Raw genomic sequence first — 72,089 nt, 5'->3', positions numbered from 1 at the left:
TCACTTGAACCTGGGATGTTGAGGCTGCAGTGAATCATGATTGCACCACCGCATTCTAGCCTGGGAGACAGAGCAAGACCTTGTCTTAGGAAGGAAGGGAGGGAGGGAGGGAGGAAGGAAGGAAGGAAGGAAGGAAGGAAGGAAGGAAGGAAGGAAGGAAGGAAGGAAAGAAAGAAAGGGAAGGCTAATTTGGCTCTATGTCAATTAGGTCAAGTTGGTTGCTAATGTTATTGAAATCTATATCCTTTCTGATTTTCTGTGTACTTATTCTATCAATTAAAAAGAGAGAGATGTTGGAATCTCCCAATATAAATCTCCCAACATATAATTTTGAATTTGTCTATTTTCTCTTTCTACTAGTTTTTCCTCCCTGTGTTTTAATGTTCTGTCCTACCCTGCATCTCCTTAAAAAATAGAAAAATTAGCCAGGCATGATAGTACATGCCTGACTGATTTTTTTTTTTTTAAGTAGAGACATGCCTGGCTAACTTTTATACCTTTTTTAGTAGTCTCAGTTATTCAGGAGGCTGAGGCATGAGTATCACTTGAACTCAGGAGGCAGAGGTTACAGTGAGCTGAAATCGTGCCATTGTACTTCAGCCTGGGTAACAGAGCAAGACTCTGTCTCAAAGCCAAAGAAAATTAGTAACAGAAAATAAATTGATACTAGCCAGGCTTATCTAGAGTTTGGAGAAACAGCATTGCTGACAGAAAATTAGCATAAGCTTTCTGAAGGCTAATTTGGCTCTATGTACCAGGAACTTAAAATGCATATCCCTCTAATCCAGTTATTCTATGTCTAGACATTTATGCTAAGAAAATAGCCATGGATGTGGACAAAGATTTCAGTACCAGATTGTTCAAGACAAAGCAAGTGGCTGGGTGTGGTGGCTCGTGCCTGTAATCCCAGCACTTTGGGAGGCTGAGGTGGGTGGATTGTTTGAGCCCAGGAGTTTGAAACCAGCCTGGGCAACGTGGTGAAACCCCATCTCTACTAAAATAATAATAATACAAAAATTAGTTGAGTGTGGCACTGTGTGCCTGTAGTCCCTGCTACTCAGGAGGCTGAGGGCGGAGGATCACTTGAACCCCAGAAGTGGAGGTTGCAGTGAGCCAAAATCACACCACTGTACTCCAGCCTGGGTGACAGAATGAGACCCTCTCCCAAGAAAAAAAAAAAAAAAAAAAAAAAGACAATTCTATTGCTAGTAGCAGAAATAAAAAATTTTTTGAAATATCTTAAATGTCCAATAATAGTAGATTAAAAGTTTTGATATGTTCAAATAGAATAGTATGTCGTGATTAAAAATATCTTTATGGAAAAAATATTAGCATGGAAAAACATTCACCATAAAATGTTCGTGTAAAAGAAGTGGATTACAAAACAATACACACACTATATCCCAATAATGTGTGTGTGTTTGTGTGTGTGTGTGTGTGTGTGCGTGTGTGTGTGTGTGTATGTAGAAAGCTAAAAAGTATATATTTATGATTTAGTCTGTGCTGCTGTAACAAAATATCACAGACTGGGTAATTTATCAACAATAGAAATGTATTTGTCACAGTTGTGGAGACCAGGAAGCCCAAGATCAAGGCACCGGCATGTTTGATGTCTGCTGAGGGCTGCTCTCTGCTTCTGTGATGGCACCTTGTTGCTGAGGGAGAAGACAAATGCTGAGTCTTCACTTGGTGGAAGAGAAGAAGGGGCCGAACTGGCTCCCTCAAGTCCTTTTATGAGGCACTAATCCAATCATGCGAGCAGAGTCCTCACTGTCTCACTGTCTAATCACCTACTAAAGACCTCACCTCTTTCTTAATACTGTTACATTAGGGATTATCTTTCAACCTGAATTTTGATTTTGTTTGTTTGTTCGTTTGTCACAGAGTCTCGTTCTGTCACCCAGGCTGGAGTGCAGTGGTGCAACCTCAGCTCACTGCAACCTCCGCCTCCCAGGTTCAAATGATTCTCATGCCTCAGCCTCCCAAGTAGCTGGGATTACAGGCGTGTACCACCACGCCCAGCTAATTTTTGTATTTTTAATAGAGATGGGGTTTCACCATGTTAGCCAAGCTTGTCTCGAGCTCCTGACCTCAGGTGACCCACCCACCTCAGCCTCCCAAAGTGTTGGGATTACAGGTGTGAGCTGCCACACCTGGCCCCCACAATACATTTAGACCAGAGGTTGGCAAACTTTCTGAGCTGGATAGTAAATATATTTCACTCTGTACAGTCTCTATTGCAACTACTTAACCTTGCTCTCATAGCATAAAAGCAGCCATAGATAAGATGGAAATAAGTGAGCATGGCTATGTTCCAAAAAATCTTTATTTACAAAAATAGGCACCAGGCAGTATTTATCCTGTGGGCTGTAGCTTATGATCCCTGCTTTAGGTAACAAAAAATTGTATCTGAAAGAACACAATGTTGTCTTTTTTTTTTTTTTTTTTTTTTTTTTTTACATTTACTTATATGTTTATCACATTTGGTACCCTTTTTCTTCCTTTTTTCTTCTTTTTGAGATCCCACATATTACTTGGTATCATTTTTCTTCTCCCTGAAGAATTTTATTGAACATTTCTGTAGAGCATGCTAGCAATACATTATCTCAGCTTTTGCTTGTTTGAAAAAAATCTTTATTTTACCTTCATTTCTGAAAGACATTTTTGCTTGGTATAGAATTCTAGGTTGACAGGTTTTTAAAAATTACAGTCCTGTAAAGCTGTCTCTCCATTGCCCACTGGCTTCCATAATTTCTGTCAAGAAGTCAACTATAATTGTTAATCCCTTTTTACCCTACATAAGTAATTTTTTTCCTGGCTGCCTGGAAGATTTCTCTTTATCTTCAAGTTCTCAGCACTTCGATTCTAATGTTCAGGTATATTTTTCTTTGTGTTGATCCTACTTAGGGTTTTCTGAACTAGGACCTGTGGTTTTGTTGTTTTTGTATAATCTTAGAAAATTCTTGAGTACTATATCTTCAGATATTTCCTCTGCCCTATTTCTTTTGTCTCCCCCTAGAATTACTGAGCTTCAACCTATTCTTCCTTTTTTATTCTTTCTGAGACTCCAACTGCATGTATGTTAGACTTGTTGAAATTGTTTTATGGTGCTTGGATTTTATCACCACTACCACTGCCAATACAATTACAACCATCACCTTCATCACCTTCATTACCACCATCATCACCTCCCCTCTGCCTCAACCACCACCTTTACTACCACCACTATCATCATTATATCCACTTATATGATGGTTACAGTAGGGAAGGTATTATTCTAAGCACCCTATATATGTTAACTCTTTAAGTCATCGCATCAACAATGTAATATAATTATACACATATTCTGTTATTCTAATTTTACAGGACTTGGGAGAGGGATCTGGACTGAAGTGGAGGAGCACTGGTTTATTAGATGAAAACCCATATGGTCATCTGAAGTTAAGAAATCTCAAATCCAATTGTGTTATAGTTTAATCTGTTTTCTCATCTGTTAAATGAGAACAGTTCTCATAAATTTTACAAAAGTAGGTGAGAGATTAGAAGGAAAGGCTTTGAACTTACTAGAAGAAAAGACCTATAGAAATCCAAGGTGGCTTACTATTGTTATTATAATTTTTATATGCCTGTTGGCCTGGAACAGATGTATTCTGATTTAAGCATTAGCTAAAACTTTATGTTAGAATCATAATTTTTTATATCTAATTATATATGCTTATAAATTTGTGCATTTTTTGAGATGCTTTCTCACTTTTCTTTTCAGTCTTGTCATCTTACCCTTCTCTTTTTCTGGAGACTTTAAATTGCCTTCATCTCTGTCTCACTTGTTTCTCCAATAAGTCCCCCTTTCCCACATTCCTAACGTCTCCATACCTCTTCTTGAAAAGCAGCAGACAGCTTTGGTGATGTGAATGTTAGGGAAACTACTGGGGCCTATGTCAGGGCAACAGATAGGCCCCAGCAGCCCGCCACTGTCTAGAGCAGGGGTTGGTGACCTTTGTCTGTGAAGAGCAAGATAGAAAATATGTTTACCTTTTGTATTAGTCTGTTCTCACACTGCTATAAAGACATACCTGAGACTGGGTAATTAATGAAGGAAAGAGGTTTACTTGAGTCACAGTTCTGCAGGCTGAGCAGGAGGCATGACTAGGGAGGCCTCAGGAACCTTACAATCATGGTGGAAGGCGGAGGGGAGGCAGGCACATCTTCACATGGCAGAGCATGAGGTGGGCGGGGGGAGGTGCTGCACACTTTCAAACAACCAGGTCTAATGAGAATGCTATCGTGAGAACAGCAAGGGGGAAGTCCACTCCCATGATCTAGTCACCTCCCTCCTCCGACACTGAGGATCACAGCTTGAGTGGAGATTTGGGTGGGGACACTGAGCAAAACCATATCAGCTTTTCAGGTCCTGTAACCTTTGTCACAACTCCTTGCATCTGCCATCGTGGCACAAAAGCAGCCATAGACAATAGTTAACAAATGGGAATGTCTGTGTTTCAATAAAACTTTATTTATAAAAAGGCCCTTGGGCCATAGTTTGTTGGGTCCCCTAGTCTAGGGGACTGTTCAGGGCCCTGATTTGGCCTGGGATCTTATCTCAATAAAACACTCTAAACCAGGTATAGGAGACAAGTTAATACTTACAGGGGGCCTCAGGAGTTCCTTCTTTGGGAGATAAATAATTACTCCCTTTTCTCTTTTGGTAAAGTGGTATTTTCTAAGGATGATGATGGGTAGGTACAGGCATGTTCATTATCAAGCATTTAAAGAAAAGAGATCCTAGGTATTGACCAGTGGTGGTCACTTGGGAGACAAAATGGAAGTGCCTAGGCTCCAGGGCCCTGCCAAACACTGGCAGTGGGTGGAGAGCTCTAAGCACAGGCTTCTTGTCTCATCATTTTTCCTTTTGGACCACTGCCCACTTTTCACATCCATATTTACCTTCTTTGGGGAAAAAAGAAAAATTTCTTTGTTTTTAAGTGGGTAAGCAGTCCCTAAAGGAGTCAGTTTGAGGGGGGGGCAGGAGGGTAATTTCAGAGCCAGCAGCAGGAGGTGACTGTCACAACCCTGCAAGAGTGACTGGGGGCTGGAGGGAGCTGACAGCCTCGCTGAACTTTCCTACAGTATTGTTAGCTGAGGCCGGGCCCCCTCTGCTTCTGGTTTTGGCCCCCACTTTAGGATGACTTCACTGGCCAAGATACAAAGCCCCACAGACAACAGCCCCAGGGGGTCGTTGTTGTAGTTAGTGACTCTGACCAGGTGCTGACTGGAGCAGGGTTGATGGGCCCCTATGTCCAGTCACCCTAAAGAGCAAATAAGGTCAGTGCATGCTCACCAAGTCCGTCATAATGTAGCCACGGTCTGTTTTTTTTTCTTTTTTTGGCTCTCTGTTTCCATCATGGGATTGCTACTGCAGGACGATAGCAAAAAGGGGCTGTTCACAGTGGAAACTTTGAAAACAGCTCTTCTTTGAGGAATCCTCATTGTTGGCTGTAATTAAACAATTTCAATTACTGAAAGCTGTGTAAAGGCAATTCTCAATTACCTGTATGATAGGTGCCAAAAGTGTCTAATTAAGCCAACTGTTTGGATCCTGGAATGTACCCTCCTAGAAACAGTTATGGTAAGGTCTCACCCAGCTCACATACACCTATTTAACGCACAGTGGACAGAAGTATTAATATTGTAGGTTAGCACCTGACCAGCAGATGGAGGGAACATCATGAGTTCAGAGATATTGGTGAGATCTCATTGATAGAAGCAGGAGGCAGATAAATTCTAAGCAGACAGGAATGGGTCCCAGGTGAAACCCCACTTTCAAGCCAAAGTAGTCTGAAACCCACAGCCCAAAGTGGTAACTCTTTTTTTTTTTTGAGACAGAGTCTCATACTGTTTCTCAGGTTGGAGTGCAATGGCACCATCTCCGCTCACTGCAACCTCCTCGTCCTGGGTTCAAGTAATTCTCCTGTGTCAGCCTCCCAAATAGCTGGGACTACAGGCATGCCCCATCATGCCTGGCTAATTTTTGTATTTTTAGTAGAGATGAGGTTTCACCGTGTTGGTCAGGCTCATCTCAAACTGCTGACCTCAGGTGATCCACCCACTTTGATTTCCCAAAAACCACTGTGCCCAGCCTAAAGTGAGAACTATTCTTGTTTGCCCACTCTCTCCTGATTGGTTCTTTATGAATAATGTCTTTTTACCAATTGAATGTTGCCTTTTCCAAAACTACCTACAGCCCACCCCACTCCCATACTGTGCCTATAAAGACCCCAGACTCAGTTGGTAGAGATAGCTGAACTTTGGGGGAGATGGCCGGACTTCAAGAGAGATGGCTTGACTTTGGAGAGAGATGGCGTGAATTCTGGGAAGAGACAACCTGACTTTGGGGAAGGTGACCTGCCCTTCCCACCCCTTTTCCAGCTCCCATCTCCACCGAGAGCCATTTTCATCACTCAATAACATTCTCTGCCTTCACCATCCTTCAGTGCGTCTGTGTGATCTCATTCTTCTTGGACACTGGACAAGAGCTCAGGACAAACCAAGTGTGGGTACCCAGAAAGTCTGTCACGCTGACCTTTTGCCCTCGCTGGTGAAGAGCAGCTGCCCCCCATGGCAAGGCAAATGGCCAGCTGAGCTGCTAACACATAGCTGTCTGCAGCTGGGGGAACTAAGAGAGCGCTGTAACACTCCCTCTGGGGTTTAGGGTTGTGGGCACCCCCACCTAGGCATTGCCACAGGCCCCACATGGAGCTTCTCCTGCTGGCACCCAGAGCAGCCAGCTGGATCCCACACTCATTTACTCATGCCTTGTCTGGCCATGGGCCCTGCATGGAGCTTGCTCCTGCTAGTGCTTGGAGCGGCCAGCTAGATCCTGCACTTGCTTGCTCATGTGCTCCCTCTTGCAAAGGGTTGAGTACAGCGGGCCAAGTAAACGGGGATCCACTGTTGTGAGTCCCACAAAGAGGCCATGAAAAATCCTGCATCATCATCCCACCTGCCTGGGAGCAGCATCAGAAACTCCCTCCGCTCCCTGTCTCTTCCTTCAGAGACTTTCAAGACTTGTGGCTTTTAAGGCCTGAGAATCCCAGGGCAGGGGGCTCGGGAGGAGGAAGGGCTGGCTTTGGGCCTGAGGGATGTGGGGGAGGAGCTCAACTTGGGACAATGTCCTGCCCAGGCCACTACCAAGCTGCATCCAGTTCTCAGTTGGCTCCTTTGTGTTATTAAATATAATAATGTTTATTGTTTTTCTTAATCCAGCAGTAATGAGTATTCATTTTTGAAAACTTAGAAAACATACATAAACAGAAGGAAGAAAATTTAAATATCCCATATTCTCACCAATTTGGTAATATAGGATTCCAGTGTTTTTCTGTTGTTAAACAAAAATCGTGAGCGGCCATTGTCTTGGACTGAGCTCCTGCACTAGGCCCCAATAGACCAGACGAAATCAAAATGAAGTCGCTCATGCTAAATGCCACATAATCAAACTAAAACTTTAAAGAACCAGACAGATTTCCAAAACAGACCAGGTTTTCCTGAAAACAGGAGATTCCAGCCTTCCTGAGTCAGCAGTATGTAAGGAAATCCCCTCTACTTTAACCCTTATTACAAAAGCAACCTGAAATAACCTGATGTTAACCAATCAGCTTTTTCCTACTGTTCTGTTCTTGTTTCCACCTTACAAAACCCACAGTTGTGCCATTGCCTGGTGGAAGCCCTCATTCTATTTTGTAGAATGGAGGCTGCCCTGATTCATCGCCAATAATAGTCAATAAGATCTATAACAAAATTTGTTGTAATTCTGTCTTTGACACTACACACACACGTGCATGTGTATAGTACCTATATATTCATACAGTTTGCATATTGTTTATAATTTGTTCGTCATTAAACAATAGATTGTTAACATTTTTCATGTCATTAAATACTTTTTTTTTTTTTTACAGTATTTTGAAATGGATGGATATACCATACCTTATTTAACCAACATCCTCTTGTTGGACTGTTACGTTTTTCTATCAAAAATAACCCTACGATAAGCCCCTGGAAATTGCTGTCTTTGCATGGATCCACTATATTTCCTCTGCATAATTCTAAAAAGGAACAATGGGTGTGTGTGAGTTAAGGTGTTTAACTTATTTTCAAAGTAACTTCCATCCCCAGTGTGTGAGAAGGCTCACATGCATCTTTCCACCACTGGCTGTTGAAAAATTTTAAAACTCTTTGCCAAACTGATAAATGGAAAATGTTATTGAGCTGCTTTTTTTTTTTTTTTTTTTTTTTTTTAAATGTTTATTCACTCTTTTGTGAATTGGCTGCTTCCTCTTTTAAGTGACAGCACTGGCATCCCTGGATTGTTTTGGCCATTCGAAACCAAAGTGAATGGATCCAGGTTTTATTACTCTTTGAAATGTAAACACTTCGCTCCAGGCAGATAAACCTGCAGAGACCTTCCCAGGGCAATTAATTCTCTAACCCCCAAGGTTTGTACATCCTTTGACCCAGGTGCCCGAATGTGCAGGGTCACTAACATATTTCCTTGTCACATCCAGTGGGGACCAAGGAATCTCACCTCTTTGGAACTGTGAGCTTTTAGGTAATAGGAACAGGAAATAAAATTGATCAGAAAACAATAGGAAAACATGGAAGACTTTAAAAGCCAAGAGACTGAAAATTTCTACCTACGGTTAACAGATATTTGACTTATTTTGGGTTTTGACTATCGTAAATACACTTGGTGTGAATGCACAGGTGTGAATGCACAGGTGTGTGTCTCTCCGTGGACACATGCATCCATTTTGTTTTGAGTATTTACCTAGGGGTGGGATTACCGGGTCAGAGTATAGATGTATGTTCAGCTTGAGTAGGTAACGTCAAATAGTTTCTCAAGGAAACAAAAAAATTTACACTCCAGTCAGTGGTATATCACAGTTCCAGTTGCTTTAAACTTCACTGACATTTGGCATTTGTGTCCTCTAATTTTAGTCTTTCTGTTAGGTTTTACATTTCTTTTAATAAGTTAATATGATTTTAGATTTTATATTTCTTTTAATAAGCTAATTTAATACCACATATAATATTATTGTTGCTTTTCCAGTTTCATTTTATTTAGTTTTAAAAATACATTTCTTTATATCTTCTCTTTCTGATCTACAGGTAATACATTTTATAGAACTATTCCACTTTCAAGATTTTGTACAACACTTTCTAATAAAAAACTCTGGATATGTTCCCTTTATAATTATTTTTTAACCTTTATTTATTTATTTATTTTTGAGATGGAGTCTCGCTCTGTCCTCCAAGCTGGAGTACAGTGGTGCGATCTCAGCTCACTGCAACCTCCGCCTCCTGGGTGCAAGTGATTCTCCTGCCTCAGCCTCCTGAGTAGCTGGGACTACAGGCGTGCGCCACCATGCCCAGCTAATTTTTGTATTTTTAGTAGAGATAGGGTTTCACTGTGTAGGCCAGGCAGGTCTTGAACTCCTGACTGTGATCCGCCTGCCTCAGCCTCCCAAAATGCTGGGATTACAGGCGTGGAGCTGCTGTGCCTGGCCTATTTTTTACCCATTTATGTACCACCTATAAATGGTTCCTCTTCATGTGTATGTGGTGCATTTCTCTTTGACGGTGTCTCACCAGTGCTCCTTCAACCTGGAAAATGGTATCCGACATCTTCTAAGTTTTATCCTATCCTATTCTATTAAAATAATTTGGCAATCCAGGTGTGGTGGCTCATGCCTGTAATCCCAGCACTTTGGGAGGCCAAGGTGGGTGAATCACCTGAGGTCAGGAGTTCAAAACCAGCCTGGCCAAACTGGTGAAACCTCATCTCTACTAAAAATACAAAAATTAGCCAGGCATGGTGGTGGGCGCCCGTAATCCCAGCTACTTGGGAGGCTGAGACAGGAGAATCGCTTGAACCCAGGAAGTGGAGGTTGCAGTGAGCCGAGATCACGCCATTGCACTCCAGCTTGGGCAACAGAGTAAGACTCTGTCTCAAAATAATAATAATAATGACAATAATATAATAATAATGATATAACAATATATATTATATTAATATATAATATATAATATAATATAAAATATAATAATATATAATATAATAATTATATAATAATAATAATTATTATTATAAGGCACACATATCAAGCTGATACAAATTCTGCATGGATTATTTTTAAGCCTCCTTCCTTCAGAAGTAAGTTACAGTGTAAAGAACATAGCTTTGCAGCCAGACTGGGCTTATATCCTGCCCATACAACTTGCTAACTGTGTGACCTTGCGCAAGTTAGTTAACTCTCAGAGGCTTGGGTTCTTCATCTGTAGAGTAGCAATAACAAAACCCAGGTTTTAGGATTGTTGGGATGTTAAATGAAATAGCATATATAAAGTGTCAAGCATGTAATAGCATGCTCAGGAAATATATTTTCTTGTATGCTAGAAGCAGGTACATCAGATGCCTCTTTATCACATTTGCCTCAGTTCACAAAGCAATTAAAAATAGATACAGGGTGGGAGGGGATAAAGGATCAAAAAAACTACATATTAGATATGACGTACACTACTGGGGTCACTATTTGGGTGACAGGTGCAGTAAAATCTCAGACTTCGGAGAGAAGTTTGGCCACTGGAAGTCCAAACTCCAGGGGAAGGTCATCTTCCCACTCTGTCATTGGATTGGTATGGGAAAGCCGGACAACTCGAAGTGAGGAGGGGGTTTCCAGGTTATGGGTTGATAAGAGACAAAATGGTTGCATTCTTTTGAGTTTCTGATTAACCTCTCCAAAGGAGGCAATCAGATATGCATTTATCTCAGTGAGCAGAGGGGTGACTTCGAGTTCTGTCTGTCCTTTGTCCATCAGGAAATTCCTTGTGAGGGAGGTTTGTAGTTTTTTAAAAAAAATCTTAGTAACTATCATTTTTAGGAATAGAATGGGAGGCAGGTTTGCCTTAAGCAGCTCACAGCTTGACTTTTCCCTTTGGCTTAGTGATTGTGGGGTCCCAAGATTTCTTTTCCTTTCACACCCAGCAGCCCTGGAACAGGGTGGGGACAGCACTTCATACTCTAGAATCTACTTCACTCCTAAAAGCCACACATTTATCTCTATCCCCAGGGTTAAGGTGCTGGTGCCCAGTCCACCTAACCCCTGATCCCACTTATTATGCTAACTCTTTAGAAATGGGTGGCTGAACAATGGGGGATGAAAACTTCAGGATGCTGGAAAATGCTCTTAATAACAACTGCCAGAGAAAAGGTATCCAGCTTGTCCTGTAGTGGGTACCTGGAATTCTCAGCACTTTTCTTTTTCCTGTCTTTCCCCCTCTACCCCCTACCAGTGTGTACACATTGGCTAAAAGGGTCCGACATCAAGAAGTTTCCAGCTTGCCTAGTTAGGAGGAGTCATTGCCAATCAAGTCTTCAAATATAGACTCAATAGGAAAAAGGAACATGTTTTCCCCCAAGGTTAAACATTAGTGCCATTCAGAACGTGGAATACTACTGGAGAGCGGGATTTACAGTGTCTTTGGGGAGACAGTTTCAGATAATAGCCACAGTACTGTGACAGTCCCAGATAAGGCACATCCTCTCACTATTGGAGGGCATCCCTGCTCTCTCCCATCATGACTGCCACCTTGGTTTCCAAATCTGACTTCTCCCCTGAACTAAAGTGCCAGATCTCCAAGCCAATGTCCCTTCAGAGGTCCATTTAGCATTCTGAAATGAATCATCCAATTTCAGTTGCTGGCTCCCCTCCCCATTCCTCTTGTTTCTGATAATGATATTGTAATAGCCTGATGGATTCTTCCTGCCCACTGCACAGACAAAACCAATTCACTGACACCATGGCATCGCAATAAAGAAAGAGTTTAATTGACGTGAGGCTGGCCACACCATGTGGGAGATGAAGATATTCCTCAAGTCAACCTCCCGGAAAATTCAGAGGCTAGGGTTTTTCAAGGGTTGTTTGGCTGGCAGGGGGCGACGGTAACAGATGCAGCTGATTGGCTGGGGATGCAATCATAAGGGTGTGGAAAATGGTCCTCGTGCACTGAGTCTGCTTCTGGGTGGGTCCACAGGACCGGTTGGGCCAAGAGTCAAGGTCTGGTCATCTGGTCACGCGAAATACAAAATCCTGAAAGGACATCTCCAAAGACCAATCTTAGGTTCTTTAAGAGTGATGTTATCTGCAGGAGTAAGTGGGGAAGTTGCAAATCTTGTGACCTCCAGAATAATGGCTGGTAATTGTTTACACCTACATCTTAGCAAAATTCAGGCTTCTCTCATCCTCCTAACTGGGTGGTCCTTTATTCATTTTACAAAGGCAGTTTAGTTTTGGGGAAGGACTATTATCATTTAAACTGTAAACTAAAGTTTGTAACTCCCCAAGTTAGCTTGGCCCAAGCCCAGGAATGACTAAGGCAGTTTGGAGGTTAAAGGCAAGATGGGGATTGGTTAGATCAGATTTCTTTCACTGTCATAATTTTCTGTTATAATTTTTGCAAAGGTGGTTTTTCAATACCATCATTATCTTGGGCCATTCTTTGTACACTGCTTGAAAATGATGTGATGTGTTGTTTTAAGTGAGGTGCTATGGGTAGTTGTTAGTACCTGGTGGAGCCCTAATATCCATCCATTCCTTCTTTCATAGTGATAGGATTTGCATTTGGGTGGCCTAGGATCAAGACTGTATTTCCTAGATGCCCCTGTCTCTGGGTGTGGTAACACCCTCAGTTCTGGCCAAAAGACTGAGTGAAATTATTGGAGGTAACTTCTAGATCATATCTTAACAGGAAGGGATAAAAAGATCTTTTTCTATCCCATCCTCCATCCTGTTGCCTAGACCATTCTGGGGGCAGGGAAGCCAGTTTGGAGAATGCCAACAAGGGCAGCACTGTAGAGATGGCAGAGCAACTGGCAAAGAGGAACCAGGGTCTTAGATCCTGTGCAGCTGCCATTCCAGCCTCGACTTACTATTTGCCTGGATGACCGGGAGACAGAGCAACAGACATCTATCTTGTTTAAGCCACGATCTTGTGAGTCTCTGTTAGAGCACTTGAAACTTATCCTAAAGAAGAAAAGCCACCAGAGAGGCCCCATTTTTCCCAAGTTGTCCAGTGGCTTAGTCTCAGAGGCCGGTCTACCTGTGATAGAGGCAGGAGAGAGCCAAACGCCTAAGCAAATAGGGAGTGGTCCCTGGAGAGCCTCCCACCTGCCCAGGTCGTTGTGCACTGCGGGCTTTACCTAAACATGCCCATGGCAAAGACTTCCGTCCCTTAACACAGGTGCAGTAAGGGAAAAATCATTGTGGAGTGGTTCAGACTAAGAGCCCACGTGTGGACTGGAAGAATGGGGTGGAGCCACCAGGAATTCTCACCTTATGCAGGGGAGGAGCCCAGCCTCTTCAACTCACATGTAGTGGCCTGGCACTCAATTTGTGAGGTGGAAAACCTGCATGCAGGACCCCTCTTTTTGTTGAGAGCTTTCCTTTTGCTTAACAAATTCTGCCCTCCTCACCTTTCAATGTGTCCGTGTACCTAATTTTTCCTGGTTGTGAGACAAGAATCTGGATTCAGCTGAAGTACGGAGCAAAAAAATCCTGCATCATTTGAAGGCAGACTTTGGATATGACAAGGGTGGCAGCCATGAATGCTGCAGTGAGAAATCCTGCCACGCTAGTTGGACACACAGAGGCTCACAACATCCACATCCTCCACACCTTTCCTTCTGTCTGCCATAGTCACCCAGACACAGAATCTCACCCTTTCAGAGGTCTAGGTGTCCCTCCCATTACCCTCTCTTGTCTGCTTCCAGTTCTGCAGGCCTTTTATCTGGGCGATGTTGTGGGCAGCGTGAGAGCTTTCTCTGCCCTTCCTCTTTCTTCATTCCTATCCTTCCTATATTTTGATTGCAGAGTAATCTTTGTAAAAGAGTTATTATAAAATTTTGATTTCCCCTTTATTTATCCCCATGATTCCTAGACTCTTGATGATCTCAGCTGACCTTACCTTCCATCACTCCCTCAAACAAACTATCCCCGCCACTGGGTTAATCACTCTGATCACACTGTCCTGGAAAACCGACTGGCTTCATTTCTGCTTCGTGTCTCGGCTCACAACATCCCCTGGCAGTGGTGCATTTGTTGCTGGTGTATTTTCCTGATCAAAATCACCACCACCACCCCGGCCGCCCCACAGAGGGCCAAGCTTGTGCCTCCTCGTGCGGACCTCTGCTTTGTCTGAAGTCCCACACTGCCCACAGCTGGTCATTTAATTATTCTTGGTTTGATGAGTCTCTTACTAATTCCAGTAGCTCACAGAATCATTAGAATTTTGGAGCTCTCAATGATTTAAATGCATATTTTCCCAAGTAGAAGTAGAATATAAATTCAGATAGTCCTAATCAGACAGATTTTTAGAATGCTCCCACCCCAACTACTGCTTTGATCATGTTAGAATAAAACTCAGAATCAAACTCCCCGGGAGGCAGTGCCTGCAGCCTGCTTTCCAGGCAGTGTGGCTCCCCGCTGTGCCCTTTGAAATCAGTCACAACCCTTACTTCCTGTCTGGAGTTTTTGAGAGGACAGTGACATGACAGCCCATTGTACATGAAGCAAGTTAGGGCACGTCCTGGCCAAGATCCCAGGATCCTGAGTTTCTTGTTTGATCCTGAGTTGAATTTATGGATCACAGTACATCTCTGGCATCCTTGTTTCAAAGGCAGAATCCCTTATGTCACAAGAAGCAGGACAGGAAAAGCCGCATAGCAGACTGGATAATTTAAATGTATAAGGGTGGATCTGTTTTTCTAGAAGAGCTTAGATAAACTCAGAGGTGACCTCTAATTCCAAATACAAGGCCAGGTGTGTACCGGGAGCATAATAAATGCTTACTGGCTGTCTGACAAATGCAGGGCTCACCTTAATTTTGGCTGTGGAGCACAGCTCTGATCTCAGACCAAAAAAATCTTCCTCAAGTTTCCCTTTTCCTTGTCACATTGCTTTGGAAAGCCTTTCTCCAATTTCTCACCAGCTTGGTCTTTATTTCCTGCCTGCTTTCTGCTTCTACCTGCTTTGTTTTTTGTGCTTTTGACTATAGCTACCATACAGAGAGTGAGCTACTGTGGTGTTCCTCAGAAATAATCAGGCTTTTTGTGTGTGTGGTTTTTATTTTTATTTTTTTGCAAGAGGCAGTATACTTCAAAGGTTTGGTCTCACATTTAAAGGTGGGGTGGAAATAACGGGCACTCAAGATGCTTTGGGTGATCAGAAAATTCCTCCAGCCCAGCAAGATTGCAGTGGTGTGGCAGAATTTGTTTAACAAAAGATCTTAGTGATTTAGCATTTATTCAGTTTACAGCAGCAGGTGTTTACTTTGAAGCTTAGCAATAGTAGGAGGTAGGGGTGAGTCATAATGTCAATTATTTTTTCTAACTTCTGTAATTTTTTCAGTTGAGAGAGCTTCTAAATCAGTGAAAAGAAGGTCATTTCTCCATGGATTATCTGATTGAGCAGAGGGCCCAAGAGCAGCAGGACCTGGGATGTATTTGGGGCAGGTGGGGGTGTCACCTGCAGTGCGGCTATGGGGTACTCTGGCCCGCAGGGCCCTGGAAGCCCTCAACTGGTCAGAGTGCCTGGCGGGGCTGTCACCATGATTTAAAGCTCTGAGAATACGAATTAGCAGGAGGTAGGTGGATGGTGTCATTCTGGCCCTGAAAGGCTTCAATAAATCAGCAACACAGTGGAGCCCCAGAAAACTTCCTCCCCGCTGGTTTTTGGAGGCTCTCCTTCCCACTCTACCCAGACAAGTGGAAAGGAGCGATTCCTTGAGTGGGTGGGTTATGGCCAAATGGCCTGCCCTCCGCGCAGCTCGCAGATCTGGGCAGTTGGGTTTTTGCTGGAGCTTTAGGCTTCACCCATTGACTGCAGAGCTGCAGGATCCTTGCACCACAGTGGGGCTTGGGTTCTGGCTTTTGGAGGGATTTGACTTTGACAGTGGTGGTGATGAGGGAGTCTTTAATGAAACAAATTCTGTCATGTTGGATCAACACAATGGAGCTCAGTCTGCACAGTGGACAAGAATGGCTTGTTCCTTCCTTCTACCCTTTGTGCTTTGTTAACAGAATGTCCCTGGCACTTCTGTGCTCCTGCCTGCTGCCAAAAGCTTAACTCTGCCCTTGCATAATACTGGGGGACACTGTCAGAGGTCAGCTGGAAGTCCCTCATTTGAAGGCAGATGTGAGGGCTAAAACCCTGCCAAGATCCCCAGGCCGTTTTTCAGTGTTGAGGTTGAAACTTATTCTCTGCAGCCACCCCCAGTTTATCAACTCCTCCCTCTAACTGGGTTGGAGACTTGGGTCCAGGGAGTCTTCAGCGCCCCTCTATCCAGCAAGAACACCCGCCATGGACACCGGAAGCCACGCGGTGATTTCTCTTCACTCTCTTCAGCTCCGTGCTCTAGCAGGCTTTATGTTTTAGGGAGGAGCTGGAGTCACACGGAGGTCCGCTGTAGGAAACGTCGCCCCCTTCACTCACCCACTTCTGTTAGGGAAGGAGTTACAACAGCATCTTACAGCAGAAAACAAAGCAGGAAATATGACCTTCCAGCGGCCGCTCTCTGGGTCTGAGGAACAGGATTCAGGTGTCTCTGTACCTTGGCCAATTTGCATTCTTGTCTACCTAGGAATGCCAGATTCCTTTTAAAAACCGCAAGTATAGGAAACAGCCCGAAGCCTAAGGTTCTTTCCCTTCCTTACCCTCTTTGTCTCAATGGCTGCTTAGCTCGGGAGGTGAGGTGATGTTGTCATGGTGCAGGGGACAGAAATTCCAATTCTGGGAGGGGCTGATTGGGCTTCTTCTTTACTGTGGCCAGACATGAACAACCTTAGCCATCGGGCTTACAAGTGCCTGGCTGGTTTGTCTGTTTGTTTTGGTTACAAGGGGAATAGGAATAAAGAAGGAGCAAGAGGCAGCTCAAATAACTCATCACTCCCGGAAAACACGATCACTTCCCACAAGTGGGAAGTTGGCATATTTGTTCCCTCAGTAAAGGCAGGTGGAGTATCCCTAATCCAAAAACCCAAAATCGAAAATGCTTTAAAATCCAAAGCTTTATGAGCAGCAATTGATGCCACAAGTAGAAAATTCCACACTTAACTTCATGTGACAGATAGCAGTCAAAACGTAGTCAAGACTTTGTCATGCACAACATTATTAAAAATATTGCATAAAATTACCTGGAGGCTGTGTTTATAAGGGTTTATATATAAAACATACATGAATTTTGTCTTTAGATTTGGGGTCCATCTTCAAGATACCTCATTACGTATCTTTTTAAAAATTTTGACTTTGGAATATATTTCGTATATTCAAAAAATCCCAAATCGGAAACATTTCTGGTCCCAGGCATTTTTATGTATTTATTTATTTTTGAAACTGGGTCTCACTCTGTCACCAAGGCTGAATGCAGTGGCGTGATCACTGCAGTCTCAACCTCCTGGGCTCAAGTGATTCTCCTGCCTCAGTCTCCTGAGTAGCTGGGGTACAGGCGCACCACCATGCCTAGCCAATTTTTAAAAAATTTTTGTAGAGATTGGGGTGGGGAGAGGTCTTGCTACGTTGCCCAGGCTGGTCTTGAATTCCTGGGCTCAAGTGATCCTCCAGTCTCGGCCTTTCAAAGTGTTGGGATTACAGGTGTGACCCACCACCATGCCTGGCATTTTTTATCTTTTAGAGATGGCGGGGGCGGGGGCGAGTGGGGTGGGGGGAGCGTCTAGCTATATTGCCCAGGCTGGATTCAAACTCCTGAGCTCAAAACGTTCTCCTGTCTCAGCCTCTCAAGTAGCTAGGGTTACAGGTACATTCTACTGCACCTGGCTCCGAACACTTTGGATAAGAACAACCTGTAATCCCTCTTCCACCTGCCTTTTGTTTACTGTATCTATCCCTGTAAAGTACTGCTACTGTTTAGCTGTTTGGCCTTTTACAAGTTGCTTTACATCTGTATGCCCTATTTTCCACATCTGATACATTAGCATTATTTCATAGGATTGCTATGAAGATTAGATAAGATAATAAAGGTAAAGCTCTTAAATGGTGCTTGGCTCATAGTAAGCACTCAAATATTGTTTTTGTCAACATTTTCTATATATCTATGTATGGCTTTTGTGATTGTTTTTATTTTTAGTCAAGGATTACATCTCATTTCTTGCCTTTTCTTTGTATTCTGAATTCAGGCTGTGTGAATCTACCTGCCACTGCAAATTTGCAAGCCGAAAGACCATTTTCATTTTAGAACCATTCTCTCAAACATTCCTTTAGGGAACTAGCCGTTTTGAATTACTCCTTTCTTTTCTCTCGTCTCCAGAACTGCATTCTCCAAACCCAAAGCAGTCTCAGCATGGCTGCCGTTTTCTCGTTTCTTTGTGAAGCATAGCCCTGTCCAGGCTGCCAGCCTCACGTTATTTGATTGTTTTCATAACAGCCGGCAGGGGGAGCGCATCAGCCGTTCCCAGCTCTCAGGCGAGGGTTCTGACTCTCCAGGTGCTTCTGTTAATAAGTTTGGTGCCTGAAGATCTTTCAGTTAGGATGACAGAAACCTTCCTTGCTATGGAGATTCACCGTGTACTTCTGCAAATAGAAGTTTGAAAGACAGAAAGCTGTGTATTATCGCTGCTGAGAGCTTTGCAGTCACCCCTCCCTGTGATGAGACTGACTGCTGTGTCACTGTGACCAAATTGCTCAGCTTCTCTGAGGTGGTTTCTTTTTATGTAAAAATGGGGCAGAACCCATCCTGGCTTCTAGAGTTGTTGGAGGAGTCAGTATGTGGCTGATAGATGTAGAGCTCTTAGCCACTGCGGTATTTAGGAATTGGTAAGCATCTTTACTCAGGGCAGTGAGGCAACTTTGGGGCCCCCTCTCTTTTCTCTCCTTACCCATCCACCTCCTTTTCTTCTCCCTTCCTGTTCACTTTTTCTCCATGCTCTTCACTTCCCTGTATCCAGGCCTGAGACCAACGCCTGCGGGTAAAAGGGAGCCTCTGTATGCATAGGGCTGGGATACCCAGCGGGAGGCTGAGCCACCTGTAGGGTGAAAAGAAGGCCAGTGGAAACCCCGTTCCACCTCCCTCAGCTTTTTAGATGCATTCTAATAAACCTCATCTAGTCTCTTGGTCAGCAGAAGCAAAATTAGCCACAATTAGCTCACACTGCACCCACCCTCAACCCCACTCCATCCGACCAGGGCTAAGAGATGTCAGCAAAAATAAACCCCACGAGAGTGTTTTTTATAGCCCGATGCACAGAACTGGCAGTGCCATGTGGACATCACCCTGGATGGCGTGCGTCCTCACCATACCCAGGCACCTACCTGGGCAGCTGTGAGAAGGGTTGCTATAGGGACCTGGGAGCCCAGAGACGGTGGGTGGGTGGGACAAGGACACAACCTCAGCTGGTTCAGAGGAGGGTGGAGCTCAGTGCCCACGCTCGGCTCAGCCTGGCTTGGGGGACCATTCAGGCCTGGATTGGTGCCAGTGGTTTGGTTGGGGACTGGTCTGGAAGGCTCCATACCTCTAATCTTCAAATGATGCTGGGTCTGTCTTCCAACTAGGGGGCTGGTCTAGATGCCTTCTGTCCTCGGGGTAGCTTAGTTTGTCTCCTTTGAAGGCCTGGGTCTCTTTGTGGAGGGATAAGGGTCATGTGGGTAGGGGACCAGTTTGTTCTGGCTTTAGCCCTGGAAGTCCTGCGTCCCAGGAAGCCACTTAATCCTGGGCACGCTGGAAGGGGTGTCCACCTTGTGGGACGCAGCACATCATGTGTTAATCTTGGTCTAGATCCGTGCAGGACAGCTATGTGGCTCTAGGATGTGACAGGGCACTTGGGGATGCAGACTTGCTGGGGAAAAAAAGAACTAACCATCTCCCACCACCAGAACTGATATTGGTGCTACTTAGACATTTTTTTTTTGATGCAGAGTTTTGCTCTTGTTGCCGAGACTGGAGTGCAATGGCGCCATCTCAGCTTACCACAACCTCAGCCTCCCGAGTAGCTGGGATTACAGGCATGTGCCACCATGCCCGGCTAATTTTTTGTATTTTTAGTAGAGATGGGGTTTCTCCATGTTGGTCAGGCTGGTCACGAACTCCTGACCTCCGGTGATCCAACCACCTCGGCCTCTCAAAGTGCTGGGATTACAGGCGTCAGCCACCACACCTGGCCTACTTAGACATTTCTAACAACACTGGATGAATGGGGAGCTGGACCAAGTCACTGTCTTCCAGAGTACTGTGGCAGGCAAGCGGGGTCAGAGTGGACTCATCCCAAACGGGGATGCCTTGAAGTGGCTTCCTGCCTTTGTCCAGGAGCTCCTCCCCCACACCCAGATCCCACAGAAGGAGGGCACTAGAGCCTTGGCCCACACCCCCTCCATCCCGGACAGGCTGCAGCACGCCCTGCCTGGAGAACAGCTTGCCGACCTTTGCCTCTTAATTGCTCTCCTCTGCACACAACCACTTCCTCTGCCTGCAGCAGAACTCATAAAAAGGGAGGCTTTCCTTCATACCTTTGAAAACTTCAAAGGAACCCATTTCCCAGGGGAGACCTGGTCACCCTGTCACTGGGATCAGAGGCTGCTGAGGACGCTGGACGTGAGCTGCTGCTGGCCGGGCCCAGCTGTCCCGAACTGCACCCCAGCCCCGTCACTGCTTTTCAGTGCCAACATCCTGTGCTCTACGGAGGTCCAACCTCTATCAAGACCAGCTCTGTTCTCTTTTGGGATCAATCTGCACCCCTTAACCCTGCACCACATCTTACAGAGTGAACCCCCATGGCTGTGAAGGAGGTGATGAAAAGTCAAGCCTATCCTAGAATGGTGGGTGACAAAGCCACAGCCAGCTTTGGCGAGGTGCACACCCTGCCCCATCAGATGCTCGCTCCACTGCTCTGCACCCACCTCCCCTGCTGTTTCACAGGGCCCTGACCCTGGCTTTGATTGGGAGTTAGAGCGATGTCAGCTTCTGTGAGCCCAAGGCACAGGTGTGTTCAGATTGGGAGTAGGGCTTCTGGTTCTTTGGCATGGCTCTTGGGCATGGACCAAACTCCAGTTCTTCCCCAGCATCCAAGTTGGTAATGTATGTTCATGAACATCTCAGACAGGATCCTAGACGCCAACCAATAGGGAGTTTCTGGGAGAAAATGAAACAGTTTTGTGCTCTCTGTCCCAGTTGAAGGTGCTCAGGCAATGCTTGTTGAGCAAATGCATAAACTCCACTTATAGAATAGGAAACAGATCACTAAGGGGAACCTGGTTTAATAATTTAGGTGTATCTAGAAACAGGATAGGGCTAGATTGGAAAGGAAAACACTCATTTCTAATATACTTTCCTCTCCTAATGACCTCCACTCTCCTCTACCACCCAACAAGCCAAGTGGTGGATGAGTCAGATATGCTTATTAAATAGCATGGGCAGTGGAAGGCTGGCCAGCACCTTCACCATTCCATGCGTCCTAAACCTTTGCCCTGCAATCCCCGGCTGCTGCTGCAACACACACACACACACACAATCTCACACACACTCAAACACACACGCACACAAACATAAACACACTCATATACTCACACACAAACATATACTACACAGACAAACATACACAAACACAAGCATGCACACAAATATACACAAACATGCACATGCACACTCAAACACACATACAAACATATACACAAAAACATACAAACACATGCTTATACCTACAAACTAAACACATATACATAAACACACACTACACACACAAACATGCCCATATATACATAAACATACATATATGCAAACACACTACACACAAACACACACAGATATGCACACATGCGTGTGCACGCACACGTGTGCAGGCACACACACACACACCCCTTTCCACCCGTTGAGGGGTTGGGATATGAGAGAAGACATGAACTTTTCATCTGCACTTCATTACGACAGGCCGTACAATTGTCCTGCAGGATTTTTCGATGCATGTCATTGAAATTGCTCTAAGTTTCACTTGACAACAATAGTTTAATGCTATAAAAATATCCATATGTGCACGTGATGGTTTGCACCTTCTGAAATGTGGTCATCTGTTCCAGGTTTAAAGAATTCAAGACGGCATTATGCCTGAAGGCCTTTTGTTATTAATTTGCTTCTCAAAGTCATCTTCCGAATCCTGCTGTGCTAAGCATCACCCCAGCTCAGCCCAGTTATACATTTCATTGCTGAGCTCTGAGCCCAGGTTGTCTGGCAGCATTTCTGATTGTAATTAGTCTTGTGCAGTGAGATCACCTTGCTGACCACGAGCAGTGGCTCCCAGCAGTGCAAAGACATGTGTGGGGCCGGCCTGCTTTTGTGACTGCAACATTCACCCTTCAGGGAACAGACAGTGGCTCTGGCTGTCTCGATGCCACTGGAAGAACTCCAAAGGGCGCCTGGAGGACTGGCATGGGCTTTCAGTTCTGTCACTTACGTGTGTGTGACCTTGGTCGCGTTATGCATCACTCTGCCCCTTGGTTCTGTGACTTGGGCATAGTTAACACCTGCTGTTGAGGTCTTGTGAGGGATAAATGAGACATTTTACTGAAACAGCTACACTGATTTTACAGTTCTCAGTTCTGACTCATGAATGAAGTAGATTTCATTTCGTAATGACTGACATAAAAAAATTAGAATAGATATTGGGTATAAAGTTTCTCTATGGGGTGATGAAAATGTCCTAAATTAGATTGTGATAACAATTGTACAACTCTGGAAATGTACGAAAACCCACTGAGCTGTGTACACTTTAAATGGGTGAATTTTGTGGTATATAAATCATGTATATATGTATTTTTGAGACAGAGTCTCACTCTGTGGCCAGGCTGGAGTGCAGTGGCACGATCTCTGCTCACCGCAACCTCCACCTCTCGGGTTCAAGTGATTCTCCTGCCTCAGCCTCCCGAGTAGCTGGGATTACAGGTGCCTGCCCCAGCGAATTTTTGTATTTTTAGTAGAGACAGGATTTCACCATGTTGGCCAGGATGATCTCAATCTCCTGACCTTGTGATCCGCCTGCCTTGGCCTCCCAAAGTACTGGGATTACAGGCGTAAGCCACTGCGCCTGGCCTATAAATCATATCTTAATAAAATTGGTTATAAAATAAAGCGCCCTTAAAAAAACATCAAGCTCTACATTTGGGATTCATGAACTTTAGTATGTATGTTAGACCTCAATTAAAAAATTTGGCTGCACATGGTGGCTCACACCTGTATCCCAGCACTCTGGGAGGCCGAGGGGGCAGATCCCTTGAGGTCAGGAGTTGGCAGAGTAGCCTGGCCAATATGGTGAGACCCTGTCTCTATTAAAAATACAAAAAATTAGCCAGGTGTGGTGGTGCACGCCTGTAATCCCAGCTACTTGAGAGGCTGACTGGGAGAATTGCTTGAACCCAGGAGGCAGAGATTGCAGTGAGCTGAGATTGTGCCACTGCACTCCAGCCTGAGTGACAGAGTGAGACTTCATCTCAACAACAAAAAAAGTAGATATAGGCAGGGCGTAGTGGTGCACACCTGCAACCCCAGCACTTTGGGAGACTGAGGTGGGAAGATCTCTTGAGGCCAGGAGTTTGAGACAAGCCTGGATAACACAGCGAGACTCTGTAGCTACAAAAAAAAAAGGCAAAAATAAAAAAATTAATTGAGTGTAGTGGTGCACAGTGCACGCATGTAGCCCTACCTACTCGGGAGGCTGAGACAGGAGGATTGCTTGAGCCCAGGAGTTTGAATTTGCAATGAACTATGATCACACCATTGCACACCAGTCTGGGAAATGGAGCAAAAACCTGTCTCTAAAAAATGAAAAAGAAAAAAAAAAGACGTAAGAAGTAGAATAGAAAATAGCAGAGTGTCTCACATGTAGTAATAGTTAACATCATTTTCATGAACTATATGTGTAAATGTGTGTGTATGCATGTGTGTGTGTGTGTGTGTGTACGGGCTGCAATAAAAATGTGTTTCTTACAGAGGCTGTTGCTTTAAGTGTCCATTGGCCTAGCGCCTACCTAGTCAGAGCAGACATTTAACAATGGTTATTTATACCCCTTCTCCCCTTCCTTTCCAGAAATGCAAATGAAGGGGAAGAGCACACCCATATTCAGTAATTGACTTTGACTTCAGAGTGTTGGCCTGTTTTCTGACATAAGAGAGCAGAAACTCTGCCTAACTGGAGGAGCCCCATTACCACCCCCCTTCTGTGTGTATATGTACACACACGTGAATGCACACAATTAAGTCAGGCTCTTTTTTCTAGTTAAATAAACCCCACACTTGCCAAAGGAACAAATAGTTGGCCTATTTCCAAAGAAAATGTGCCTCTGGGCTTCTGGTTTTGGAGGGTTTGCAGTGTTTACTTTGCAGCAATCTCCACTTGACTCCTTCCCTCTTTCATTTAGTTGTAAATACCACAATTTAAACTAGCTACCTGCTGCTGTGACCCTGGGTGGGAGATTGTCTTGACAGATGTGGCAGGCTTCCCTGACCCCTTCCTCCTGTAGGTGAGTGTGGAGTGGAGGAGGGTGGGCAGGCCTGCCCATGAGCAGGAACATGGCTGTGGTGGGGGTGAGTGTGGGGCAGGGACGGCAGCCACTGCCATGAGCAGGACATGGACTTTGTGCTCAGTCAAGGTAAATAGATGAAGTCATCCAGTGCCTGGTGACCTTTTGAAGATGACGCAGTATAAATAGCCTTGGGAAGACTCTTTCATCAGGGATGAAACGCTTGTGTTTCTGCTGCTTTCTGATGATTATTTCCCTTTGGTGGTTTGCCCCTGTGACACATTTCAGTAACTACCAGATGGGCCTTGGGTGGATGCGTCCAATGGGCAAACCACGTTGGGAATGACAGGACTGGCAGCTGCCTCCTCATGGAAATCTGGGAAATCAGGGAATCGAATCAATTGAAGAATTCTTAGACTTTACCCTGGTTTTGTAAGTTCTGGATTTAAATTTCCTTTCACATGGTAGATAGAGTTAGACAACTACTAATTTGTGGCCATATTATGACTGATTAGGGTAAAGGGTTAGTCTCTGATTGTAACCAGCTACCTTGGAAAGGCCATGCCAACTCTTTTAGGTCACTTAGCTTTCATCAGTGCCTAAAAGGGAAGTTTCTACCAAGTAGATGGCATATGCTATGTAGCAGATGGTAGAGGGTATGTGGTAGATAGTGGATGGTAGACATTAGATGGCTGACAGTATATGGTAGATGGAGGATGGCAGATAGTAGATGGTATATGCTGGATGGTATATGGTAGATGGTGGATGGTGAATTGCATATGACAGAGGGTAGATGAAGGATGGTGGATAGTAGATGATAGATAGTTGATGATAGACAATAGACGGTAGATGGTAGGTGGTAGATGGTGGGTGGTATATGATGGATGGTGGATGGTAGATGGCAGTGGTATGTGGTAGATGGTAGATGGTACATGGTAATGGTGGATGATGGTGGATGGTAGATGGTAGATGCTGGATGATACTTGGTATATGGTAAATGGTATATGGAATTTGGTAGACGGTACATGGTAAATGGTGGATGATGGTGGATGGTAGAGGGTAGATGCTGGATGATACTTGGTATATGGTAAATGTTGTATGGAATATTGTAGATGGTGCATGGTAAATGGTGGATGGTAGATGGTAGATGGTGGATGATAGGTGGTATATGGTGAATGGTATATGGAATATGGTAGATGGTGGATGGTAGATAGCACATGGTGAATGGTAGATGGTGGGTGATATTGATGGATGGTGGATGGCAGATGGCAGTGGTATGTTGTAGATGGTAGATGATGCATGGTAAATGGTGGATGATGGTGGATGGTAGATGGTAGATGGTAGATGATGGATGATACATGGTATATGGTATATGGAATTTGGTAGATGGTGCATGGTAAATGGGGGATGATGGTGGATGGTAGATGGTAGATGATGGATGATACATGGCATATGGTAAATGGTATATGGAATATGGTAGATGGTGGATGGTAGATAGTACATGGTGAATGGTAGATGGTGGATGGTGGATGGTAGCTAACATATGGTAGATGGTAGATGATATATGATGAATGGTATATGGAATATGGTGGATAATAGACAGTGGATGGTAGACAACAGATGGCATATGGTGGGTAGTGTATGATGGATGGTGGATGGTAGATGGGAGATGATATATGGTATATGATGAATGGTAGATAATGGATGGCAGATGGCATATGGCAGATGGTAGGTGGTATATATGGTAGATGGTGAATGGTATACGGAATATGGTGAATGGTAGATGGTGGATGGTGGATGGCTGATGATTGATAGCAAAAGGTATATGATAATAGATAGGGCCCAGATTTTAAAGTCCAGCTGCCCAGTTAGAATGCTTGTTCTGCCTCTCACTTGCACCACAATCTTTGTGCCTTGGTTGCTACAGCTGCAAAATAATAGCCCCTCACTTGTGGGATTTGTTTTGTTATGGCAAAATTTTTATAACATAAAATTTTTTATTTTCACACCAAGTGCACCGTTCGGTAGGATTAAATACATTCACATTATTGTACATCACGATCATCATCCATCCACAGAACTCTTCATCTTCCAAAACTGAAACTCTGTATCCATTAAATGGTAACACCTCATTTCCCACTCTCCCCAGCCCCTGACAACCACCATAACTGAAACTCTGTACCCATTAAATGGTAACACCTCATTTCCCACTCTCCCCAGCCCCTGACAACCACCATTCTACTTTGAATCTCTATGAATTTGACTACTCTAGGTACCTTATGTAAGTGGAATCTTACAATATTTGTTCTTTTGTGACCAGCTTATTTCACTTAACATAATGTGTTCAACAGTCACCCAGGTTGTAGCACATATCAGAATATCCTTCTTTTTTAAAGCTGAATAATATTCCATTGTATGGACATAACAACTTTATTTATCCATTTATCTGCTAATGGACATGTGATTGTTTCCCCTTTTGGTTGTTGTGAATAATGCTGCTATAAACATGAGCGTACAAATACGTGTTCAAGTCCCTGCTTTCAATTCCTTTGGATGTCTACCCAGGATATCCACACTTGATGGGGTAATTCTATGTTTAATTTTTTAAAGAACTAACATACTGTTTTCTACAGTGGCCGTACCATCTTATATTTTCACTAACAACACACAAGGGTTCCAGTTTTCTCCACACCTTTGCCAACACTTGTTATTTTCCGGGGATTTAAACATATATTTATGATAGCCTCTGTGATTTTGGTTTTGAAGGCTAGATGACAGAATATACAGAAAACACTTAGCCTGTAGTCTCAGCTACTCATGAGGCTGAGGTGGGAGGATCACTTGAGCCTGGGAGGCAGAGGTTGCAATGAGCTCAGATGGAGCCACTGCACTCCAGCCTGGGTAACAGAGCAAGATCCTGTCTCAAAACAGTAAAAAAAAAAGAAAGAAAGTAAAAGAGAGAGAGAGAGAGAGAGAGAGAGAGAGAGAGAGAGAGAGAGAGAGAGAGAAGGGAGGGAGGGAGGGAGAGAGGGAGGGAGGGAGGAAGGAAGGAAGGAAGGAAGGAAGGAAGGAAGGAAGGAAGGAAGGAAGGAAGGAAGGAAAGAAGGAAGGAAGGAAGGAAGAAAAGAAAGAAGGAGAAATAAATACACTTAACACAGGGCCTGGCTCAGTAAATGATACTTGACCTTACTGTTTTGGGTGCTGCTTCTCTTTCTGCAGAAGTAACTTAACTGTGAATCTTCATTATAGATTAACTTCTCCCTCTCCTCTCTCAGGCAAAGACTTTATGCTGTTACATTGTCTGAGACAGGATGCTGTATGTGCTTTTAAATTGGAAAGGAAAACAAGCTATACAGAAAAGAAAACAAACTGTAACTAATTAAATTGTTGTAACTCATAAACCCAGCCTTGTATGGAAAATGTTATAGTCTTACTAAACTTTGTTTTGCCTATATAAGCAAGACAGCTTTTGACTTCATAGAGCTCACCCCATTTCTGTGGGGTCTATTTCTGTTCAGTTTACCTGAATGGTCATTCTCAGCTTTACGCTTGAATAAACTCTTTAAAACTGGATTCTGATCACTTTGATTATTTCATGTTGACTATATATATAAAATACACCCCAAGAAACATGGTCCTAGGAAGTTCGTATCCTTTGTCATTTTTATTTTGAGATATTTGAAATAAATTTAAACTTTAGAGAAGAGATTCAGGAATGGTACAAAGAACTCCCCTATCCCCTTCACTCACCAATTATTGACATTTGCCAGATTTGCTTCCTCTTTCTCCAAATATATATATATTACATTTATGTATCTATATATTTTTATTAATATATTTACATATATTTATATTAATATATAAATAAATATATTATCTTTATTTATAAATATATGTAATATTTTTTCTATTTTTTTCTATTTTTTCTCTTTTCAGTAGAGATGGGATTTCACCATGTTAGTCAGCATGGTCCAGATCTCCTGACCTCTAGATCCACCTGTCTCGGCCTCACAAAGTGCTGGGATTACAGGCATGAGCCACTGCGCCCAGCCTGATTTAATTTTTTATATTAAAATTTTAAATCCCTGTTAAATGTATCCTAGTGTAAGATGTGAGGTGTGAATTCAGCTTCATTTTTCCCCCCAGATGGTTATCCAATTGTTCTAACACCATCTTTTATGCACTGCTTTGAAGTGCTACCCTTTTCATATACTAAATTATCTCTTCTGCTTATGTTTATTTATGGGCTTTTTATTCCGTCCCATTTATCTGCCTGTGTGTTTCTCATCAACACCATTTCAATGATTAGTTGTAAAATGTCAGTGTTTGTCCGGGATGACCCATTATTACTCTTCTTTTTCAGAAATTTCCTGACTACCTTGCTTGTTTATTTCTACATATGATTTTTAGTATCAGCTTATCTAGTTAAAAAATCTCATTATTTTATAGGGATAGTTTATTTATGGGCTATTTACTTATGGAGTAAGTTAGGGAGAAATGACATTTATGGTGTTTCCTACTCCATGAATATGATATGTCTTATTATTTGCTCAGGATTTTTTTATGTGTTCAGTAGTAACTTTATTTATTTATTTAGAGACAGAGTCTCTCTCTGTCACCCAGGTTAGAGTGCAATGGCACAATCTCGGCTCACTACAACCTCCACCTCCCGGGTTCAAGCAATTCTTCTGCCTCAGTCTCCCGAGTAACTGGGATTACAGGCACCCACCATCATGCCAGGCTAATTTTTGTATTTTTAGTAGAGATGGGGTTTCACCATGTTGGCCAGGCTGGTCCTGAACTCCTGACCTCAGGTGATCCGCCTGATTTGGCCTCCCAAAGTGCTGGGATTACAGGCACAAGCCACCGCGTGCGGCCCCAATAGTAACATTTTAAAGTTTTTATTTCATATAGATCTTAATAGTTTCTTGTTGAGTTTATTTCTAAGTAGTTTTTCTTTTTTTTATTGTGAATTACTCTTTAATCTATCTTCTAACTGGTTGTGATTTGTATTTACTGAAGGATATTGAATTATTTCTCCAAATTAATTTTAAAAGCAGTCACCTTACTGAATTTCTTATTTGTGAAATAAGCACACTGAGTGAATATTTGAATCATTAGAAATTAATTTTTTTCTCTTTTAGCATTTATTCGTACAGTACATTCTTTATACTGGTCAGTTCGAGTTTTCTTGTGCAGTGATTAATGTCGAGTACTTTTTCTTTTGGCGGAACTTATTAGCCAGTTTGTCACTGATGTCTCTCTAGGTGTATGATGTTTTAGGAGTTTTATGTTATTTATGTCAATGCCATTATTTTGTGTCAAATCAGCACAAAATTTAAATGTTTTTCCAGTGAATTCAGTGATGCATTCTTTTTTTACCAGTTGAATTATAAAAAACACAAGAGCCTATTCATTATAGTCCATTACTTCTACTAGAGATCTATTTCTTCTTATTTAATGAATTATTGCATTTCATGTAGTCTGAAATTTCTTTTAGTTACAGTTTCCTTGTTGATAAGAAAATAATTGTCATCAATTTCTTTGCTTCTAATTGTTGCTTTTGTTTCATATTCCATTAATTTTGTATATGGATTTTTTTTTTTTAAACAAATAAGCTTAAAGATGAGCAAAGAAAATCCCTTTTATATATGTCCAAATCGGGAATATGTAATTGTGCTCCAAAACATCTTTCAATTACAGTCATGATGGTATATTTAAGATATAACAAGATTTTGAATAAACATTTTGCTTTTTGTTTGTGTTCAGGTTTCTCTTTTCTGTCTCTGAAAATACATTTTAGAGACATTAAAAAAACGTTGTTTAGTCATGTTGCAGGTCTTGAATAGTGCATTTTAGGACTCTGATGAGAGCTAGGGACTCATTCATTTGAGTTTAGTGGTTTGCAATCACTTCTGTGCACAGTCAGTTGCTGCTGGCTGTCCTGGTCAATGTCTTACTGCCCATCCCTACTGCTGACCACAGGGGCGCAGAAACTGGTCCTCTGGCCACTGCTCCAATGCTACTAGGCAAGATGGCAAGTGTGAGGAAGTTAAAGTCAAAGTAAGAGAGAATAGTCCTCACTGGTTGCAGTTAAAATCTCTAATTTTTGCAAATTTTCAATAACATAGCAACACATGGTCACATCACTGGAGCTCTTCACAGGCCTCTGAAGGGAGGATGGCATGGGTGAAGGGCTGAGGCATCGGCCTCTCTAGCTCTAAAGACTGCCTCTGCTGACTGTACCTGCATGGGCCTCATGGCTTCTTTAGTTTCTCTTAGAGAATCAAAGGTCCTTTGTTGACTTTTAATCATGAAACTCCATCTCAATTAGGTCATCAGAATGTCCAGGTCCACGTAATGAGAAAACTTATAACTTGATACAAAGTTACACCAGCTGGGGCCTTCTGCAATTCAGAACCTGGGGATGAGGTTCTAAGCTGGTTGTTCTAAGAAAAAAAATTTTTTTTGGACATGGAGTCTTGCTCTGTCACCCAGCCTGAAGTGCAGTGGCATGATCTCAGCTCACTGCAACCTCTGCCTCCAGGGTTCAAGGGATTCTCCTGCCTCACCCTCCTGAGTAGCTGGGATTACAGGTGTGTGCCACCACACCCGGCTAATTTTTAAAATATTTTTTGGAGAGACAGGTTTTCACCACGTTGGCCAGGCTGGTCCGAACCCCTTACCTCAAGTGATCTACCCGCCTCGACCTCCCAAAGTGCTGGGATTACAGGCATGAGCCACCGCACCCGACCTTTAAGAATAAATTTTATTTTACATTTATCTGATATGTATAGTAAATTTAATTTAATCAATTGTAGTTGATTCTCTTATTTTTTTTTTAAGGTAAACAATGAAATTGCCTGAAAATACAGTTGGCCCTTGAACAACATGAGTTTGAACTGCATAAGTCCACTATACTTGGATTTTCTTCTGCCTCTGCCACCCCTGAGAGAGCAAGACCAACCCCTCCTCTTCCTCTTCCTCCTCAGCTACTCAACTTGAAGACCATGAGGACGAAGACCTTGATGATGATCCTCTTCCATTTAATGAATAGTAAACACATCTTCTCTTCCTTATGATTTTCTTGATAATATTTTTCTTTTCTCTAGCTTACTTGATTGTAAGAATACAGTATCTAATACATATAACATACAAAGTACATGTTAATTGTCTGTTTCTGCTATTGCTAAGGCTTCTGGTCAACAGTAGGCTGATAGAAGTTAAGTTTTGGGGGAGTCAAAAGTTATACTCAGGTTTTCACCTGCTCTGGGCTGGGTCCCCGTAATCCCCACGCTGTTCAGATTTCCACTGTAATGGTGATTTTGTGTATCCTTGGTTGCTTTTATAGATCCCATTTCTTTCTCTTGTCTAATTGTTTTGACTAGTGAGCAGAAAGAAAAGAGTTAACACAGGTGACCTGAAATTGCTCTCTTTAGAAAAGCCTCCTGGCAAGGTTGGCCCTTGGCTGGTGTCTGGAAACTTAGAATTTGGGAGGGGTCCCACCATTACCTGACTGATAAGAGTGACTCGCTGCTCCTAAATTGCAGAAACAGTACAGTTGGTACTGAGTGTCTCTTTCCTTCTGGGATTCTCAAATTCGGGTATTTTTCAGGCAGAAGTGCTGTGTGACCAAATCCCAGTACAAACTCTGGATTTTGAGTCTTTTTTTTTTTTTTTTTTTTTTTTTTGAGATGGGACCTTATTCTGTTGCCCAGGCTAGAGTGCAGTGGCCAGTCTCGTCTTATTGCAGCCTTGATCTCCTAGGCTGGAAGGATCCTCCCTGCTCAGCCTCCCGAGTAGCTGGACTAGAGTTGTATGCCACCACTCTGGGCTAATTTTTTTATTTTTTGTAGATAGGAGATGGAATTTCGCCATGTTGCCCAGGCTGATCTTCAACTCCTGGGCTCAAATGATCCTCCTCCCTTAGCCTCCCAAAGTGCTGGAATTACGGGTGTGAGCCACCCTGCTCAGCAGGGTACTGAGTCTTTAATGGGCTTCCCTGGTGGGCAGCATCTTGAATGTGTTGTCACAACTCCTTGTTGGGGGAATGACTCCCCTGGGTAAGGACCCTTGGAACCTCGTGCCTGATTCCCTCTTGAGCCTATCCATGACCTCTTCCTTTTGCTGATTGTGCTTGCTACCCTTTTGCTGTAATAAATCTCAGCCGTGAGCACAGCTGTCTACTGGGTCTTGTGAGTTCTCCTGGGGAATTCATCTAACTCGACGGTGGTCTGCCCCTGACAAAGCGAGACACTCTATTTGTGGAGGAGACACATTGAAATGGAGAGAAACGCCCTCTCCTGCCCATACTGCAATGATTAGCTCACAGATGGCACTCTCTGAAGGTACTACTACTTGCCTGCTGTTCCGCTGAAGCATGTTTCACAGCCATCAGCCTCATCTGGGGTGCCTGTTAAAATGCAAAGCTTGTCTCTCACTCCCGAAGTTTCTGATTGAGGAGATCTGAAGAGCCAGGGCCTGCGTGCTGCAGGCTAATCAGCACCACAGAGGTCTACACTCAATGGTCCCCAGACTCTATGGTCCCTAGTCACAGCCCAGGCAGTTGCCTTTATCTTTTCTTGGAGGCTTGTCCCAAAGGGTTTCTCTTCCTATCCTTTTTCTCAGCTTCCCTCCTGTAGACCATAGCTGGCAAACTCCATCAGGATGGAGGTCTAAGGGCAATGACAATTCCCTGTGACATCCACTTAAAAATCACTCCTCTCCACAGATTCCTGCCTTCATATATCCAGCTTACTAAACTCTCCTGTCACTGTAGACATATGCTACATTCAGGACTGAGAGGTCGTCTCAATTCCCTGATGGGACCCAGGAGCCACTCATCAGCAGCTCCTACTCCGACTACTCACTTTCTCCTTCCTCTGAGGTGGCCAGACTCTAAAATGCCCAAAGGTGCAGTGCTGGTTGACGCTGCCTAAGACCTACCCTGGGACCCTATTTATACCTGGCTAAGGAGATTCTTTTTAATTCAGGGATTATGAAAAGTGGAAAGTTCACATGGAAAGTTCTTTCCAAGATGAAAGCCGTCTTCCATGGTGATTAATCGTGGTATTGCAATGTGGTGGGGAAGATCTTTGACATCAGGGGAAACCAGTGAGAAACTGGTAGAAGTATCTGAATGTCAAGTGATGAGACAGGACTAATTGGGGCCTTGGTTGGGTCCTTGGCAGAGGAGAACATATTTGATGACTTTCTTAAACCATGGCATCAGTTTCTCATTGTCAGAACCAATAGATTCCTTCTTTCCTCCTTGCCCACAGCTCACTGCAGGCCACTGCAAGAACCAAGCTTCCCCAAAGGGTACTCTCATCATACTATATCACTTCCCTGGCTATAGGCTTCCACTGTCATCAAAACTGGGCTCACCAGCTAGTTTTCAGATCTTTCTATAATTAGGCCATGCTAACCTGTCTATAATTCCTCAATACTATAGTTAAATGTCTTAGTATAGTACCTAGCATATAGCACATATATACATGCAGCTATGTGTGTGAGTGTATATACATCAATCCCCTTTCATGTAGTTATTGCTCCAGAAAGCCCTGGCACAGGTTTGGGCTGTTGTGAAGCTGAGTGTTTCTGGTAGCTTTGGGGCTGTCCTCAAGATGTCCAAGGAGAAAGTGTGAGTCAGATGCAGCTAATCTGCAGAGCAGTTGGGCGAGCTCCTACTAGCTGACGTGGAAATGTGCTAATTCATCTCCACCAAAGCCTGTCCTTTACAGCCATTCCAGACTTACCAGTGGAGGGAGACTTAGGCACTTCTGCAACTGGCAATCAGCAGAGTGAATTTAAATATATATATTTAAATTATATTTAAAATTTTAAATTTAAATTATAAATTATATTTTTAAAATAGTGCTTTTATTTATAGATGTAATTTATGCTTATTATAAACATTGATAGTCAAAAGTTATTAAGTGACTGGGTGCAGTGACTCACACCTGTAATCTCAGCACTTTGGGAGGCCAAAGTGGGAAGACTGCTTGGGCTCACGAGTTCAAGAGCAGCCTGGGCAACATAGTGAGACTTCATATCTACTAAAAAAAAAAAAAAAAATTAACTGGGCATGGTGACATGCACCTGTGGTCGTAGCTACTTGGGAAGCTGAGGCAGGAGAATCACTTGGGCCCCTGAGGTTGAGGCTGCAGTAAGCCATGATCACGCCACTGCATTCCAGCCTGGGTGACAAAGCAAGACCCTGTCTCATAAAAAAAGTTATTAAGTAAGAATTTCTCCTGATCCTACTCTTCAGAATTGTCTATTTTTTAATGCTTTCTTGGGAATGCTTTCAAATACTTCGTATGCATATATATGCATATACTTCCTTTTTTTTTGCACAAATGAAATAATCTCATATATACGATTGCTTTTTTTTCACTTATCCACATGCATCATACACTTTCCCTGTTGGCATGTAGAGATAGCTCACATTATTACTATCATTATTATTTTTTTGAGATGGAGTCTCGCTCTGTCACCCAGACTGGAGTGCAGTGGCGCGATCTCGGCTCACTGCAAGCTCTGCCCCACTGGTTCACGCCATTCTCCTGCCTCAGCCTCCCGAGTAGCTGGGACTACAGTCCCCTGCCACCATGCCTGGCTAATTTTTTTTTTTTTTTTTTGAGGCGGAGTCTTGCTCTGTCGCCCAGGCTGGAGTGCAGTGGCACTATCTTGGCTCACTGCAAGCTCCGCCTCCTGGCTTCACGCCATTCTCCTGCCTCAGCCTCCCGAGTAGCTGGGACTACAGGCGCCTACCACCACGCCCGGCTAATTTTTTTGTATTTTTAGTAGAGATGGGGTTTCACCGTGTTAGCCAGGATGGTCTCGATCTCCTGACCTCGTGATCCACCCACCTCGGCCTCCCAAAGTGCTGGGATTACAGGCTTGAGCCACCGCGCCCGGCCAGCTAATTTTTTAATATTTTTTTTGGTAGAGACGGGGTTTCACAGTGTTAGCCAGGGATGATTTCCATCTCCTGACCTTGTGATCTGCCTGCCTCAGCCTCCCAAAGTGTTGGGATTACAGGCATGAGCCACTGCCCCCGGTCATCTTGCATTATTTTAATGGGGCATTGCTTTTGTTGTATTTTACTAAATGGATGTTTCAGCATTTATTTTAGGATTCTCCTCTTTTCAGACTTTTTGTTTTTTTTTTTTTCAGTTCTTTTCCTGTTACAGATAATACTTCAATCAATATTTTTATACAAAATGTCATTTTACACTTTTGAAAATTTATCTGTAGGAGAAATTCCTGGAAATATAATTGCTAGTTCAAAAATATGCACGTTTACAATTTTCATAGATATTAACAAGCTTCTCTCTAAATACATTTTGCTAATTTATACTCTCACTTATAGCATTTGAGAGAATATCAACATCCTTGGCTACAAGCTGGGGAGGATACATCTGTCTATCTTTACTCTCACACAGTAGAATGGAGTAGTGAAAAGAACACTAAGATAGGAGTCAAGAAATTCATGTAGAGCCCATTTGGTGTGGTACGAAGAACAGAGAGTTGTGGAGACCTAAATACTTCAAATGTATGTATGTATGTATGTATGTACGTATGCATTTATTGAGATGGAGTCTTGCTCTGTCACCCAGGCTGGAGTGCAGTGGTGTGATCTCGGCTCATTGCAACCTCTGCCTCCCGGGTTCAAGTGATTCTCCTACCTCAGCCTCCTGAGTAGCTGGGATTATAGGTGCCTACCACCGTGCCTGGCTAATTTTTGTATTTTCAGTAGAGATGAGGTTTTGCCATGTTGGCCAGGCTGGACTGGAACTCCTGGTCTCAAGTGTTCCACCTGCCTCGGCCTCCCAAAGTACTGGAATTACAGGTATAAGCCACCGTGCCCAGTACCAAGAGTTCAATTTTAATTGTGACTCCACTATCCACTAATATGGTGAAGCTGGGACAGTTTACTTAATCACCTTGAGCTGCAGTTTTCTCCGCTATACAAGTTGGGATAATACTCTGCTACAGTGCTACAAAGGTTTAATGAGATAACGTATATAAAAGGCAGACTGTTATGTGTTTGCCAATTCTCATTTCAGTTTACTCTTCCTAGCCTACATTTCCCAGCCTCCCTTGCAGTAAGGTGGGACCATGTGACTGGGCTCTGGCCAATTGCATGTGGGCAGAGAATCCACAGGGTTGAACCCATTCCCAGCCTCTGTCCCTTCCTCTGGAGCAACAGGGACCATGTGTTGAGATGGTGGAGGACAGAGGAACCCAGCCTGTGCCCTGTGTGGAGGAGCTCTTCTCTGCACTCTGCCAACATGGGACTTGGATTATACTTGATCAAAAAGTATTTATGTATTTATTTATTTTTGAGACAGAGTCTTGCTCTGTCACCTAGGCTGGAGTGCAATGGCATTATCTCGGCTCACTGCAACCTCTGCCTCCCAGGTTCAAGTAATTCTCCTGCCTCAGCCTCCCAAGTAGCTGGGATTACAGGTGCCCATCACCACACCCAGCTAATCATTGTATTTTTAGTAAAGATAGGGTTTCACCATGTTGACCAGGCTGGTCTTGAACTCCTGACCTTAGGTGATCTGCCCGCCTCGGCCTCCCAACGTGCTGGGATTACAGGCGTGAGCCACCGTGCCTGACCCAAGAAGTAGACTCTTGTTGTGTTAAGCCGTTGAGGTTCCAGAGCTGGTGGTCAGTGCACTATAGCCAAGACCACATTCACCAGTACAAGGGCTTCATCAGCATTGCAGGTGTTCTGCAAGCATATGTGCTCTTTCTAGGATCTAAACTGGATCTGTGGCTATGTAGTGACCTCGGGGAAGTTCCTTTCTGAAGGCTTCAGCGTCCTCATCAATTAAATGGGAATGCTGAGCTTGATGTCCTTCCCAGCTCTCATACCTGATGGCTTAGAATCACTGGAGAGCAGGGTAGAGTCTAAGTCCTTGGTGCCTTGGGCACGGTGAGACAAGGTAGCAAGCATAAGAAGCCGTATTTGCTTGTTTTTGCTTGCCGGGAGAATTTCTCAAAGCCCCTGGCTCTGTGACGAGGTTCAGTTCTCTGGAAAGATTCTTTAAAGACAAAACAGGATACAGCATACAGTCCCCCACCCCTCTTGCCTGAATCACTACATTCCTTAAAAGATAAATGACCCTAATCCTCGTCTTTTCTTCCACATAAGATAAGGAGTGACGGGGCTAGTGGTTATGCTTCTGTAATTTGTAACCAGATGTACTTTTACACCCAGGACTTTGATGTGATTTTGCTTCAGTGTAACTTCTGAGCCAATCTGATGCAATTTTGCATGTACTGAACCCCCAGCACCTGTATATAAGCAGTGGACTGAAATACTGTACTGGAGCAGTCTGATAGGCCAGTCTGACAGGCCTTGCTCTGTTGTTCAGCAACACCTCTAAATTAATAAAACTAACTTTAATTCTTTAAAAGCTTGACTTTTTTGTTTCATCAACAGCATAAATGCCTATAAACCTCACCAGCAAGGCAACATGTTGTGGGGTTATAAGCATGGATGTCAGAGTCAGGTTTCATAGTTTCATATCCTACCTACCCACCCCTGCCGTGATAGAAGCTGTGTAAACTTAGGCAAGTGATTCAACTCTCGTTGCCTTACTTTTCCTTTTTTTTTTTTTTTTTTAGATGGAGTCTCGCTGTGTTGCCCAGGCTGGAGTGCAGTGGTGCGATCTTGGCTCACTGCAAGCTCCACCTCCTGGGTTCACGCCATTCTCCTGCCTCAGCCTCTGAGTAGCTGGGACTACAGGTGCCTGCCACCATGCTCAGCTAATTTTTTTGTATTTTTAGTAGAGATGGGGTTTCACCATGGTAGCCAGGATGGTCTCAATCTCCTGACCTCGTGATCTGCCTGCCTTGGCCTCCCAAAATGCTGGGATTACAGGTGTAAGCCACCGAGCTCGGCCTCACTTTTTCATTTTTGTTTTTGTAGTTTTCCTCTGATAGATCTTGCGCATGTTTTGTTAGATTTGTACCTAAGTGTTACATTTTGGAGGGTGCTAATTGCTAGGAAGTTTTTCACATGGCCTCAGACTGATCCAGTTCTTCCCCCTTTCTTGTTTGGAGTTCTTAATGCTGGGAGTTCTCATGCTGGGAGTACAACATGCCAAGATAAGGAGATACTGGTTGGAACAGTCAGGCTTCGTTCCTGTTCCCCCTAAGAGCAGGATGTCCTTTAGTGCTTTAGCCTAGCACGTTGTGTTCCCCTGCAGGGGATAAAACCCAAGGTAGGCTGCTTTCTGGGATTCCTTGGCTGTGGTGCAAGTGGGGTCACGTGCAGTCAAGTCTCCATCCACCCTGGGCAGCTTTTCTGAGCTTTTCATGAATCCTAGGCTTCCATTGTCCCTTACCGCCTATCTGTGAGTAATAGACCTATTTTGTATGACTTGCATGCATGAGTGTTCTGTCTCACTGGACTTGGGCAAATAATCATTGCACAGTAAACTTGCTTCACAGTACTATAAACAGTATTATGTTTTTAATATCAGATTCCACTTGTTCATTGCTGAGTCATAGGAAAGCAATCAACTTTTGTATATTAATCTTGTATCTTACAACCTTGCTATAGTTGGTTTTTTTAGTTTCAGATTTTTGTTGTTTCTGTTCTTTCAGATTTTCTACATAGACAATTCCGTCATCTGCAAGCAAAACCAGTTTTATTTCTTCCTTCTTATTCTTATACTTTTTATTTCCTTTTCTTTTCTTATTGCATTAACGAGGACTTCCAGTATGATATTGAAAAAGAGTGGTGACAGGAGATCCATTATTTTTTAAATGAAGACAATGATGGACTCTACCTAATAAGACTCTTTTGAGGCTCAAGGAACTAGCACATGTAAAGTGCTTAGATGAGAACTGGAACTTAGTAAGTGTTAGATAAATGTTTGTTAAATAAATAAATTACTTAGAACTCCCTGTGTCTAGATAATTCCTAGACTTGGTGACTTCACTATGTCCAACTTCAGGCAGGGTGCTCCAGTCAGGTAAGAGAGCTGGGGACAAGGGAGTTAGGTCTGATAAGCTATCCTGCCCAACTGGTTCCTTGCCAGACCTATGCTCACAAGGAGGGGAAATGACCCAGACTCCTTACAGAAACTCCCTTCACTGTTTCCAATTAGAGGTGAGAATGGAAGCCAGAGCTCCTTTCTTCACTTAATTTTCTTTTCTTTTTACTTTTTAGAGATGGGGTCTTGCTCTGTTGCCCAGGCTGGAGTGCAGTGGCACAGTTATAGCTCACTGCAGCCTCAAACTCCTGACTTCAAGCAATCTTCCCACTTCAGCTTCCTGGAGTTTGTCTTTTGGCCACAATCAAGAGACTTGGAAAGTGGTTGAAGAGTCTTGCTCACTTAAGGAAAACTCTTTAGGAAGGACTTGTAGATGACATAGCAGAATCTTGAGATGATTGGGGTTCATCCTTAATTTGCATTGTCACTGGGCAACCATCAGCATTGCACTGGCACAGGGCAAGTGTGTGCCACCTCTACTGCTGGGGAATTGAGAGTGTAATAAATTAGAATTATTGAATTCAGCAAAATACCTTTACAAAAGTGCCATTCTCAGTCCAGTACACTGAAGATGGCAGCGATGGAGCAACCATCTCTCCATCTCTGGATTTGAGGTAATGCAGCAGAAAAGAAGCCAGACAGGCCCAAGCTGAAATCGCAATTCCATCACTGAGCCTTTGTGTTGTCTTGAGAAAGTTCTTCTCCAAATATCAGAATCCTCATCTGTGGAGGAAAAAAAAGAGCCACTATTTCATTGCTTGGGTGGTGGCTACGACAGAGCCTGTGTGCTCAGGACGGTGGGGAGTAAACGGGGCTTTTATGGTGGAGGAGAGCCCCTGAGCTGGCTGCCAGCGTTTCTGCGCCTCTGCTGAGCCAGGAGTTAAGCTTCTCAAGTAGTAAGCCTCTAAGAGACACATTTACAGAGGCAGAAGGTACTCAGATATACACGTGCCAAATGTGAGGGCATGCTTCAGTGTGAGCAGCGCTGTAAATCGAGAACAGCCTTGCAGCAAAGCATGACTAATTATAGGACTTGGGAACCTTATCAAAGCTCCTTCGTAGCATTCAGATGACTGTGTTAAAGAGAACATTCTAGAATTTTCAACTGAGTTTCAGAGGCTGAGTGTGACATGCCGTCACTTTGTCCTTCTGGTTTGTACCCGCCCAGCCTGAGAGGTGCTGTATTTGCACATTTCAGCCCCCTGAGCGCTGATGGGTGGTGAATATGGAGCCGTGGGGCCAGGGCCGCACTCTCTCCTTTGTTTCTCCTTCACCCTGGGCAAAAAGCTAGCAGGCTTTCCTGTTTCTGACCTGACTGTGTGATCGGAGCTGACTCTGTGAGCATTGTTTTGTTCCTTTGTGGGGCATGAGCTGGTGGGGGGCTGGCAGGGGAGTTGTATTGGTGGCTGGCTGGGTAAGGGGCTCGGAGGGAGGGGAAAGGCAGAGTGGGAGAGCTCCAGTGTTTGATCTTGGAGCCCCTTCCTCACCCTCCAGGCAGTGCCCCCCTCCACCCACTTCTTCCTCTCCCAAAAGGCCCTAGCTGGGGCTTGTCTCTGCGCTGCTTCTCTGGAATGATGTTGCCTCATTTTGTCCTCAAGTTAAATGAAAGGTACACATCCAGCACACATATCCCTGATGGGTTTTCTGGTGTCCAGACCTAATGCCACATGAAACAGAAGTATATTTTTTGGTTATAAAAGTCCAGGAATGTTTTTCTTTACTCCTTTCCCACTTCTCTCAAGTGTAGGGAGCCCCCATATGTGCCAGAGAAGAGAAATGTCTTCAGTTCCCCAGGCCGCTGGCTCAATGAAGTTCTGGCTTGCACGTTGCTTGGATGGAAAACAGTGTGTTCCACATACAACCTTTGTAAGAAGTGTGACCTCCACGCTGGTGGGGTCTCACTGTCCTGGGGACGCTTATGATGTTCACCTGGGCAATTCTGAGCCCGTGTTCCTGGATAAATGGCCCTCTACTCTGCCCAAGGCCGGCACCAGGAAGCCACCTCACCACAGTCTCCTGTAGGCACTCTCTGCTGTCCTGTTACGGACCGGAGGAACCTTCAGCATCCCTGAAGTGCATTTGTCTGGGACAGACACCACACTGAAGCCAGCTGCTGTTTATTGAGCACCAACTTTGTGCTAGGGACTCAGGCATGTGATCTCCTCTAGTCCCAGCAACCGCTTTTTGAGGGAGACCCTATTAGGCTCATTTTACAGTGTGGAAGCTGGAGTTCACACTAACTTGCTAAGTTCACACTAAGGCATACTAACTTGCTCCAGATCATGCAACTGGCCCTAAAGCACGCTTCTCCTACAATACTGTCCTGCACACAGGCCCCTGGTGGGGGCACAGGACTGGGTGGGGCAGCAGGCCTCAGAGTTAATGCACAATGTGAAGTGGGAGTCGTTGGATCAGCAGCCCGGAAAATACTGGAAGAGCCACTGCTTAGACCTGTGTGGCTCCTGTTGTTGCTTTCTGCTTTTAAAATCTGTATGCTGAGGCTCACAGTTCTCACCCTAGAATCAATGTGACTGGGAAGTTGTTCTGCTCCAGGCTCTCCTTTCTCATGGACAAAATGGAGGTAAAAAAAACAACAGCAGGACTCTGAAAGTTATGCAGCATTAATGTCCAGAAAATATTTACTGTTTTGGAAAGAGTACTAACTGAGGGGCTTTTATATGCTGATACAAGTAAAATGCACAAAAACCCAAGATAACTCACAAGCTGTGTGTATAATTCAGAACTGAGCTGTAGGAGAGAAAAATAGAAGCCAAATTCAACTAGGGATTCAGGGAGCCTCCCATTATGAGAGAAAACCTTGGACTCCACAGAATTCCATCCCCGTAAAGCAATGGTGAGTGAGTGACAAGCCCTTCAGCCAATGAGATTCCACATCGGGAGCAATGACATCATGGAGGCAAAGGCTTATTCATTGTCGGCCTCTGAGACCCAACCCCAAGCTACTGGCATGTGTAAAAACTACTTTTCATTCGTGTGGAGACAGTGCACTCCAGAACAATGCTTTATCCAGCCTCTGGCAACTAACTGCTTCCAAAGACCCTTGTGTGCTTTCTGCTCTACCTAGATAGAGGGTTGTTGTGTGTATTCCACCCTGGGGCAGTTGACAACACGCAGCTCCTGCATTTTGCAGTTGGGTTTCCCCAAGAATCCTGCTCCACCTGTTGCGGTTTTTCTAGTGTCGCTGCAGGACAGACACAGTCTGTTGGACCAGGAGCTGAGAAGACCAGGATCAGAAGCAGTTTGCTCATTGGTTTAGCGATCGGAAGTTATGTGTATATTCACCTCTCAAAGCGGTTGCGATCCAGACTTTTGCAGTTTGAAGGCTCTTCTCCTCACGGAAATGTGCCTCCCTGTTTGGACGTAACAGAGGTGGAAAGCGCACTGCAGATTCTACAGATAGCGGAAGTGGGGGGTGCATTTGTCTTCATGGGCAATTCCAATGAGAGAAGGTCTTCATTGCTGCTCCAGGACAGCATTTCCAGCTGGGAATGGAATCTTCTTTGGCTGAGAGGGTCTGGTTAGAACTACGAAAAAGGGTGATACGCTGCATGCTTGGCCTGTCCGTTATTTTCACATTTTAAGGTCATGTGGCAGTAAAACTTATGAGAGAAGGAAATTCAAGGCCACAGACTTTCTTTTCTCTGTGTATTACTATGCGAGAAAAAGGCCATTGGATTTGAAGTCAGAATCTGTGTCTAAAACAAGCTCCAAAATTACCAGACGTGTGGCTGGGCAAGGCCCCCGGCCTCTTTGGGCCTTTGCTTTCTCAGACATAACAAACTGTTGATAAGAACACCCATCCTACATGGTTGACATGAGGATCAAATATAGTAATTTGTATGAAAGTATTTTGTAAGATATAGTGGACTTTAGTAATGTTGTTAGATCAAATCATATGCGATTGCCTATTTCGGAGGTGAAACCAGTTGAACACGAGCAATTTCATATGATTCAACCTACTAGTTATTGTATAGTGCCTGATGCCTAGCTGGGATTCTAGTGGAATCTGCAGTATGCCATGCAGCACCCACTTTCAGGACTTAACATTGATTCCCACAGCTAATGGAACTCTGTGTAGCTGACAGCTCTGGCTCAAGGCTTTCAACCGAAGCTCTTTCTAGGAGTTGCCCTCAGTGGTCAAGAGCCTCACTTAAGGCCCTCTCCCCTTCCTGGGGGCAGCCCACATTCAATGACTGGTCAACGAGGGGTATTAAATACCCCTTGTCAATAGGTGGGAAGGGACACCTCTAAACGGCCATCTTAGCTCCAGGGCTTCCTGTGGGGACATTTGTGGCTTTTGTTGTGGCTGCATCAAAGATGAACTCCTTCCTCAGCCCACCTTTGCTTCCTTCTCAACCTCCACTGGTGTTGATCCCCAGTCAGCTTTCTGCAGGCAAACCTCCATCCTGAGTGTCTGTTTCTTGGGAGCCTGACCTAAGAAAGAGATCACTGAATATTTTTTGAATGACAGATGACAGACTTGGGCACCTGGATGTTATTTAATCAGCTACGTGCCCAGCCCTACACTTGATGCTGTGGACATGGAATATAAGACATCGTCCCTGGGCTCAGTGACTTTACAACCTAATTTGGGAGCTAAGAAGCCTGACACTAATGGAAAAGAATCGTAAAGGCAGTTGTTTGCTTATAGCAAGTTTTAGGCACTCATAATCATTAATAGTATAACCACTCTTTATTTTAGTAGAAAAAAGGTTTAGTATAAAGAATGATGTACCTACAAAATTGTTGGAAATGTTGGGGGAAAAAAGTCAAGAATAGCTGTTGGATTTGAGGAAATTAGAAAGTGCTAGAGTTGTAGGATGCTATCTCTAGGAAGGCTATCTGCTGAATCAAAGCAGGTAAGTCACAGGAGCTCTCCTAGACACTACAAACCCTGTTTCTGCCATCTGATCACACACCTACCCACTGCTGTTAGAGAAGAATAATGCTTTGTCTTTTGCTTTCATCTTCCAAGTATCAGCTGCCTGCCAGTGCCTCTCAATGGCAGAAGCTAGACTAGAACCTGCCTGTAAAGAAAGTATAAGACATGCAATTGCTGAAGGCCAGGAGTTCAAGACCAGCCTGGGGAACATGGCAAGACCTGGTCTCTACTAAAAATGAGGAAAAAAAAAAGAAAGTATAAGACATGCAATTTTCAGGGTATCAGCCCTTGAAAATGTCAGAAGGGTAAGAATAGCAATAGATAGTAGAAGGCAAAAGGCAACAGCCTGGAAAAACTAATGCTTGAATCTGGAGGAGAGACAGGACTGGAGTGTTTAAGGGAATTGATGATGTCTTTGCAAGTGAGCGGAGCAATAAGACTAGATCATGCACATTCCAACCTGCCTAGAGCTTTCTGGCTCCAAAGTGCTCACTAAATGCATGACAAATGAATGTAGGAGGGAATGGGTGTGGTATATGCATGGAAGGAGACATCTGAACAGAAAGAGAAGAGTGTATTAAAGATTAGGGCATGATGCTCTCTCACATGGTGTTTTACAGCTTTCAAAGTAAGTTCACGTGTGTTAGCTTTGACTTTTTTGAAGTATTGGTAGGGTGGAGTACATTACTGGGGTGCCTGAAAACAGGCATGAGCGTTTAACTTTGAGCTATTGAAAACAATGACTGGACTGGGCTCAGTGGCTCACTCCTGTAATCCTAGCACTTTAGGAGGATGAGGCAGCGGATCATTTGGGGTCAGGAGTTTGAGACCAACCTGGCCAATATGGTGAAACCCCATCTCTACTAAAAATACAAAAATTAACTGGGGGTGGTGGTGGGCACCTGTATTCCCAGCTACTCGGGAGACTGAGGCAGGAGAATTGCTTGAATCTGGGAGATGGAGGTTGCAGTGAGCTGCGATCGTGCCACTGCACTCCAGCCTGGGTAATACAGCAAGACTCCGTTTCAAAAAAAGAAAGAAAACAATGTCTGACATTCACTTACTATATGCTTGGCTTTCCATACTTGACCTTGCTTTTCTTTACTGCTCCATACTGGAGTCAATCATGGCTGAAGTCGTTTCTGTTGTTCATTTTCTACAGAAAAGGAAACTGAAGTTTAGGCGACTTGTGACCAAGTCAGGTTTTGAACTCAGGGTGACTCACTCCAGGTCTCAGCAATTTAATTTCAGTTTGAGCTGCTGCCCAGGGCAAGAGGGAGCTGAATTCCATTTGTCAGGAAGCACGAAATTACTTAGCAAAAAGGTGCTGTTGCCTGAGGCTCTGTGTAACAGAAACTGCTACCTAGCACTGAATACTTGGGGGGTTTGACTGCTCTTTCCTCTCCTTGGTTTCAACTTCTGAATATATAAAAAGCTGTGGTTAACGGGTCACCTCTGGCCCACTGCCTGTGGCTGTGGGTGCGGTTTGTTGGCACACTGATGCCCATGTGCTTACTTCCTGCTTATGGTGTTTTCGCTTTACAGTGGCAGAGTCTAGTAGTTGTGACAGGGATCATATAGCCTGCAAAGCCTCCACATTTACTCTCTGACCCTTTACAGACACGTTTGCTGACTCCTGGCTGAGAGGGTCTAGCCAGGGTCTCCCAGGTTTGTACTCTGGGATTGTAACATCAGTGCTTAAATTCCCAGGTTAACTGTCAAGCCCTTGCCAGTGGCCCATTTACTTCAAGAAATATTTCTACCAAATCCCTTTGCAGAAGCTCCCTTGCGGTGTGTGAGACCCACAAAATTGCTGACCATCCTTGTTGTCCACAGCCCACTGCACCCAGGCAGCCCAGAGAAGGGAGGGGAGGATATCCTGTTTCCAGGAACTGAAATCCAACACCATGCACCTGTCCTCTATCACGTGTAGAAAGTGGGCCCCCTGATGAATGCCCATGAAGCTTCCTACAATTGGCAGATGCAGGGAACCCAGGTCCTAATATCCTCGTGATCCTTGGGAGGCTGAGCCTGCAGGAGAGGGTGCCAGGCCAAGGGGACCTGAGCTGGGATGGTCCTGGCTGGGCCAGTCCTTGCTTAGCACTACTGCTATGTCCTCAGCTGAGGCAGCAACGGTGGCCTGAGGCTAAAAAGTGGACCGTCTGGTTTTGCAGGTACCTGTAGTCTTCCACGTTAGTTTCTGATAAACTCACCTGTGGCAGAAATTGCTCAGGTAATTCCAGTGTCTGCTCCCACCCCCAGGTTGGCACCTGGACAGCACCCCTTTTGTGTATGCATAAAGAACCTCTCTTTCCACTGATGATGCTTATTGCAGATTTAGTCCCTAGATAATAATAAGGTGGGGGAAAATCTCTTAACAAATTGAAGAAACAAAAGATAGAAAGTCAATACCTTAACTTAGAAAAGGTTATACATCAGAAAACTTAGAGCAAATACTCTGCTAAGGGACAAGTTTGACCCTCACTTCCTTTAAGTGTGAAAGCAAGACCACACTCTTCCGTCCAGGACTGCCCTATAACATAGTCCTGAAGGGCTCAGCCAACAGTGCAAGATATAAAAAGGAAAGAGTAGAAGAGTGGGAAGTGAAAAGATAAAAATATCATAATTTGCAGACTATGGGATCATCTATAAGAAAAAACCAAATAGAGTTTATAAAATCATTGAAGACTAGAAAAACTTACAAAAATCATTTATAGCATTTCCTTTTACCATCAAAAGTCAATAAGAGAATAATAATAAGATGACGACTCCCAGTAGTGATAAAAATTATATTGTACCTAGGAATTAAATTAAAGAATACTTAAGATCTAGGTGGGGCGCGGTGGCTCACACCTGTAATCCCAGCACTTTGGGAGGCCGAGGTGGGCGGATCATTTGTGGTCAGGATTCCAAAACCATCCTGGCCAACATGGTGAAACCTCATCTCTACTAAAAATACAAAATTAGCCAGGCATGGTGATGTATACCTGTAGTCCCAGCTACTCAGGAGAATAGCTTGAATCTGGGAAGCAGAGGTAGCAGTGAGCCGAGATTGGTGACTGCATTGTAGCCTGGGTGACAGAGTGAAACTCCATCTCAAAGAAAAAAAAAGAAAAAAGAATACTTAAGACCTGTATGGAGAACAAATTTAAACTCTTTTAAAGGGCATTTTTTAAAAGATCTGAATAGAGGAACATTTCACGCTGTCAGCTGGGTTAGTGTAATATTATAAAGATATCTATTCTTCCTCAAACTGATGTATAAATTTAATGCTACACCAATCAAAATTAATGCCAAACTTCTTGAGGAATTTGAAAAGCTCATTTTAAAATGTATATGGAAGAATAATGTCCATATATAGCTATCTATTTTGAAAAAGAAGAGCAGAGAGAGACTTGACCTACTAGATATTAACGCTTTCTCTAAAGCCACACTCATTAACAGCATGACAATGACGCTGCAGCAATGGCCACAGCACTGAGCTCAGACACAGGCCCAGGTGGGTTTGGGGCTGTGATAAATGCAGCTCCACAATCACTCCACAAGAACAGACTGTCTAGCATGGGGTTGAGGAAACTCACTTGCTACGTGGCAAAAAATAAAAGCAAATGTCTAAAGCCATGTGTAATAGTGGAATCCAGATGGGATCCCACCCAAATGGGGAAGGCTGGATTACAAGTTTAGTAGAAGAACAACTTAAAAAGAATCCCCAAAACAGAACAAAACAGAAATTAAATACTGATTAATGGCATTGGAATTTAGCAGTTCTTTTCAACCAAGGACCCCAGGACAGAGTTAATATTTTGTACTTCTTTAACAAACATTCATATATACTATGTGTCAAGCACTGTTCTGGGTGCTTTGAAATATCAACTGATTCAATATTCTTAGCAACCCCATGAGGTGGGTACCATAAGGTACTGAGAGGCACAGAGGTTAATCTGCCTAGGGTCCCATAGGTAACAGGCACAGGCAGAATTCAAACTCAGGTCTTTAGAGCCAAGTTCTGAACCACTGACCTACAGGGCCATGCCACAGAGTGGTGGCAGATTGGGACAAGAGATGTGCTATATCCAAAACAAAGAAGGACACAAATCTAGAACGTACAAGGAACTTCTGTAAATCAACAGCATAAAACAGAGAAGCCCAACGGAAGAAAAGGGTGCCAAGTATATGAACAGGCTATTTACAGGAGAGGAGATACAAAGGAGTGCTGATAAGCCTTCAGAAGAGATATTTAAACTCATTATTATCAGAAAAATAAAAATTAAACCACAAAACATCACATTACATCTATGAGATTGGCCACAAGTGGAAAGCTGGGCATGGGGCTCCAGGAGGCTAATGGTACTGCTGGGGCAGGGATGGGGTGGACTGGTGCAGCCGCTCTGGAGGGCAACTTGGTGGTTGTTATTCCGTCTAGGTATACGCATACTTTATGACTCAGCAATCCAGCTCATTCATATGTATATTTATGTATGCATGTATTCAGGAGCTGGATATATATGTAAATCTTCCAGGGAAGTTCTCACAGATGTCCTAGAGGGGAATGAATGTGTGAATATTCATCCCAGTTTGGTCCTGGTACTGGGGAGCTGAGGGAGACCTAGGCACCTGTTTCTAGGTGAAGCAACGTACACCATGTGGTGGGCACTCACTGTGGCATCCTGTGCAGTGGTGTGAAACCACACACTGGGTGTACACACAGAAACACAGACAGAGAAACATTGTGCTGAGTAAAAAAGGAAACAGGATTACATCTACTGCACATTACTATTTATGTAAATTGAAAAGCACACACACAAAATTACAGTATGTGTTTTATAAAATATATTTCTTATCTTTTTTTTTTTTTTTGAGATAGAGTCTTGCTCTGTCTCCCAGGCTAAAGTGCAATCATGGTTCACTGCAGCCTTGACTTCCTGGGCTAAAGTGATCCTCCCACCTCAACCTCCCCAAGTTGTTGGAACTACAGGCACATGCCACCATGCCTGACTAATTTTTAACAGATTTTTTTAGAGATACTATCTTGCTGTGTTGCCCAGGCTGGTCTCAAACTCCTGGCTTCAAGCGATCCTCCCTCCTCAGCTTCTCAAAGTACTGAGATTACAGGTGTGAGCCACCGGTCCTTGCCTATAAACTATATCAATATTTGTATTGATATAAAGTTTATGCATAAACTATATTGTTTTTAAATTAAATGTTTGTTTACAAATGAAAAGATGGATACAGACATAGATCCAACATGAGGAATGATTGCCCATGAAGGAAAGAAAATGAGTGGGAAACCCCTCTAAAAAGGAATGAATAAATTAAAATTAGAAACCAGGGTGGAATCTTCTGCAGAACAATGATGATTAATGTGCCCTGAGCCAAGAAGCGTGATTAACTCAGCCCTCCACGTCATGTCTGGGTCAAAAAAAGTGTCCACAATTATGAAACACAATGATTAGGAACTGATCTTTTTTCTTTTTTTTACACAGTGGTGTCATCTATCATAGCATCTCTTTAAATCACAATCTTCCCTTATCTCTTTAGACTATTTTGTTTTTTAAAAAATAAGTTTCAAATTAAACTATTAAATAGTGCATCTGTCATACAGGGCTACCCCCATATGCCTTTTATATATATATATATGAGATATATTATAATTATATATTGATATATGATATATAATTATATATACTTATAAATTATACATAATAATATAGAATATATATAATTAATATAAAAATATTATATTATATATAATTATAATACATATCATGTATACATATATATGTTATATATGATATATAATTATATATGATATATAATTATAAATATATTATATATCTCACATATATATAAAAATCAGACATGTTTGCTATCTTTGTCCTAAACAGGTACTTTGGTCTAATTTTTAGAGAAATTTGTCTCCAAACATGTCCCTCAGAACTAGTCATGACAATCTACTGGAGATGGAAAGAGATACTAGAAATTCAATCCTACCTAGTGAAGAAATTAAGTTCTAGCTGTTTCCTGTGTGACAGCTGCTGCCCTTCATTTCTCTTCACATCAGCTGTGTGTGGCCCCGGGGTTGGGTGCCATGCACAGCTATCCTGGGGGCCTGGATGAAGATGGCCTGTGGCTCTCATTTTTTCACTCCTTCACTCCTTCCACGGCTTCTGTGTGACGCAGTTACCTGTGTCCATTTAGACTGTCTAGTTTTACTAGATTCATGCTTCCAAAACAGACATCAAAGATTCCTGCAAAGAAACTGCAGAGGGAAAATAAAGCTAACCAAGCAAGCCAGCTGATCCAGCAGAAAAAAGCAGTGATGGCGTTTTCCCTACTCGTGACGCAAGCTCTTCATCAGCCATGGCAACAGAGAAAACAATGGCAATCGAATCAGACCAGGCGACCATTCAGCCCCCAACACTGAAACCATCAAGAAGATGTAAAGACTGGATTTACAGCCACTATTAATCTCTCCTATGTGTGTATTGTGCCGTGACAGTGGCTAATGATAGCATAAACCATCAAGACATTGAGAAGCTAAACAAGAACCTGCGTAAAAGGACAGCCCTTTACAAGTTCTTCAGCAATGGTTAAAGTGAGGAAATATTTAATCCACCACTTTGAAAAGCTCACTGCACTTAATGACAAATTTAAAAACTTCTTTCACGTCTTCTCACTTTATAACAGTAGACTAAAAACATCACTTAACATTTGGGAAACACACATTTTCTTCCCTACTAGGGAATTAGATTTCCTGCTTAAAAAATTTACTAGATTCATGCTTACAAAACAGACATACAAAAAAAAAATGGCTGAAATAATATATGGAAAACAACTTGGCAACAGACTAAAACGTAATCCTTTGTTAGTAGATACTGATGAAAGACACATGTTTAAATCTTGGTGAGCATTTGAAGAAGGAAGCATTAGAACAAGTTGTGTAGCCAGGGAGGTTTATTATACAAGAGGAAAGTACGGATGTCCTCAACAAGTCTAGGCTTATAGCATTTGTTAGGTTCTGTATTGATGGTGAAGTATATCATTTTTGCTTTGTAGTTTTAGTCGAGATGGGGTTTCACCACATTGGCCAGGCTGGTCTTGAACTCCTGACCTCAAATGATCCACCCGCTTCGGCCTCCCAAAGTGCTGGGATTACAGGCATGAGCCACCGTGCCTGGCCGATGGTGAAATATATCTTAAAATCTCTTTTTTTGTGAACCACTGAAAGATGCCCCGGAGAAGATGCACTCAACATTAAATAACAATTTGAATAAAGATAGTGCCCCACAAGAAGACTGTGAGGTGCAGCCACAGAGGGAGCTGCTGCTTTCACTCGAACTTTCTTCTTTAAGTACAAGAAATTATGGGATTAGGTTTACAAATAAACTCCTCCCTTGAAATTCATTTGCAGAAAAGTTACTGTGGCATACAAGTTGACCACAATGCAACAAGTGCTGCTGAATGTCACCAATGTGGTTTTATATATATATATACACACACATGTAAAAGGTTTTTAATAAAAACTTTAATAAAAAAAAGTTTTATAAAAAAGAAAAAGATCTCGGTCAGGCGCGGTGGTTCACACCTGTAATCCCAACACTGGGAGGCCGAGGAAGGCAGATCACGAGGTCAGGAAATGGAGACCATCTGGCTAACATGGTGAAACCCCATCTCTACTTAAAAAAAAATACAAAAAATTAGCTGGGCATGGTGGTGGGCACCAGCTACTCAGGAGGCTGAGGCAGGAGAATGATGTGAACCCGGAAGGCAGAGCTTGCAGTGAGCCGAGAAGGCACCACTGTACTACAGCCTGGGCAACAGAGCGAGACTCCATCTCAATAAATAAATAAATAATAAATAAATAAAAGATCTCTAAACTTTCATTCCGGATGGTCATGAAATTTTTACAGCACAAGTGTTGCCTCGTAGTCAAATACTTAAAAACCTCATCAAAACCAATCATTTCTAGTGTACAAGATGTTCCAAGTTGGCTGATGACGTTTCATGATGACACGTGGCATTCAACAGTCTGCCTCCCGGCAGAGATTATTAAGATATCTACATAAATTTTTGCAACATTCACAGTCTTCAAGGTAAAGGTAAAGTTTTAACATTTATTTTATAATTTTCCTTTTAGTTTATTTTAATATAAATATATTTGTTAGTATGTTAATTGGTTTCCAGACATAGTTGACCCTTAAATAACATAGGTTTGAATTGCACGGGTCCACTTATCCTGGAGTTTTCTTCTGCTTCTGCCACCCCTGAGGCAGCAAAACCAACCCCTCCTCTTCCTCCTCCTCCCCAGCTGCTCAGGGTGAAGACGATGAGGATGAAGACTTTGATGATGATCTGCTTCCACTTAATCAATAGGAAATGTATTTTCTCTTTCTTAGGATTTTCTAAATAACATTTTCTTTGCTCTAGCTTACTTTCTTGTAAGAATATAGTATATAATACATATACACAATATATGTTAATCAACTATTTGTGTGATCAGTGATGTTCCTGTCAACAGTAGGCTATTAGTAAAGTTTTTGGAGGGAGTCAACAGTTATATGTGAATTTTTGACTGAGAAGTGGGGGAGGGTCAATGTTCCTAACTCCCATGTTATTTCAGGGTTAGTTGGATATGGTATTTCAAAAAGATACCTATTTGATATTGATTTCTAATTTTATTGTTATGTGGTCAGAGAATATATGGTATATATGTATATAATTGATTCTTTAGAATTAACCATTGAGGTACATAGTCAATTTTTAGAAACATCCTATATATGCCTGAAAAGAATGTGTATCTTCTCTTTGTTAGACGTTGAGTCTTGTATATAATTCATAGTTCAAGCATACTCTATATCTTTGCTTATAATTTTTATCTACTCAAGCCATTAGTGTTTGAGAAAGGTGTGTGAAGTCTTCACCCACAGCTGTTGATTTACCCTTGCTTCATGAGGATATATGGTTTTGAATTTAGGTGATTATATCTTTTGGCTGTATGATTCTTTTTGCCAGTAACCTATGATTCTTTTCAACTTGAATTCTATTTTGTTAAATGTTGATATTGTTATCCCAGTTTTCCAATTTGGGCTCATCTTTTCCCGCCTTTTATTTTCATCCCCTTAAAAAAATCTTTTTGGAAGTGGAATGGTGGTTATCAGAGGCTGGGAAGGGAAGGGGACTGTAGGGATGAAGAGAAGTAGGTTAAGGGGTACAAAAATACAGGTGGATAGAAGAAATAAGTTCTAGTATTCAATAGTACAGTAGAGAAATTATACTTAACAGTAGTTTATTGTAAGCCAAGCATGGTGGCTCCTGCCTATAATCCTAGCACTTGGGGAGGCTGAGGTGGGTGAATTACTTGAGGTAAGGAATTCAAGACCAGCCTGGGCAACATGGGGAAACCTGGTCTCTAGAAAAACTAGCTGAGTGTGGTGGCACATGCCTGTAGTCCTAGCTACTTGGGAGACTGGAGTGGGAGGATGGCTTGAGCCCAGGAGGTTGAGGATGCAGTGAACCGTGATTGTACCACTGCACTCCAGCGTGGGTGACAGAGTGATACCTTGTCTCAAAACACAAAAACAAAAAACAAAACCAAAATAAAACAATATAACTTACTGTATATTAAAAAAAAAAAAAAACTAGAAGAAAAAATATAGTGTTCCCATCACAAAGAAATGTTTGAGGTGAGGGGTATTCCAATTACTCCGATTTGATCATTACACATTGTATACAGATATCAAATTATCACAGACACCTCACAAATATGTACAACTGTGATGTATCAGTAAAAAATACGAAAACCTTTTTGCCGATTGGTTCCCAATGATTGTGTTTTACAGGTTAGGGTATCTGCGTAGTGACTCTCTTTAAGTGGAGCATTCTTTCGCGGTATCCATGAAGTGGCAGGATTCAGTTACGTGGGTCAGCACAGGCTTCCTGTGAGCTGCCCTGCCCTGATCTTGCTCTTTCCCTGCACCTTCATAGCTCCCAGCTGCACAGCAGGCCTGGTGATGTGGCTTTCAAGAGTCAAACAGAAACCCAAAGTGAAAGTCAAGTTTTTCTGCTGCTGGCCTCCCTAGCGGAGGTCTGCTTTACTCCCATACAGGCCCTAGTAGATGTTTGCCTGCAGCAGGAACCCAGTTCTAAATGAAGGGATGGGCCAGGAGGCAGGTAGGAAGGTTTAGTGAAGGATGAGCCTGAATGATGCTGTTGAAAGCTTTCATCATGATTCAAATGTTGTACTGTTCTGTGTCTTTCTCATTCTGCCCTGCTTCTGAGAGTTGCTCTGAAGGTTGTGCTTCCTCAGCTCTGAGATTTTTGGAATAGTGTCTGTCTGTTACAAAATGGAGATAATAAAGCTGGGAGGCTAGGTGGCTCAAACCTGTAACCCCAGCACTTTGGGAGGCCGAGGCGGGTGCATCACTTGAGGTCAGGAGCTGACATTTGCTTGAAGCCTCAAGTTCATGACTGAGTCAGGACTACCCTTGCCAAGTCACTCCTGACTTCCTGATCCACAGAAACTTTGAGAGACACAAGTCACTGATTATTGTTTTAAGCCACTAAGTTGTGGGATTATTCGATACACAATGATAGATACATGGACTTATTACATGAGCTTCAAAACTGTCGTTCCAACTCTCCTCTCCTCTCTAAATCATCCTGAAGGCTGACTGATGAAGTCTTCCTAAGATACAAATGTAATCCAGCCGTTCTAATTTTCAAGAACACTTGTAACCTAGCAATCAGTGGGCTTGCCGTCCAATGCGCATAGAGGCCAATACCATTGTGCCAGCTTTTGAGAAAAGAAAAAGCTTTATTGCGACTCAACTGGGAAAGAGACAGTAGGAAATGCTCAAGTCTGTCTCCCCAGGCTGGGTCTTGCAATGAGGTGATGCTGGGAGACATGGTTTGACTGCTTCCTGTCATGGGATGATGCCAGAGCTCCATCTGATTGGATCCCGGATCCTGCCATCGAGTGTCTACTTCTTAATTCAGTCCCTGCTTCTCCATCCCAGCACATACATCCCCACTGTGGTTGCACACTTGGATGCCCTGGGCAGGCTCAGGTCATGTGACCTTCAACCTGGAAGTCCATGATGACTGAAAAACAACTCACAACTTAATTACATAAAAGTTGAGCTGGGTGGGGCACAGTGGCTCATGCCTGCAATCCCAGCACTTTGGGAGGCGAGGTGGGTGGATCACTTGAGGTCGGGAGTTCGAGACCAGCCTGGCCAACATGGTGAAACCCTGTCTCTACTAAAAATACAAAAATTAGCTGGGCGTGGTGGTGCATGCCTGTAATCCCAGCTACTCGGGAGGCGAGGCAGGAGACTCGCTTGAACCCAGGAGGCAGAGGTTGTAGTGAGCCGAGATTGTAGAGTGCCATTGCATTCCAGCCTGGCAACAGAGCAGAAACCTGTCTCAAAACAAAAACAAAAAAAACCAAAACAAACAAACAAAAAAAAAACCAATTAAGCCAGATTGGTCCGGTACAGTCGCACTGACTATATTTTGCCAATTAAGTCTGATCCAGATTCATTAGCTTGAGGTTCAGTGCCCTCCATGAGCTCTCCCTCCTGCATCCCATGTGTCCAACCACATGTATTATCCCATGTTAGCTCTCTTCCATCAGTTGGGTGGACTCCCGAGGGGTCCCCCAAAGCCTACTCACAATTCCTGGATATGCATTTTCCAGTACAAATTCCACTCCGTGTCTCTCAGCTCATGCACATGCTTCCCTTGCTGCAATTCCTCTGGGGTTTATGGTCTTTGTCACTCATGTTGGAAGTAATTAGGTCCTGTTCTGTTCTGGATCTTTCTGCTGCCTGTGTCTCTGCCTTGATCCTCCACTGTGGCATATGTGCGTTGAGGTTGGGTAGCAAAGGTCTGGTTTTGCTACATGCCTTTGTTGACTTTTTGCTAGAACATGCTGTGTTTTCTCTTCTCCCCACCTCAGTTTTCACAGCTGTAAGCGGAGAAGATTGGACTACGTGGGGTCTCAGGCATATTCTGGAACTAGCAGCTCATGAGCCTGCTGACAAACTGAACCCGTGCAGAAATGTAAGGACTCTCCGTCTCCCTGCCTCTAGCTTTTCTCCCTTCGAATCTAGCCCCTCCCACCCCACCACCAAACTTGTTTTTCCTATGACACAGATTCGATTGTGTTCATCTTTTACAATTTTTTTTTATATTTCTTCCAGCAGTGTTCTGCAATTTTCTTTTTTTTTTTTTAAACTTTTATTTGTTAAATAGGTAACATAGGTAAAGACATGTCACATAGGTAAAGACATGTCACATAGGTAAAGACGTGTCACGTAGGTAGAGACGTGTCACGTAGGTAGAGACGTGTCACGTAGGTTGAGACGTGTCACGTAGGTTAAGATGTGTTACGTAGGTAGAGACGTGTTACGTAGGTAGAGACGTGTCACATAGGTTAAGATGTGTTACGTAGGTAGAGATGTGTCGCAGGAGTTTGTTGTACATATTGTTTCATCACCCAGGTATCAAGCCCAGTACCCAATAGTTATCTTGTCTTCTCCTCTCCTTCCTCCCACCCTCCACCCTCTCCCCTCCCCACTCCCCCCACTCAAGTAGACGTCAGTGACTTTTCTTCCTTCTTTGTGTTCATAAGTTCTCATCACTTAGCTCCCAGGGTTAATCTTCTTAGAAATGTCCACTGAATTTCCATCACTACAGAATAAAGTCACAGCTTCCTAAGAGTCAATGAGAAGGTTCATTGTTGACGAAGGGCCTGTTCCGTGCCAAGGGCTGGGAGACTCAGGGAGCCAGCCAAAGCCGCCTGCAGGCTGCAGACAGGAAGGCACCGGGCTCTAGCATTGGGTCCCCAATTTCGCCTGTGAGCTGCATTCCACTGGCCACTCTGCCTTTCATAGAGGTGAGGTATTAATAGTAGTTGAGGGAGACTTTATGAGGGAGATTGGATTGGAGCTGAGCTTTGAAAGACGAATGAAATCATTTGGAGGATTCATCCACAAAAAACAGAGACTGGCCAACCCTGGTTTGCAGGGTGAGTTTATGGCATTGTAATTAGACTAGTATTGCTGGACCAGCAGATTCTAGTGCTGAGTAGTGTGAGGCTAGAAAGGCGTGTTCTCTTGTTCTCATGTAAGCTCTGGGAGGGAGCCTCTGCTATGTGTGTACAAACGTACTGGGGCATCTGTGTGTGTGTGTTCATGTGTGTGGCCTAGAGGACATGTGAATAAATGTGAGTGCATGTGAGGGTGACAGAGTGTGTATGAGTGTAAGTAATGTGTGTGCACGTTTTTAATGTTCATGTATGATATATTTCGGAAATTTGAAATGAAGCAAAAATCTCAGAGTGGAGAAAATAAGTAAGTACCCTTTGGGAGATCCAAATAGGGTACCAGGCCCCTTTGGAGTTGTGAATATGTTCCTTGCCTCGCATCCCGATACAGTGTCCAGCGTGAGGATGTGGTGATTAAGGGAAGTATAGACAGGGAGGGCAGTGTCTGAGCTGAAATGGAGTCAGGCTGATCAGGACTCTTTCTGAGTCTGGGCTGGGGTGGCCTTGGAGAACCTGGTATGCACTGCCTCATTGTTGGGTCTACTTCACAGGCTTCAGTTTCAGTGTCCAGCTGGAAAAGGGGAGAGGGGCTCTGGGTTCTACCCTTGCCCCCTGGTAAGTCACTAAGGTCTTGGCGTTTCCCTCAAACTCTGAAGTGGTCCTTCATTCACAAAGGGAGATCACCTGAAACTGTCACATGGGAAGTCCATCGTTTGTTGTTTTAAAGAACGTATGAGAAAAGCGCTAGAAAGGCTACTTGAATTTTAACATCCACGAAGACCCATGTTTCAGCTTTTTTCCAATGGCCAAACCATGTGGTATCTTGGACCTTATACTAAAGCAAGGCTAAAAGCTATTTTAAGTGCTTACTGTTTAAAGTCTCTTATTTTGGTAGAAAAGGGAAAACAGACAATGTGGTGGTGAGGGAGAGGTCACCTCTTCCACAGATATTTCCATTTTTCTTGAATCTTAGTATCAGAGATAATCACAGTACAGTGCTATTGGTGGCAGAAACTTTCCATGCAAGGAAACGTCAAACTCTCCCCACCCAGGTGACTTAGCCTGGACCATATTTATGCTTTTTATTTCATGCTTGGCATATAGATGGAGAATTGGTCTTTTTTTTTTTTTTTTTTCTATACTGGACATGTAAACACTGGAGAAAATGGCATTTGTTGCCTTTTGATGTGCCAAAGAGAAGTGAGAATGTTCAAGAAATTCTCTTCGGCTCAGTCTTGGTTAAACTGACAATATGCATAACTTACCAGCTGACAGTGTGCAGGTAGTCTTGAAATTGTTTGGTTTTCTGACACGTGTGCCTTCAGCATGCGTATCATTAGCACCCGGCAGCTGGAAACTTATCCTTATCTACACAACTATAACTAAGGTCTGGAGAAGAATGAATTTACATCTTTTACTAATGACATAGGGCCCATTTCACACCCTTATTAGCCAAGCAGAGTAAGTGGATCAAACTGTGGAGAATCCATACATTTTGTAAAAATACTTAAAAATTCCTTTATAGAGAGTGTGACTGTCTCTAAAAGCTTATTTTTAATGGTGATGAACATTGTTATCAGAATTTGCTTCTGTTTGCTATGATTCAGGGGTCAAAAACTGAAATACCTTCAGAGGCCCAGGAAGGACTGGCTGTAATAGGGAAACACACGGTGTCTGAAAGTGACAAACGGTGAGTTATTTGCTCTGGCTGATTTAGAGACAGTGTCACCTGACTTTCCAGGTTATCAAGACTCTGGAGATTTTATGAAATTTGAATTTTAAATTTTGAGAATTAAATATTTTAAATAAAATCAGTGGCTCCAACAATATGTGATGGGCTGAGTACTAAACAACTGATCTGCATCCTCACATTTGTAGGGTTTTTTATTTTGCAGAGACAGGGTCTCATTATGTTGCCCAGGCTGGTCTCGAACTCCTGGCCTCAAGCGATCCTTCCACCTCAGCCTCCCAAAGCATTGGGATTACTGGCATGAACCACCACACCCCATTTATAGTTTTTTGTCACGCTTATATGGTCAATAATTTTTCAAAAACAGTGGAAGAATTCTTGTTGGTGTGAATTGGAAACAAAACTCAAAGAACATGGCCTAATTTAACAGGTTAATTTGAAGTGCATCTGTCAAACAGAAGACCAGCAAGAGAAAAAAATAGTATTCCTAGGAAAAGGCAGCAGGTTGCATAGTTCTAGGGAAGGCACTTTTCCCACTTGGGGGTAACCGTATACCCCGCTACCTGTCTTAGGGCTTTTCCCACTTGGGGGTAACCGTATACCCTGCTACCTGTCTTAGGGCTTTTCCCACTTGGGGGTAACCGTATGCCCTGCTGCCTGTCTTAGGGCCTTATGATTCTGTGGTCAAATGTTTCTTTGTTACTTCACTTTGGTGTAGGCAGAGCACTTTCTGAAGGTTTTCTCATAAATGAAAACAGCAGGAATACCAAAAATGGCAATGTTTGCATTGGTGATTTTGAACAGCAGCATGTTCAACTATAATAAGGATGATTAAACACACACACACACACACACACACACACACAATTTCCCCAAACCAGCAGCACGGTCCCAACATTGATGACTGAAGGTCAACTTAAATGAGAATCTGAGACTTTTGAAGTATACCTGGTTGCTTACGTGTCTCATGTTAGGATCACCGGAAGGTTTTGGAAAGCACACTTTTATTTGCTTGTTTTTGCTTTTGAAAGAGTCTCACTCTGTTGCCCAGAATGGAGTGCTGTGGCGTGATCACGACTCACTGCAGCCTCGACCTCCCAGGCTCAGGTGATCCTCCCACCTCAGCCTCCTGTGTAGCTAGGACTACAAGTCCATGCCACCATACTTGGTTAATTTTTGTATTTTCTTTTTTTGGTAGAGAGGGAGTTTCAGCATTTTGCCCAGGCTGGTCTGGAACTCCTGGGCTCAAGCGTCCACCTGCCTCTGCCTCTCAAAGTGCTGGGATTACAGGCCTGAGCCCCTGCGCCAGGCCCAGCATTGTTTTTGTTTGTTTTTTGCTTAAGTTCCTCTTTCTGTGATCCGGAGACTGTCAGCTGTTCCCCTCTCTGTAGCCTCTACATGATGCAGGAAACAAAGCATTTTAGACAAAACTATTGAAATATTTTGCTGTTTTCTACACTGTACTTGTAAATATATATCTTGTTGGGTTTCTGTGTTTGTCTTCTGGACTTAAAATTTGGAGCCGCTCTTGGGGTGGCATTGCATGGGGTGGCATTGCACAGGGTGGCATTGCACGGGGTGGCATTGCACAGGGTGGCATTGCACGGGGTGGCATTGCACGGGGTGGCATTGCACAGGACGGCCTAAGGAATTGCCCTGAGCTGCCGCTCGCTGCCGTGTGGAACCCTGTGAGTGGTCTGTTTAATGTGTACAAGGACTGAAGGCCAATAAAAATGAAAATGGTTGTCGGGATAATGGAGTTACTGTAATTTGTTAAAGTTACACATATTTTCAATAAATAACACATTTTTCAATAAAAAAGAATTTGAGAGATTGTGAGAAAATGTGAGTGTGTGTGTGAGTATGAAAGTGTGAGTGTGTGAGTGTATGTGTGTATGAGTGAGTGTGTGAGTGTGAGTTGTGTGAGAACACGTGAGTGAGTGTGAGCATTTCTGACCAGCAGTGGCCTCTTGGCAGTCCCCTCTGTCTCTGGTCAGTGTCACCGGCTGAGAAGGGAGAATGGACTGTGGCTGCTCTTCAGTCTGGCCTGTGTTGGGTACAATGGACAAATCTGGAAGTTGGTTTTCTTTCTTTTTCTTTTTCTTTTTTTTTTTTTTGAGACGGAGTTTCGCTCCTGTTGCCCAGGCTGGAGTAAAATGGCACAATCTTGGCTCACTGCAACCACTGCCTCCTGGGTTCAAGCGATTCTCATGCCTCAGCCTCCCGAGTAGCTGGGATTACAGGTGCCTGCCACCATGCCCAGGTATAGTTTGGTATTATTAGTAGAGATGGGGTTTCACCATGTCGGCCAGGCTGGTCTTGAACTCCTGACCTCAGGTAATCCACCCGCCTTGGCTTCCCAAAGTGTTGGGTTTACAAGCGTGACGTGAGCCATCGTGCCTGGCCAAAGCTGGTTCTTTGAATTATCCATGTCCTTTCCACCACCCCCACTTGTTGCTCCCAGTGTGGGGTCTGTCCTGTAGCCCACTGAAGCCCCCTTCACTGACCAGCGCTCCCTTCCCCCTCTCCCGGGAGCACACTCCCCCAGAACTTTAAAGCTATTTCCTGATTGTTTGAAAGGACAGTGGATTAGCCTGACCAACCCATTAGAAGACCCCAAGGATGGAGTTCACTTTGAAGTCATAAGGCCTTTCTCATTTAAACTCTGGGTGTGTGTTTGTGCAAATGTCAGCTGACTTGATATAGTGAACACCCTACTATGGGGTCACATCTTTATAGCTCTGAGGGGATAGCTGCCCAGTTCAGTGGGTAGGCCCTGCCCTGGGCCTTGGGCTGAGTCCCAGCAGCCTTGTGGTCCATGTGGGTCATTTACACTCTCTGACCCCTGGATGGAGAGGGTACTGACACCTCCTCTTCTGCACTGGGCATTGGGGGGTCTGTATGAAGTCAGGCGTGGGAAACATGCTGTGTAAACCTGCCCTCAAGTTGTCTGCCCCCTTAAATAAGAGACCTGTTACCAGGCCCAGATATGGTCCTGGCTGAACTTGCCGCGGTGTCTGAAAGTGCGACTGAGATTTCCTCATTCGTGTCTTACAGTTTGTTTTCTGTCTCCAAGCATAATGTCCTGTTCTTGTCTCTATCAAATTTCATTCTATTTTTTTTTTTTTTTTTTTTTTGAGACAGGGTCTCACTCTGCCACCCAGGCTGGAGTGCAGTGGTGCAATCACAGCTCGTTGCAGCTTTGTCCTCCCAGGCTCAAGGGATCCTCCTGCCTCAGCCTCCTGAGTCGCTGGGACCACAGGTGTGGGCCACAATGCCTGGCTAATTTTTTAAATTTTAAAAATTTTTGTAGAGAGGGGGTCTCCCTATGTTGCTCAGGTTGGTCTTGAACTCCTGGCCTCCAGTGATCTTCCCACCTTGACGTCCCAAAGTGTTGGGAGCCACTGCACCTAGTCAAATTTCTTTCTTAATGGTTTCTACTTCTCCAGCATATTACAGATGAATTTCAATTTAATCCATCACTTACATGGGCTCTTGTCCTTTTCCTAGTATTTTGTCATCTACATACCTAAGGAAACTATTATCTACTATGTTACCTGGAACCTTCATACAAATTGTTGAATGAATCTGCCCCCAATGTACAATGCTATTGAACATAACTTTCTTAGTCCTGCAAAGCCGATACAGATCTCAGAAGAGAAACGCTTGAATGTACTGACCCAAATGGCTACTGATGTATTATGCAAAAACCTAAAAGTACTAGCAGTTAAATCTGGCTCTTATAGTCTTCTCATAGACAAATCTTGCTCATTCTGAAAAGTTTCTTTGAAGAAAGAATTGGTTCTTGATGCTCTGAAATATACGTGTCTCTCTTATTTGAGTTGGATGAATTGTTGCCGTTTTGGAATCTGCACTGTGTGTGGGCTGCGGATGTGGGAGTTACCTGTCCCCCTCCCCAGGGTCTTTCCCTCCCCTCTCCTCCCCTCTCTGCCCTACCTGGGCCATCTCAGCCCTCAATCATCTCCCCACCTACCTTTGGAGGACCATTTCCTCTTAGTGACTGATAATGAAATTCCTGAACAGAGTTCAGGATGCCAGGGATTTTAACAGTCAAGACTCAACCAAGGAGAAGACATTGAGAAAGCAGCAGGCACACCTGTGTTCAGATAAGCTGACTTTCCTGTGTTTTGCATTTGTTCCATCTGTCACCATGGGAACAATGGCAGTGCACCTGTCCCACTTGGCAGGGACTTCAGTTGGACCCATTCCGCACCCCACAGCTCGGGACTCAAACTGCCACGGAGGAGTCAAGAGACCTGCATGCTGCTCACCTGTCCTGGGTGTGGTCTCGAATCAACTTTAGCTTTTCTGAGCCTTACATGTTTTCTATGTTTAAAAGATGAAAAATAAATCTAGACCTGTACTCATTCCTATTGACTCTGGTTTAAACTGATTTATTAAAACGTTTTTTGATCTAGACCAGCAATTCAAGTTTATTTTTCTTTTCTTCTTCTTCTTTTTTTTTTTTGAGACAGAATTTCACTCTGTTGCCCAGGCTGGAGTGCAATGCCACAATCTTGGCTCACCACAACCTCTGCCTCTGGAGTTCAAGTGATTCTCCTTCCTCAACTTCCTGAGTAGCTGGGATTATAGGTGCCCACAACCATTCCCGGCTAATTTTTGTATTTTTAGTAGAGGCTTCTCCATGTTGGCCAGGTTGGTCTCGAACTCCTGACCTCAGGTGATCTGCCCGCCTCAGCCTCCCAAAGTGCTGGGATTACAGGCATGAGCCACCACACCCAGCCTCAAGTTTTCATGATAAATCATTAGCAATGTGATCGCAAGACCCCACTCTTCCCGCTTTTCCCAGTTATTTGCCCTCAGAGAATCTATAGAGAATTTGATGTGAGGTAAAAGCTGGGGACTGTTGGGACTCATTTGGCCATTTCCCGAATGTTTGCCAGCACGGGGTGGGGGGGGGGAAGGAGTGGCCCTGAGTCTGGTGTCTCAGCCCTCTTCAAGGTTCCGTGAGAGTGAGAGGAGCAGTTCAGGCCTCAGAGAGATTCTGCCTGAGCTCTGAGCTGCAGGTTTGGGACATGTGGGCCTTGAACAGGTGAGTGAGTGCGTTTAGCAGTGCAAGTGCAAAATACAGGAAAATGGGCCCTTTGATAGTTCTAAAAATAAGTCCAACACGAATTGCAGTGCTTTATTAACATTAACCACCTGGAGAAGAGGGTGGTTGCTTGGCGGTTCCTGGAATTTGTTTCATCTCTCGAATTCCTGTGTGCATCATGGAACCCGCGTGCTGCTCAGACGATGCTGGCACTCGAGATTACTTGGACACGAAGATCTTGGCCCTCTCTGAAAACGTTGATTTATGATCCTTCGTTCCTGCCGTTTGATATGAGAGCACGAAGGGAGAGCTCATCCCGGGAGCTGCACGCATGGCTGGTTGTCTTGGCCTCCCAAGATATAAGTCCCTGAAGCAAATGGACTTAAATCACTTGGTTCTTTTAAACCTCCTTAAGTGTCTTATTGAAGCTGAATTGTGACAGTGATCCTAAGTCACAAAGTGACTTTCTGGGGAGATGGCTCTCATGCTGCATGGATTTGGTAAGAAAGGAGAGTCTAGGGAGACAGGAAGGGCCCTTAGAGGCAGGGGGCAGGGCCAGCCTCCCTCAGGCCCTCAGATGGGGCAGTGGCCCACAGACCCTGTGCCTCTCAGGCCACACAGGATGAAGGGTGGACAAGAGCCTTGTCATAGGACTCAGTGACGGTTCCTCTGGCTCTGTCTTCTTCTCTCTGTCAGAACTCAGGTCTCCTCCAAAGGAAGTCTGAGAGGCCCCAGGGTAGCTCAGACAGCCTGGAGGATGGGTCCCAGAGGCTCCCGGGCACCTGCCAGCCCCCTCCTCACTCCCGTCTGCATGGGTGTTGTCTGGTTGCACTAAGGGGAGAGCTCGTCCTCGCTGTCTCTTGCAAGGTCCATGGCTGCCAATGTCCCCGTGAAGGCTGGGGGTTTCCAACCTGGACCACTTCTGACACCTGGGCCGAGGCCACCTTCTTTTTGTGGCAGATGCAATGCTCTCAGTGTTCTCAGCAGGTATCAGGGGACGGTGATACATAGCAGGCTGGCCCTCTCTTCTAGGGTGCGAAGGCTGACATCTCTCAGACACCTTTATAACCAAAGATCCAGAGGTGACTTAAGACCACAAATTTGATGACCTATGAGGGACTTGCATTCTGAGCAGAGTCAAACAGGGAGAGAGGCAGAGTGTGGGCCCCAGTTTTGCTCCTGTGGCTCAAGCATGAGCCTCGTTGCTCTGCAGCCAACCACCTTAACAGTGGCTTCTCTGTGCCATCAAGATCTTACTGGCTGTAGCGGGAACAGCTCCTTGTCATTCCTGGAAAACTAGCCTAGGGTTTGCTTCTTCAACTCTCCTGTGAATTCTGTTGACCAATTACTGTCCCTGGAGAAATCTCCCTGGGCTTGAATTCGCTGGAGTAGATACTATGCTGTACAATCAAGCTCTGTCTGATAGAAGGGGCGTGGGGGGAATTGCCCCAAAATGTGCATGCAAAATTGTTCATTGGTCATTTTGTTTCATGGCAAGAGAAAGGGGAAACATAAAGTATTAAAGGCTTAGTGTAGACAGACAGGCTGGCAAGCAAGATGCGGAGAGAGTCAGATGGCCAGTTGGAAGGTCACAGGAGAACGCAGAGCTCCATGTGCCATTGATGTCCGTGAGCAAACCTTGATCCCTGCCCCTCTGGCTCGTGCTGGCTCTGAGAGTTGACAGGAGAGGCTTCTCGCCTGTGCATATCCTTGCTGCCTGTGAATATCCTTGCTGCCTGTGCATATCCTTGCTGCCTGTGAATATCCTTGCTGCCTGTGCATATCCTTGCTGCCTGTGAATATCCTTGCTGCCTGTGCATATCCTTGCTGCCTGTGCATATCCTTGCTGCCTGTGCATATCCTTGCTGCCTGTGCATATCCTTGCTGCCTGTGCATATCCTTGCTGCCTGTGCATATCCTTGCTGCCTGTGCATATCCTTGCTGCCTGTGCCCATGACTTCTACCAGGTGTGGCTGTGGCTTTCCTGCAGGCATTGGGATATTTTCCCTGTTACTAATTAATACTAATTTTGTTAGACACAAAATTCAAGAGAATGTGACCAGTTCTTGAGAATCTCATCTGTGGCTGAACGAGGTTCTCTCCCAGGTGCTTGACCCTTCTGTTGGCTGATTTATAAAAAGGGGTCCTAATCACGATATCATGAGTTGCTTTGGAGGTTTAAATGCATCGAATGGAACCTCCCTCCCAATATTTGTGAGCTCAAGAGAGAGTGCAGATGGAAGACTCTCTTCTTTCCCTCCCAGCCTGACCTGGTTCAAGCCTTGGAGTCCACACGCCTGCGGCACGTTCTGTCCTTTGGAAGACAGGCCCAGGGAGAGGGCTGTGTGGCCCTGGAAGCATTGCTAGGTTTGCGGCAGGAGATTCTGGAGTCTGGCCCAGAAGGGAAGATGCTCTAGGTCCCTTCACTCCCAGACTCTTCCGCCTCCCGGGAGGGGAGCAGCCAGACAGGAGCCCAGGCAGGACCCTTCAAATGTGGGCCCCGAAGCCTGTGGTGGCCAAGGTCTAAGAGTGATGCTGCGAAAAGCCTTCCCTATTAATCAGGACGCTTCCTGTTGCAAGGAAAAACTTAAATCCCTCAGACTAGCTTGAAGAAAAGGGAGACTTTGTGACCTCACTTAACTGAGAAAGAAGCGAAGCAGCCTTGGGCAGGCTGGACGGAAGGGCTCAGTGAACGTGGTCAGGGCTGTCTCTCACCCTCCCTCAGTCCTGGGTGCAGGTAGGGGGACTCAAGCTCCTCCTGAAGGGGGGCCTCTTTTTTGTGTAGCAGAAAGGCACACATGTCACCTAAGTGTAATAACCCCAGGACAAAGGAATAAGCTTTCACTGTGCACACGGGGTAAACAGCGGGCCTCGAGCCAGTCCCTCATTGTGTCACATGGAGGGTGTGGATCAGCCAGTCTAGGGGCAAGCGTAGGAGTCTGTGATGGACAGCCCCACCAGTAACGCATGGATGCAGGGAGAGCAGCTCTCCCAGAGAGGGAGGGTACTGTGAGAACACTGTGTGGGGTGAGGTGAGGGGGCTGGACAGACAGAACAGTGTGTGCCCCCTACTCCCCAGCCCTGCCCAGAGTGGCACCTGCCCTGTCTGGGCTCTCCCCATTCCCTCCTCGGAAGGCATTCGTCATGAACAGCTCTACGTGGAGCAGGCACTGAAGGTCCTATGTCTTTATGCCACAAAGCTTCGATGCTCTCCAGTTTTCATTCTCCATGAAAGTGGGAACCTAAAAATACAGTTGACCCTTGAACTGCGGTTTGAGCTGTGAAAGTCCACTTATACATGGATTTTTTCAGTAAAAGTAACACTGAGTGTGCTTGCCTCCCTGTCTTCGCTTTCACCTCCTACACTTCTTTTGCCTTGGCTACCTCTGAGACTGAAAGACCAACCCCTCCTCTTCTTCCTCCTCCTGCCTCGACTTGAAGGTGATGATGAAGATCTTGATGATGATCCACTTCCACTTAATAAACAGGGAATGCATTTTCTCCTCCTTACAATTTTCTTAATAACATTTTCCTATCTCTAGCTTACTTTATTGTAAGAATCCAGTAAACTCATACATTTAGCTTACAAAATAGCTGTTAACCTACTGTTTATGTTATCAGTGAAGCTTCCAGTCAACAGTAGGCTAATTGTTAGTTAAGTTTTGGAGGAGTCACAAATTATATGGGGATTTTGGCTGCACGGGGGGGTTGGCACCGCTGGCCCTGCTGTTGTTGGAGGGTGAGCTGTATATGAAACCCCAATCCTATGAATTGCTTGCTACCATTAGCCTCCTTCCCTCTCCCCTCTCCCTCCCCCTTCTCCCTTCTCTTTCCCTCCCTCTTCCTCTCTCTGCCTGTCTTTCTCCATCCCTCCTACCCTGCAGATTTACTTAATTTCTTGGTTTGCCAGCTGGATTCATGTGTGAACAGATGTTTTCATCATTGACTTTGCCTAAGTGCTAAGCCAGCCAACAAGTTAAATGCAGCAAGCTAGTAAAAAGTCCACTAAGTACAAAGTAAAATGAATTGTCTTTGGTATTTCTGCTTGTTTGTTATCATATTATTTTAAGACATCTTTCTCTTTTCAGCTGCAGGCTGTATTTTTCTTGATTTATAACATTTGAGGGATTTCCTCTGCCCACATCCAATACGAGGCTCTAAACCTTCAAATCCAATTACTTCCTAATTGGATTTCTGGGCTTCTTCCTTAATTAGCAAATGAGCTGCCATTTCATCCATAGGGCAAGTCCTTGGCTCTTTGTTGAAAGTGGTTGTTCCATTTTCTTTTCTTGCTCTGGGTAGGCATATCAGGGCTGACTCTGAAATAAAACACCTGCTTCAGTCATCTGTGGGCGAGAAATCCCTTCCTTGTCCTTGGGCATTGTCACGGGTGGTGCCAGGCCTGGCTGAAGCTGGCATTGCCCCGTATGCACTGAGTGTGCAGATTCTCCACAGTGGAGGCAGTGGGTACCTTTGAGGCTTGAAGGACATGGTTTAGGGTAGAGAAGAAGGAAACTGCTTTTACAGATGGCAGTTGATATATATCCAAAGCTAACACAGTTTGAAAATACTAATCTGTAAGTCCAGAGTGGTGAGTATCTTGTGTTAATTTTATTCAGATGCACCGTTTAAATGTTCCCAGAATCATCTAATGCCATACAGGCCTCCAGCTAGCCTAGTGTTTGACTATTGCCTGCCATAATTCCTTGTACATGGGGCTGACACATGCATGGCGGGGCGCTTGGCATCCTGGACCCATTGACCCCAGAGGCTACAGGGCTCCTTTCCATGAAAATGTTTCTGCTCATTTCCATAAATGCTATATACATCTCACCTTTTAGACAAGGACCCTGGGGTTGAAAGAACTGAAGTGGCTGGTCCAAGAACGAAAGCTTGGGCTGGGCTCAGTGACTCACGCCTATAATCCCAGCACTTTGGGAGGCCGAGGCAGGCGGATCACCTGAGGTCAGGAATTCAAGACCAGCCTGGCCAACATGGTGAAACCCCATCTCTACTGAAAACACAAAGATAAGCCTGGCATGGTGGTACATGTCTATAGTCCCAGCTACTCGGGAGGCTGAGGCAGAAGAATCGCTTAAACCCATAAGGTGGAGGTTGCAGTGAGCCAAGATTGCGCCATTGCGCTCCAGCCTGGGCAACAGAGCGAGACTCTTCTCAAAAACAAACAAACAAACAAACAAACAAACAAACACAACGTGATAGTGGCCTGACTCCCACCTGATGCTCTTTCTACTTACACTAGGTCAGTATGCTCAGAGAGCGAGGAGCCCTGCACTAGGCAGAGGGGACAAGAGAGAGTTGTGCTTATTTTGTTCCGTGGTTGGTATTGGAGGATTGAGTGTGTGCGCTTTCTCTCTTGCACACTCACACACTTACACACTCACAAACCCACGCACCCCATCCACACATACAGTTACTTTTTTCTGAGGACGTCCTTTCTGCATTTCATCTGATGTCCTAGCCCTCCCCAAAGCAGACTTGAGCTTCTAAGCCTCATTGGATCAAACCACAGATTCGTGCACGGGATTTATTCCTCTTCGTTTCACAGTTGAAGAAGGAGCTTGGAGACAAGAGTGGAGTTTTTCCCCTTTTTAACCCAACAGAATGGTAGACATAGATTTATTGGTCTATGAGCAACTTCAGGCAGAATCTGGTCATTTTCAGGTTTGCGTTTCCTGTGGGGACCACAGCACCTAACATGCAGTAAAGGCTCCACGAGCGTGGGCTGAATGAATGGAGAATGGGCAGGCATCAGGCTGCACTGATGGGCCACGCAGTCTCTCCCAACACAAACATTATGAGGTCACAGTGGCACAAAACATTGCCAGAAGATACAAGGCCCAGAGACCTCCAACTTAATGTAGAACAAGTTACATTTCAGGTCTTCGCACTGTGAAAAATGGCCCATCGTTTGAGCTATGAGTGAGCAGAGACACCTTCCACATGGGAGTTTCACATCCTGCTTTAGAGAAGGTCGCAGTGCCCTTCCCGTGCCTGCTGCTGCTGTTGTTATTTTTTGTGTCTTTCACTTAAAACCATCAACGTGCCAACATGGTGTATTTTGAGGTGGTGTGTTCTAGACACCTTCCTTGTCTCATTTAATTCCCCTAACAACTGCAGGAGGTCGCTGTTTGCATTTGCTGATGTGAAAACAGGCTCAGAGAAGTTATAAAATGTACTAATCTCTTACAGCAGCTAAGGGGACTTCCTGCCCTCTGTCCCTTTTTCTTCCTCCTGGGATCTAGAGACACAGAGGGAATGCAGTAAGGGTGTGAGAAGAATGGAATGCTCCTTGGGGATATTGGTAAACAAAACACACCTGCTCTGATGGGAGTTTCCCTCTGGTCAGAGACAGGCACCCCAAGGCAGATCTGGCCCTTGGGTGGCCCCGGCCCTGGGCCCTGGGCGCTCGATGGGTCCACAGAAGTTCGATCTTGACGCTTTCATTTTCCCTCTGCTCCTCTCTTGCCCTTGCATCTCTGCTTTTTCCTTTCCATCTGTTAACAATCCGGAGTGCAGACCCTGATTGGGGATTTGCACCGAGGTGAGGAGTTCACCCTCACCTCAACTTCTGCAGTGACTTCTTGGTTGGCCCCTGGCGCTATTGTCTCTGGCCCCAGTCCAGCCTCTGCTGTAGGTCCTATCTTTAGTTCCCGACCACATTTTCCAAGTCTAGACTCCCCTGGTAGGGCTGCAAGACCATCCACGATCTTGTCATTCCCAATACATTTGGCCTCATCTCCCTTCCTCTGCAAGTTGACCCCTGCTGGCTAACAAGGATGCCCTTCCTTCTCTCCAACACAAATCCTAGGCTCATTCAAACCCCTGCCTTTCCATTAATTTTTTTTTTTTTTTTTTTTTTTTTTGAGAAGTGGTCTCGTTCTGTCGCCCAGGCTGGAGTGCAGTGGTGCGATCTCTGCTCCCTGCAAGTTCCACCTCCCAGGTTCACGCCATTCTCCTGCCTCAGCCTGCCGAATAGCTGGGACTATAGGTGCCCGCCACTACACCTGGCTAATTTTTTGTATTTTTAGTAAAGACAGGGTTTCACCGTGTTAGCCAGGATGGTCTCGATCTGTGGACCTTGTGATCCGCCCAGCTCAGCCTCCCAAAGCGCTGGGACTACAGGCGTGAGCCACCACGCCCAAGCCCAGCCCCATTCATCTTTTTAAAAAGCACTGCTCTTCCTCCTCCTACCCATCTAAATTTTGTTAGGACCATGAGCTTTGAGGTTAAAGAGATCTGTGTTAAAATTATATTAGTATCACTTGACTGGCTGCATATGACCCTCAGAGTCAGAGTTTCCTAATGTAAAAGGAAAATGGTAACAGCAATCGCATAGTGTTGGCAGAGGAGTGACATCTGAAGAGTCCCCTGCAAAGCACGAGCACAGGTGCTGGCCAGTGGGAAGACCCAAGTCAGGGTCATTGTTATCCTGTGTTCCTTAAGGTCCAGCTCCAGACCTGCCTTATTATAAGGCTTCTTCGACTTTTCTAGCAGCAGTCAAGTTCAACTGCATTTGAGGACACCAAATTTGGTCCTGAATTGTTTTCCATGTGGTGAATGGAATCTCAAACTAGGTTGTACACTTACAGGCATAGACTGTGGTTTTTCTTTTTTCTTATTTTTTTGAGACAGAGTCTCACTCTGTCACCCAGACTGGAGTGCAGAGGTGCCATCTCAGTTCACTGAAACCTCCACTTCCTGGGTTCAAGCGATCTTCTCACCTCAGCTTCCTGAGTAGCTGGGACTACAGGCGTGTGTCACCAC

At 44.2% G+C, this 72,089-nt stretch overlaps 1 long non-coding RNA gene across 2 annotated transcripts; it reads left to right on the top strand.

Moving 5' to 3' along the window:
• The first annotated feature begins 24,706 nt into the window (after window positions 1–24,706).
• Window positions 24,707–50,083, top strand: LOC140710292 (uncharacterized). Of its 2 annotated transcripts, XR_012091305.1 has the most exons (3): window positions 24,718–24,995; window positions 31,410–31,619; window positions 39,763–50,083. It is a non-coding gene; the product is annotated as an uncharacterized lncRNA (long non-coding RNA). The 2 variants fall into 2 exon arrangements; XR_012091304.1 differs by lacking the exon at window positions 39,763–50,083 and having other exon boundaries at window positions 24,707–24,995; window positions 31,410–31,642.
• The last annotated feature ends 22,006 nt before the right edge of the window (window positions 50,084–72,089 follow it).

Source organism: Chlorocebus sabaeus, chromosome 25, assembly GCF_047675955.1.
Source record: "Chlorocebus sabaeus isolate Y175 chromosome 25, mChlSab1.0.hap1, whole genome shotgun sequence".
Lineage (NCBI taxonomy): Eukaryota > Metazoa > Chordata > Mammalia > Primates > Cercopithecidae > Chlorocebus > Chlorocebus sabaeus.
This window is presented reverse-complemented; position numbering and strand designations above follow the sequence as displayed.